Source organism: Chenopodium album, chromosome 19 (genome assembly GCF_948465745.1).
Source record: "Chenopodium album chromosome 19, dcCheAlbu1.1, whole genome shotgun sequence".
Taxonomy (NCBI): domain Eukaryota; kingdom Viridiplantae; phylum Streptophyta; class Magnoliopsida; order Caryophyllales; family Amaranthaceae; genus Chenopodium; species Chenopodium album.
In genome coordinates, this window is record NC_137852.1 from 33,101,424 (window position 1) to 33,173,512 (window position 72,089).

Consider the following 72,089-nt stretch of genomic DNA (forward strand, 5'->3'; position numbering starts at 1 on the left):
TATCTAGGTAAAATTTATTATTAATGTTATACTTGACTTAACATAAAAAATATAGGTTTACCGTTGATAATAAAATATGAAAATGTTTACCACCTAGAAAATTAAAAAGTTGGAGTTCAACAAAGAGAATTTCCCTTACCTCTTTTGTTGTTCCCAAACCTATCCCATTTGCACCATCATAAACCTTCATATGCAGCAGTAGATAGCTTGCTGAGAAATTATCTTCTTTTTCTTTTTGGAATGGAAGTTCAATTATTCTCAGCTTGTAGGACAGCATATCATTTGCCTTTGGATGCTTTCTTTTTTTAAACAACTTCTGTACTTGTATCACCTGCAATGCAATGAATATTAATATAATATGAGACATTGAAAATTGAATGTAAAGACAATTTTTTAATCTATTAATCATTTACCGTTTCTAAGATAAAACTATATACAGGCTCATATTCTTCATTGGTCTCGTATAAAGTACTGTCCAGATGATCAATTGTTTCATCTTTGAAGTTTATGACAGCAAAAAAATAATGATCTTCCTTTTTCAGAGGTATAAATACCTACACATAGATTTGTTTTGCACATTTTTACTTTAAAGCTGTTTTTTATTACTAACATATATTGTTCTACTTTAAATATTTATTCTGTCTTACACATTGAGCTGCATCCAAGTCCAATGATTGTGAATTGTTCCAAGCAATCCATAGTTTTTGCAGACTTGTAACTTCCTTTTTCCCATGAGCATTCAAACACAATGTTAAAGCATCATGCAAAAAAAAAAAAAAAAAAAAAAAAAAAAAAAAAAAAAAAAACTAAAGATTATTTCTAATATTTATTTAATGCATTATTTTAGATTATACAAGTAAATTTGAAAAACATACCATGAAGTCAAATCCATAGAAGAATCTGACCAAGTTATTTTCAGACTTTTCTTTTTGCATTTCAATGTTATTGAGGTGGTTTAACCAAGTAGTGATCAAATTACTTGAAACTTTCCATTCATTGAGCAAAGCGTTACAATCTTGCGTTACTATTTCAATTGAATCTATAAACCAGCCAACTACTTCGCTGTAATGTTGAATTAAAATTAAAGTTAAACTTATGCCAAACAATTTTATATATAATGCAATATGAGTATTTGTTTTTAAGCAAGTATAAAACATACCTCTTGTTTGGAAAGTTTTCATCATCATTGATTGCTAAGTAGTCAAACACTTGGTGATATTTCAAACTCATGTTATCCATTAATTCCTTGTGTTTCTTCAAGAAATCAGAATCACATATCATATCTTCCATCCCTTTCTCCTTCTTTAGTTTCCTTACTACCCTAAACCTTGAAACCTTTTCCATAAGTTGCTTTCTTTTGGTGTTTATGTCTGCCAAAGCAAGAGCAGCACAGATTTCTGCACGATACACCTTTCTCCTATTTACTAATCAAGATCAGAGTAAAAAGTTTTCCAGAAAAATAGAGCATACGTATCATGGCAAAAACACCGCAATCAAGAGTATATCTTGGTGTCTTCCACTTGAAGTTAACTTCATCAAACTCATATTCTAATAATTCATCAGCTTTTCCATGATTTATTCTCTTTTGAAAGTTTGCCATTTCCTTCATTTATAACATTTGTAAAGCAACATATAAGTATAAAAAATTTAAAGTATAGATTACTTTAACAAACATGTGATTTACTTTAATCATAACATCTTTTACTTTATACTTTATATTATTTTTTTACAGGTAATATAATGTATACTTTTAATAGATATTCTTTTACTTTAATAAAAATATTATTTACTTTAATCAGAACATCGTTTACTTTATATTTTATCTTATTTTTTTTATATACTTTTAATACATATTCATTTACTTTAATAGTAGTCTTATTTACTTTAATAATTTACTTTTTATAAATCAAAAAAATCTTACCACAATAGATCTAAGAATTCTGTAAAAAGGCTTTTGCTTCTCATCATACTTCATGTAGTTATCCAAGTATTGAATGGTCTGATTCATAAAGTTAACCACTATCAAACTATAGTGATTACTAAGACAGATTGGAATAAAGATCTGTCATCAAAATTACAGTTTTTAGTCTACAAATTCAAAATCATAATGCCGTACAATGTAGTTTAATAGACATGAATAATAAGACATACCAACTGAGCTGTCATAATTTTCTCCTTTGCATCACATAGGCACATCCAATCATACCATGCCTGATTCAATTCTGTTGAGTGTATTGAAGGAGACTTCAGCTATGTTGTTTTATCTGTTGGCTGGGAAACATCTTGTGACATGAGATACAACTCTAGAGGTCTCTTTGTATTAATGAACACATAAAACATATTACTTAATGAGATCATACATGTTTAATTATGATTTAGCTTAACAATTTATTTAACTCTTACACTGTGGTCAACTGGTCAATGCCAAAGAAAAAGCATGAAGGATCTTCTTTCAATCGAGAATCATTCATAAGAAATGACCAACATTGAACTATGTTAGATTTTATCGTTTGAGTGGGGGCTTTTGGAGCTAGGGATGTTGTGTCATCTCTTGTTATCATGAGAGGACCTTCAAATTTCACAATCTCTTCACTGTGCAAATTTAAATATTTATAATAAATAAAATATTATTTAAAGTAAAATAAATATTATCTAAAGTAGATATAATATATTTGAAATTAAAAAAATACATTACTTACTGTTTGAATGGGATGTACTTCACAAAGCAGTAATCAGCCACTACTTGATAAAGCTTTGGCATTTCATGCATTCTTGATTTGTTGCCTTTCATTGTCTTTGAAACAAAATCATCAACATCTTTTTCTCCACAATCTAAATTGATTTTAACTTTTGAAACTATCTCCTGGTGAATGTCCTTAAGCTCGATGGTTGTTTTTGCCAGGAGTTTTTTTTCAGCATCACCTGAAATAAAATATCAAATATAGTTTCAAAACAATCATACACTATTCACTATGGATTGATTAATATTTACTTAAGTTAACAACTTACTTTCAATTGTTTTTTGTGCTGCTTTCTTTATAAGTGTTGGCTGATTTAGGATACTCTCAGTGACCGAGTGTACTACACTACTAATATCAGCATCAACTGCCTGGTTATTAGCATCCTTCTGTCCTTTCTCTTCATTCTTCTCTTCTTTCTTTTCAGTCTTCTCTTTCTGCTTCTCATCTTCCTTTTTCTCTTGTTCCTTCTCTAGTTCATTCACTTGTTCCTTCACTTGTTCCTGCTCTTTTGTCTTCTTCCTTATTTCTCTTATTTTCTTCCTGCTCCTTTTCCTTGTTGTCATCCTTCTCCTTTTGTTCCTTTTTTTCCTCATCCTTCTTTTTCTCCTTTTCTTCCCTCTCTTCCTCTGCTTCATCGTCCTCCTCTTCTTCCTCATCCTTCTTTTCCTCCTTTTCTTCCCCCTCTTCTTCCTCATCCTGCTCTTTGTTGTCATTCTCCTCTTTTTTTTTCATCTTCCTCTTTTTTTCCAGATCCTCTATTATCAAATCTTCATCATCATCATTCAAATTGATAATTTTAGGATCAAGTGCATCATTTTCTTGATTAGTTTTAGGATTTGTTTCAGAATTTTTATGTTGCTCCTCCCATGTTGACAAAAACACACTAGATACATCTCTTAAATCATCATAAAGCCTGACTATTTAATCCATATCCCTGTACTTTAGGATCTTCCATTAGCCTTTGTGTTTCAGAAACCTGTTGAGAATTTGATGTAGACACATTCATTTGTTGCTGTTTCATCTTCTCTCCTAAGGTATTTATACGCTCAGCAGGTATCATTGCAAAGAGTTGTGAATCTCTAGTCAATAAATGTAGTTCTTCTTCAATTTCCTTCAATATAAATAACAATTTATTAATACATTATTAACAGAAATACTATTTACTTTTTAAGTTAATTTATTTACTTTTAGTCTACATTATTTACTTTATATGTATCATTTACTATATATTATTATTACTAGAAGCAGAGCAATTCAATATAATAAAAGTAAACAAATATCAGATAAAAGTAAAGACATTTCATTTTAAAGTAAATACAAGAAATCATTGTAACTTATAAAAATTTCACACATCTTTTGCAGCTTCATATATTTCACTATCTGTCATGCACCTTCTGGTAGGTTGAATGACACCAATTTTCTCTCTCTATCAGCAAAGTTTCTGTAAGCATTCTCAATTACATCTCCCAACAATGCTTGCTTTCCTTTTCTTCTACAAACTGGATAGTCATCTTTTTGGAATTCTCCTTAACCAATAGATGCCTTTGCCTCATTTGCAATTCTTTCTTTGACTTTCTCATCTGACCAATGTTGGATCAATGGCAGTGTTGTAGGTTCAAGTTGCCCTCTGAATGCCAAATGATGAAAGTAGACAAGTTGAAGAATTAGGACACATCCACTGATTCCTGATCTTAATTCCTTGTTTTTGTTGTTCTTGAAGTTCCCCACTGCTTTGCACATGTTATTCATCACATTATGACACCAATCTAGGTTATGTATCTCTTTCACATTGTTTGCATAGTTGATTATCTTGTAATCAATCACTCTGTTTGCAACATGGGCCAAGAATGTGCTGCAAACATACATCACAAAGAATCTTTTAAAATCCTCCCCTCTTTCCTTCAGAGTCTTTAATTTGTTCTCCAAATTATTCACAAATATCTCATCATCTTCTGGAATTCCTAGCTTCTTCTTCCATTCTTTTTGAATCAACAAGTTTGATAGAGGTTGCTTCCTTAACTGAAAACTGACCTTAGCTTGTTCTTAGTTACATGTTGAAGCAAGAATATATCTTCAACATCATAGGAACTAACTGAAAATTCCTTCAGCATGTCAATCTTAAACATGCAGCTTCTTTCATCAAAATGGTGACAAAGCCATGGAAGCATCTTTGTTGGAATTCTTGTTAACTTTAGTTCAAGCAGCCCTCCAAAACCAATACTTATGGCATCTTTTTTTTTTGCTGCTCACTAAAATCCTCGATCAAATCAACAACTGCATTGGGTTTGCAGTGTGTTTTCTTGATTCCTAGATTGCCATCATCATCATTAACATCAATAACTTCATGTACATCAAGGTCAGAATTGTCAAGCTTCATTTTTTTCTTTAAATGAGCTTTTCCCCTTTTTTTGTCTTCTTCTGATGATCCATCAGAATCCTCATTCTGATCTTCTTCTGGTTCATAATTGGTATCTTTCACTTCATATTTTATCCTTTTCTTTGTTCCTATAATTCGTTAAAACATGTTAACTAACTTTGAAAACATTTATATTTACTTTATAAGCATTTTTATTAACTTTATTAAACTTCTCAATAGACATCATAGACATATAATAGTCAATAGTTTACTTTATAACAGTTCACTTTATAACTGTAACACCCCGACCCCAAACGAATTAGGGAGGGGCCTATTGTCACGAAATGCGCATCGAGGGCCAACAACTGTCCCCACAGACCAACACAAGTCCTTCCGGCGCATTTTGTCCTCACTCATGCGCACCCCGGGAAAACTTCCCAGGAGGTCACCCATCCCAAGACTACTCCCAGCCAAGCACGCTTAACTATGGAGTATTCTTAGCATATGAGCTTCCTAAAAGGAAGATGCATCTTGTTGATATGAGTAGTATATCAAACTCTTTTAAAGCAATCATGAGGGGTATTACATACACCCCCACTTGAGAACGGCAACGCCCTCGTTGCGCCTGGAAAGCTAGGGACTCCAGTATTACGCCTAATGGCAACTGGGTAGCCAAAGTGTTACATCCAGTCTGGCTATGGCCATATGGCCCCAGAATTCTCCCCCGCTAGACGACTGACATAGGATCAATTATCCACGATCAGCACGCGGTCGCAAGGTTGCTCTGATACCATTTGTAACACCCCGACCCCAAACGAATTAGGGAGGGGCCTATTGTCACGAAATGCGCATCGAGGGCCAACAACTGTCCCCACAGACCAACACAAGTCCTTCCGGCGCATTTTGTCCTCACTCATGCGCACCCCGAGAAAACTTCCCAGGAGGTCACCCATCCCAAGACTACTCCCAGCCAAGCACGCTTAACTATGGAGTATTCTTAGCATATGAGCTTCCTAAAAGGAAGATGCATCTTGTTGATATGAGTAGTATATCAAACTCTTTTAAAGCAATCATGAGGGGTATTACAATAACAGTTTCTATTTACTTTATAACAATTTCTATTTACTTTATAACAATTTCTATTTACTTTATAACAGTCTCCATTTACTTTATAACAGATTAAAGTGTAATAGATTCTTTACTATATAAATTTAATACATAACATATGAATTTAATTTAATAAACTTTTATGAACCTTTTGATTATTTTAGTTCCTTAATCCTTCTCTTTATCAGTATTTTCTTTTTTGAAATCCTTTGAAGCTTCGCACCTAATACATTTAGTTTGCACAATCAGTTTATAAGTATAGACATGTTAAAGAACTTTTAAAACATATTTATTTACTTTATAAGCTTTTTTTATTTACTTTACTAAACTAACCATTTACTTTTATATTCAATTATGTAAAAGTACGCATCTTTAAATTTGTAACACAAACTTATACAGATAAATGATTTACTTTATAAGTGTTTCCATTTACTTTATCAAATAATTATTGTATTTCAATATTGTATACCTTTAATTGGAGATTGCTTTGTATTTGCAGGAGGAGTCATTTTGGCTGCAGTAACTTTTTTACTTGCAACATCCTTCTTTGCTGCAGGAATTTCCTTTGCTGGATCTGGTTGTGTTGGAGGTTTTTTCTTTGTAGTTTTGGTCATTTTAATTTGTCTGCAACTCAAAACAAAAATGAAATGAGCAAGGATAATGTATAGGGTAATGTATGAGCAAGGATTATCATCTTGTTTGATATGTTATACACAAGCCATAATATAAAAGTCACATCAGTTTATTGATTTATACACAAGCCACAATTTTTCTATAGATCTCGTGGTAATTCAATAACATTTAATCAATTTAAAGTTACTTTTAGTTAATTTCTATCTACTTGTAAAATGTTATGTACTTTTAGGCACATCTATTTACTTTTAGGCAATGTATATTTACTTTTAGCAAATTTCTATCTACTTCTACAAAATTATGCACTCTAAACTATAGAAACCCAAAACAACTACTTTTAAGTTACTTTTAGTTAATTTCTATCTACCTTTAACAAATTTTTATCTACTTTTAGCAAACTTCTAGAACTCTGTAGCAACATTTTCAACAGCAAATAGGAGAGCGAAAGCACCGTAGCAATAATAATGCACTCAAAATTACTCATAAATTAACCAAAATTATTCTAAATTAGTAAGAACTGAAGTAAAATTACTTAAGTTCATAAATATAAACAGATCTAAAGCTTTTCAAATATTATTTCAAAAACACTTTGTTATAAATTTATACCAAAATTTATGAAAAATCTAAAATTAATTAATGTAAAACTTCGAATAATTTTCTTATGCATGTCGAGTTTAGCCTAAATTACAATAAATTTGCACAGAAACGATAAGTAAATTAAACATAATTTGAACAAAAATCAACTAATTTGCGAAAATACCTAATAATGAAGAAATCGAACTGAAAACACTAAAATTGAACTTCGAATTACTCCGATTCAAATTCTGCTACTTCAATTCTAACGTAATAAAGCAAAAAACACAAATATAAGTAAAAAATTGCAACAAAAATAAACAAAATTATATGAACTTTGAAGTCGTGATATAATACCTAATATTCGTCAATTTTCGAAAATTTTTGTTCCGAAATTGAAAAATGTAGACAGTAAAACTTAAAATTGTGACAATAGAGCAAAATTGAGGAGTTGAATTGACGGTTCTGGCGGTTTTCAATAAATATTTGAAGGAAAAATAAAAAGAGTAAAGAAAAGCAATAGATTTTTAAGCTACAAGAATAAAAAGTCATTTATACAATTTACCCACGTTATTATTCAAACAAGAACAAGGTTTAGTTGCCATCACTAGCAAACTTTTATACCAATATATCGCCGGTGACTAACTTTTATACCAATATGTCGCCGTTGACTAACTTTTACACCAATCTGTCACAACTTGCCAACTTTTATACCAATATGTTATAAGAATGCTAACTTTTATACCAATTAAACTAATCTATCTATACTATATATTAAAAGGCGTTCTTTTTAAAGGAACGGTGCCACATGACACTCTTCACAATATATACGTCATGTCATAATGCCACATCACATCCAAAGTATATGTGTCACGTAAGCTTACTCATTTAATAAAATAAAACATGCTTTAGGCTAGATTCGAACCCAAAACCTCCGATACATAAATGTGATACGTTTACCATCTCAACCAACTTTAATTAATGTTAAATTTTAGGGTTGTCAAACGTGTCGTGTCGTGTCGTGTTCGTGTTCGTGTCAATATTAAACGGGTTGAAAAACTCTTGAGCTAAACTTAACCCATTTATTAAACGGGTTGAAAACCCTTGACCCAAACCTAACCCATTTATTAAACGGGTTACCCGTGTAACCTTTTAACCCACATAATATATAATAAACTAATTAATATTCAACATAATAATTAAAATGATATACATCATTAACGATACTACAAGAGATTAAAGCTATTGATTTTGGCAAAAGATACTACAAGAACATAAAGATAATGGTTTTAGCAACCCAACCAATACATAAGAGTTGTCCTAATCCCAACCTTTAAAATGACAACTTCTAAAACATGCATCAGTACTTAAGTTCATGGATTACATATATGATTAAGTCTTAAACAAAGAGTAACTGAGTACAATCTAGAATCCTCTAAAGAGGAAAAGTGAAATGTAAAAAAGTTTAAAAAAAAAAAAATTTTGTCTGCTAAATTAAACCGCCAAACAATCCCCAATATTTAAGTATAACGCCAATGCTTTCTACAACCAGTAGAGTACAAGTTTAGAATAATGTTTCAAAAAAAAAAAGTGTAGAATAAGAAATCTAGGTTTCTTTTTCTACTTAATAATCGGGTTGAGCGTGTCAGGTTCGTGTTAACGGGTTGTCGTTCAACCCATTTACATAATCGGGTTATGCGTGTTGGTTTCGGGTTGAAAATTTCAACCCAAACCTAACCCGTTTAATTACGTGTCGACCCAATTATTTAAACGGGTCGAGAATTCTTAACCCAAACCCGCTTATTTCGTGTCGGGTTGTCGTGTCGTGTCAGCTTTTGATAGCCCTATTAAATTTCATATAATATTATATATTCTATTCATTTATTAAGTACATTAGAGGTGATGTGAATTATGTGATTCAGGTTAAAAAAAAAGTTATATATAAATAGTTGAACATAATCACCAAATTGTAGAAATACATTAATTAGCAACTTGGGGCATCACCCGAGACACGCACTAGTTGACCAATTAAAAGTGTATCAACCAAAAACCCGAACCCGAACCCGAACCAAACACCCTCTAACACCCTCTACCCTTACAAACTTGGATGTTTGTTCCCACTCAAACAGTCAACAATGTTCAACTGTTCACTTCCACTATCTCGTACGGAGTTCAAAGTTAAAGGATTAGAATAATTATTGAACTGTTGAAGTCACATTCTGTCCTAAATTCTACCACCTCATTTTTTATGTTTGTTTTGTTTTTTGTTTGTTCTTCACTCCATTATACTCTCATTCCTCCCAAATTACGCCATTTTCAACAACACTCTCATTTTTGGTGAGTACTCCCCATTATATTTCTTTCCCACATAAATTATACCTTTGTTTTTCATTTTTATTATTGTTCATAAATTACATTCCTCCTTTTTTTTTTTAGTGTTAAGAGTACTTGCCACTGTTTAATTTTCATGTTTATTTTCTGTTTATTGTGACATTTTTTTAGCATTTTTTAGTATATTTTACTTAAATTTTTCATCTCTTCGTGTAGATCTATATTGGGTTGGTAATAAATTATATAATTATTTGTTTAGTGTTCAGTTTAATTGAAATGCTAGTTGTAATTATGCCTTTTATTTGCTGAATACTGTACTACTTTCTTTGATGATTTTTAGTTAATATGTTAATATTCAAACTTGCAGTGCTTATTTTTTTTTTTTAATTTGCCTTTCGAATTCTTGTTTCAGGTGCTTATTTTTTCTTCATTTTGGTATTTTTGATTTCATATATATTTTCTGGGTCTAATTTGATAAATTTCATCATTGAAAGTATACATATAAGTAGGATTGCTTTTTGAACTTATTTATAAAATTGTGATATGCAACTGACTGAATTTTGTTTGTAATGCATTTACCTAATAATGATATTTTTTTTTACTGGATTTGTATCTTAATGTTGCCTTCATCATGACATTGATATAGCATTTCTTGTGATATTGGAAATAATCTAATCAATAATCACTTTTATTGTCATCTTGGTGTTGTTTAGACCATTTCGGCTTTATGTAATTGAACTACGACAGTAGTGTAATCGAGCAATGGTTTTGGGTACAAGGAACAAGTATAGGAGGGGTCCTAGTATTCAGGTTGATTATGTAATTCATATCCAAGATATTAAGCCTTGGCCTCCAACACAATCACTAAAAACCGTCCGTTCTGTCTTGATACAATGGGAAAATGGTGAGCGCAATTCTGGGTCTACTAGCTCTGTGGCTCCTTCAATCGAGGATGGAAAGATTTTAATCAATGAATCGTTTAGAGTTCCTGTCACTTTGTCAAGAGATTTATCGGTTAAAAGTGGTGATGCAGATATGTTTCACAAGAACTTGTTAGAATTCAACTTGTATGAACCTCGCAGGGATAAGACGGTGAAAGGACAGTTGCTTGGTACAGCAATTGTGGACTTGGCAGACTATGGTGTCATTAAAGAGGTAGCGAGTTTAAGTGTTCCCATGAACTGTACCCGGAGCTTCAGGAACACAGCACAACCAATTTTATACTTTAGAATCCAGGTATATGATAAGGTTCGCTCAGGTGTATCCTTGAGAGGTAGATTAGCCAAAGAAACATCACTTGATAAGAATGAAGGGGACTCAATCTCGGCACTAATGAGTGAGGAGTATGCTGATGAAGCTGAGGTTGCTTCCTTTACTGATGATGATATTTCGTCACACTCTTCACTTACTGCTGTATCTGCTCTTGAATCAAATGGAGCTTCACCTTCACAAAATGAGGTGCTTTACTCTAAATTTGGTAGTATATATGTGGTTCCTTATTGATGTCTATGGCTGAATGTTCATCTGCTTGGTTGCAATCTTTGTTTACTCCATACTATTTTTCTAATATAGTCTTTCCTGCATTTCCAATCTTTGTAGTCGTAGTTAAGTTTAAGATACCTGTTTATGCTATGTGGTTTTTCTCTCAGAAATTGATACATATGATGTGAAACTTGAGTTATCTTAATTCTTAAAGATATATGCAATGTTAGGTAGAGGATGGAGGAATGTTTCGGGGAATGGAATTTTGTAAAGCATATCGCCTTATCTATTTTTTCTGTTGAAAAGTGCTTGATGTGGCTTTTGGCTGGGCTTGTGGGATGATAGCTAATTAATTCTAAGCATACAGTTTTATGAACTATTTTTTTTTTACTCATCGTTCTTTCTCTTTCACAGACTGGCTTGAAGAGGGGGAAGTCTCATACAGGTATGCAACGGAAAACCATGCTGTGCCAACAAAACTGGCGCATAGTATCAGAGTAAAATTATGACTCATACAAAAACTGCGGAAGTTGTGAAAATCTGATTTATTATTCCTCTTATCCTATGTTTACAAAAATCTTCTAACCAGGGGAAGCCATATAATGTGTCTTCTTTTTTGTCAGACACCTCTGAATTGGACTCAGAGTTGAAGTTGGAAAAGTTATCTTCTGCATTACACCAAGAGCATGAAACCAGTCAAAGGATTGCAGAAGAGGTTGATGGTCTCAACAGTCGAACTCTTGCTATCTCAACATCAAATGAATCTCCACCTGTATCTACTGCTAAAGGAATTCCTGTTGAAGTACCTGCGAAGCTCAAGTCTGAACATGATTATCAAATACAAGCCACTAGGGAAAGTATACAAAATTCGAAGATTCCAGAAAGAAAATTTTGTACTGAGGTTGCATCCACAGTTGATTTTGATGGTGTGGAGGTCAAATATAGAGACAAGAACGAGAAAAATGATCAGGCATGGGGAATGCTGGAAGTGGAAAAACATATATCAGGAAATGCATCTTATAAGAAGCTCTCAATGGATGCAACTGAAAAGGTAGTCTTGTCTGGAAGTGATTCACTTCTCATTAGGGATAGAATTAAGCATGTCAGATCTGTTAGATCCTCGACGGAATCTTTTAGAGGCAGCGGCCCCACAGGAGGCTTTTCTGGAAATATTCTGAGACAGGAGGCCAATCCAGCTGAAAAAGTATGTACCTCTTCTGATACTAAACTCCAGGAACTAGGACAAAGGATAGAAATACTGGAGAGAGAGTTGAGAGAAGCTGCTGCGCTTGAGGTTTCTCTCTATTCAGTGATTGCAGAGCATGGAAGTTCCATTAATAAGGTTCATGCGCCAGCAAGGCGCCTTTCTAGACTGTATCTTCAAGCCGGTATAGGAATGAAGAGAGCAAGTGCAGCCAAAAGTGCAGTTTCAGGATTAATTGTTGTGGCAAAAGCTTGTGGAAATGATGTTCCAAGGTACATTTACGTGATATTCTATTCTGCATTTCTTATAAATATAGCTTTTTCAAAAATACATGAGGCAATAAAGCAAGTACCTTATGAACATCAAATATAATGCAAAATGCAATAGCACAAGGGACTGCCTAGAATTTCCCTAAAAGACTCACGACTGAAAAATCATAACTTACGATTGTAATGACTATATCAATGTAACTAGATTCACGACTGAAAAATCGTTACATCTGGTTGTGAAGTTACAAGTCAATCGAGAGTTGAGGGGTTTTGACCCTCCTACCTTTTGTTAGATTGTTGTCTCATTAGGGTCATGTAATTATTGTACAGATATTATTTGCTGTGGATGTAAGCCTTATAAGGCTTGTTATCTTTGTGTGGGGTATGATGTGAGCACCAATGCACCATAAAAATTCTCACTAGTCTGTTTATGTAATAGACTAACCTTAGGAGGGGCAATTTGGGAAGTCTAGTATCATAAGGTTAATGGTCTTTAGCTTTAGTATATATAGAGATGGAGGGAGAAAGGAGAAGGTAGGCAGAGTTTTGGAGTAAATCGTTAGAGAGTTGTGACCTCAAGTCACTAATTTGAGGGTGGTGACCTATAGTTACTAAAAGAGATTGGCATCCTAAAGTTGCTAGCTTGTACAAACCCCTGCTTTCCAATATTTTCAATCAAAGATTCGATCCGTTTCCCTTTGTACTCTGTGTTAATGCTGTGTGTGATGGTCCAGCAAGCATGAGTCTATCAAAGTCTAAAATTTTGGCTCAAGTGAACCTTCTATGGTCGTATGACTCACATCCAGTCGGAGAAATATATGCACCTTAGACTCCTGTTAATCTAATTATACTAGTCAGATTGGGCTGCAGTTTCTGCTCTAAATTTCTTTCAGATGGTGCAATCTATCAATTTTCTTATAAAAGCGTTTTCAACATATGTTATTCATTATGTAGGGCATTTTTCTTTTCTTGGAACTTATCTGTAGTTTTGCACTCTCATGAATGCAGGTTGACCTTCTGGTTGTCAAATTGTGTTGTACTCCGAGCAATTCTCACCGAGGCCTTTTCAGAAGAACAGCTTCCAGTATCTGCCAGCTCTTTAGCAAATATCGGAGTTAGAAAGGGAATAAATCAGAAATCAGCAGTACTAAAGTGGAAGGTTTCCTCTTCTGACAAGCAAGCTAACAAGTTTGCTGTAAATGGAACTTCCCAAGATTGGGTTGATGCACATGCATTCATGTCCGCATTAGAAAAAGTTGAATCTTGGATATTTTCACGAGTTGTAGAATCTGTTTGGTGGCAGGTCCTTTTCTGTTCACCCCTTTCTTTTTCTCTTTTATCCTCGTACTCTTGTGACTAATGTTTTTTAGGAGAGTTGACCAGACTGAGTTCTTTTTTATCAGACTTTGACTCCACACATGCAGTCTTCAGCTGCTCAAATGATTGAAAAAGTAGTGGATTCTGACTTTCAGAACAAGTATAGGAGGTCATCCTCTTCTAGTGATGAAGAGCAAGTCAACTTCTCATTAGAACTTTGGAAGAAGGCTTTCAAGGATGCTTGTGAGAGGCTTTGTCCTCTCCGAGCTGGAGGTCATGAGTGTGGCTGCTTGCCAGTTCTAGCCAAATTGGTTAGTTTATCTGCTTCAATCTTAATTTCCAATGAAGACTGAAAATAAACTGTCTTGCAGGGATGTGCTTGTAGTTTATTTGGATGTTGTCATGCCTTTTACCTTTGTTTCAGTTCATGCATCATTTTGATATTCACATCTTTAACATCTCTATATAACTATCTGTTCACAACTTTTTTTTTTTTTTTTTTTTTTTTAAAACTTGATATTTGAAAACATTAAATTGAAATGACCAAACCAACAACTGATATAAATATCTATATAAAATTGCTGGTTGATAAAATTGTTAATAGATTTTCAACAATAAGTTGATTATCCTGTGAATTTATATTGCGATAATAAGTTAGCAATATGTATAGCTAAAAATTCTATGTTTCATGCATGAACTAAGCATGCGGAATTACATTATCACTGTGTACGAGGAAAGGTGTTGTGTGATGAGATAAACATTGGAACCTATCATTTAGAAAATTAAGTGGTAGACATATTCACCAAGGTTTAAGTGGAATCAAGTTTGAAGAGTTACAAAAGAAGCTTGGTTAAATCTCAATGGCATCAATAAGAGGGAGTTATTGATGAGGGGGAGTGTTAAATATTAAACACCGATAACTATTTCTCTACTAGCTAATTTTAGTAAATCTAAATACTTAACAAACCATATGCAATTATATGTATCGGCTTGGCTTCGTCCCGAACCAAGGCAAGTTGTAAATTTGTTTAGTAGAAAATTAGGAATGATATTAGCAATTTTTAGATTCTTATTTTGTTTTCATTGTTCCATTATATGTAGAGATGGAATTGAAAGACATAAACATAGAGAAATTATTACTCTATAAACATAGAGAAATTATTACTCTATAAATTTTTGCTTTTAGATTATTTTGTTTACCTTGTAAAAGTCACTTTTAACAACATATTTTTCAAGGGATGCCAATAATAATCACAATGGTACCCAAATTAAAGAGCAATCAGCCATGAAATTGATGAGAATTATTTCTCATTCTCTTTATGAAGACATGCTTGGTAACTCACAATTAATGTTCAATTAATCATGAAAACATTGAAAATCACATCTCATAAACTACAATGAATAAAGAGTGTTACAAAGAGAGTAAGAGGAATAGAAAAGGTCTATAACAATCTCTTTTTCTTTCTTTACATACAATAAATATCAATGTTCAATGTTTGCTTAGTTATAACAAAAAATGGAAAAAGTGGAGATTCATAATAATGGATAGACTAGGTAATTATTTGGTTGATACAAAAAAAATGTAAAATATATATATATATATATATATATATATATATACATACATACATTATACATACATACATAATACATACATACATACATATATAATATATATATATATATATATATATATATATATATATATATATATATATATATATATATATATATATATATATATATATATATATATATATATATATATATATATATATATATATATATTTATATGTATATATATATTTATATTTATATATATATATTGTTTTTTTAAAGTGTATTGCTTTGACTATCATGGAGTTTAGGAGAGGGAGTTGAACGACCTACAATATTATGTAAGTTTGGGAAGTATGACAAATTTGAGTAATGCATATTGGGTATGCAAAACCTACTTTCAAGAACCCCTTTGTTTCTAAGGGTGAGACAAGTAAGCTTAATGCCAAAAATCAACATGGAACCTTGTTTAAGAACATTCAACTTAAGGCGAGCATCTTGTAATTAGTCCTTAGGCACAAAAGCCCTATGCATATGTTCTTCAATTTCTTCGAAGAAGTGATTTTTATTTCCCTTCTTTTCTTTTACAGTTCTTAAAGTTCTCATATCACAAAGAAGCATGTTTTTTCAACTTAATGACTATCAATTTACACCCCTTTTTTCATCATTATACCCCTTACAATTAAACATGTTCTCCATACTTCTAATCCTATTAAATTAAGAACTTTATTAGGGTCGAGATTACCCTCAAAGTTGGGAAGGTCCAACACGATGTCTTGGCTACGGTTGTCCTCACTCCAATCAGGGAATTGAGAATCCTTTTCATCATAAAGCCGACACTTGGAGTCGTCCTCCTTCTAGGGCTTCTTATAAATCCATTTTTTTTTTCAATGTTTCAAGGAGTCTATCCATCTTCTTTTCTAGAGCTTCCACCATCACTTTTATAATGATATCTATCTTTGATGACTCAAATTTATGATTCTTGGCTCTTCGCTCAGTCCAATCATCCTTCGAGACCTATCTCTATGGATTTTGATTCGCAAAATGTACTCGGCTTCTCTAAGGTCTTTCATGGAAAAACAACTTTTCAACTCACTCAAGCATTGGTATGTCATTTTCAATGAGTAGTATGTCATCTACATACAAACCAAGAAGACTAAGCTATTCCCACTAAATTTCTTGTAGGCACATGATTCTTCTTCACTCTTAAGAAAACCAAACTGTTTAATTGCCTCGTCAAATCGAAGATTCCAGAGAGCTATTCGAATTGATTTAAGCTTTGCCACTAGAGAAAAGGTTTTATCATAGTCTCTACCATGTATTTGCTTGAATCCTTTTCGCATGAATTAGATTCAAATGGGGCGATAGGAGTTTCACTTAATGAATTAACTTGCTCCGACACTTGACCCGTCATAGCAGAGTCATGCGCCCTCGCCTTTGACGTGGTTTTATCCACATCCATTTGTTGTTCACCTCGAATTTCTTCGAGAACTATTTTACTCCCACTTGTCTTTGTGGAAATAAACTCCTTTTCGAGAAATACACCATCACGAGCAACACACACTTTGTTCTCTTGACGATTATAGAAGTAGTAACCCCTTGTCTCCTTTGGGTATCCCACAAAGAGACATTTATTTGATTTGGGTGCAAGTTTGTCTCACAGTAAACTTTTTACATAGACCTCACAACCCCAGAGTTTAAGAAAAGATAAGTTTGGAACATTTCCATTCCACATCTCATATGGGGTCTTTTATTTAGTGTGTGTGCAGCTATTTCTAGAGCATATCCCCAAAAAGAAATTGGAAGATCAGCAAGACTCATCATTAATCAAACTATATCTAGTAAAGTTCGATTCCTCCGTTTAGATACAACGTATAATTGTGGCGTCCCTTGTGGAGTCAATTGTGAAACTATTCCACAATCCTTTAAATGATTATCGAATTCTTGGGTCAAATATTCGCCACCACGATCGGATTGTAATGCTTTTATTGTTTTACCAAGTTGATTTTGTACCTCATTTTGAAACTCTTTGAACTTTTCAAATGATTCCGACTTATGCTTCATTAAGTAGACATACCCATATCGACTTAAATCATCGGTGAAATTAATAAAGTAACTAAACTCACCTCTTGCCTTTGAACTCATAGGCCCACAAACATTTGTATGTATGAGTGTGAGTGCCAAGCTCTTTCACCCTTTCCACTAAAAGGTGATTTTGTCATTTTCCCCATTAAGCATGATTCACATACACCAAATGATTCATAATCGATTGATGTAAAGATTCCATCCTTTTGTAGCTTTTGGATGCGCTTTTGGTTTATATGACCCATCCGACAATGCCATAGATATGTTAGGGTTTAAATCATTCGACTTTTGTTTCTAGCTATCTATGTTATAGACTTGTATTGTCCTACCAACCATTAATTAATTTCGCACTAGCATAGAACATGTTATTGTAAGAAATGGAACAACATTTATTCTTAATCTTAAAACAAAAACCTTCATTATCCAAAACAGAAACTCCATTTCCGACGCGAAGGTTCACCTCGCCCTTTGCTAGTTTTCTACTTCTTTTTAGTCCTTGCACATCATTGACTATGTGAGAACCACAACCTGTTTCAAATACCCATAAAGAAGTAGAAGTCAAATTGATTTCTATAACATAAATGCCTGAAGTGGAAATAGGTCACTAGAAGAGAAACTGCCAAATACTTGGGAGGACAAGAAGTCAAGTGCTTCCATAACAACTTTTGGCTTAGCGGTCGGCTTAGGCTTTTCAAAAGCAATGACAACTTGCTTGCCTTTCTTTTTCTTGCCTGCCCCCTTCTTTTTAAAACCCTTTCCCTTTTGAACCATCAAAACCTCTTTCTTTGGTTCTTTGGGAATGTTCCTTTACTAGCATCCCATGCAATTCAGTCAAAGTCTTTTCAGACTCATTCATGTTGAAAGTCATCCTAAACTGATTAAAGTTGTCGGTCAAATATTGGAGAATGATATCAGTAGCCAACTGTTGTTATAAATGGATCCAAGAAGTTCCATGGTGTAAGCATCCTTGGTCTCAAACCTCTTTTGGAGGTCCGGTTTCATAGCTGCCACCATCAAGCAAGTGATTGGAGTAGACCTTTCATTAGCCTGCCTAGCACGACGTTTGTCAGACGATTATTCATTCTACTGGAAGTGGGTTTTCTAAGACATCCTCTCTATCCAACAACCTTAAAACAAGTCTTAGGGTCCTTTCCCAATTGATGAAGTTTTCTTCGTTCAGCCTATCCTTCTCAAGGAAGGGACGGATGTTGAAAACCGAGTTGTTGTTGTTGTTATGAGACATGTTATGTACTGAAGAAGGCAAAGTTCAATTTATGTTTATAAAAGCACCTAAAACATGCAATGGTTTCTAGGTTACTTAGCACTCTATTCAATTTTATGTCCCAATTTGAATAAGTGATTCCAAGATTCTATCAACGTGCAACCTTAAGCAGACGGAGGTCTTTTCTTAAAGTTATATTTTCAAGGTAAGTAAACTCTTTACTTATTACAACATTTGTAATTCTTGGTTAGACAAATTGTCCCTTTGCTTCAAAATCTTCAAAGTCCAAAACGCTTTTGATGATTTTGTTGAGGTTAACCAAATTAAGTGTGCAAAATGCGCAAATTTCATCTCACCTCCTAAAATTAATAACATTACCCTGAGGCATGACATATTACTATTAATTAAGGGTTCATAAGTACTTTGTATTTGGAAAAGTAAACCACAATATTAGCGGGACCAAAGTTTATTATGTGAATTCTAGCGCATTGATAACAAACATACAATAAACTTATAAGCCTTTTAAGAATAATAATAAAATGCAAAATTAAACATGAGCTAGTATGGTCTCTAATCCAAAGAACTAAGCTTGATTGGGCACCTCCTTGGACTCTTCATGGATCTCCATCCACCTTTGTTTCTCATGCTCTTCTATGGATTAATTAAGTATTTTAATAATTAAACTAATTCCTAATTAAAATAAATTACGAAAATATTTAACGATACGCAGATCGTATTTATAATTTAAATCTTGGGTCATACTAGTCATTTATAGCAATAATATATCATGTATATGAAAAATTGCCACATAATAATATCATATATTATACTTGCCAATAATCAAAATATCAAATATTTCTTAATTATGTCAAGTGGATAAATCAATTAATTAGGAAATCCTAGAAAATACATCATATTTAAAATACTGAAATCCTAAAAAGATTGTATCCTAAAATTAAGCTAACCAACTAATTTTAATAAGATTGAAAAATCAAATTATGTAATTATCTTATAATCAAGTCAAACAACCTTAATTGGAATTGCTCAAAATCCTCCTAAAATCAGTTTTTCAATATTATCCAAATAAAATTATTATTTTATTCTTATTGAAAAAACAGGGGACTGCGTGACTGAGCACACTGCCCAGCCACGTCACAGCCACCGCAGGAGCCAGGCCGTAGCCCAGCCACCGCAGCAGCCGGTCGCCGCAACTAGGCAGTCCCCAATGCTGTGGTTGGCGCACCAGGCAGAAGTCCCGCACCCCAACCAGTGGGTACAGAGCTGAAACTTGCAACTGTTGCACGTTCCAGCCTCTGCCCCTCCCCACATCACCGTGCCTGCTGCCCTCCGCCCCTGCCGATCACCAGAGCAGCCAATGTGGACCACCGACAGGTGGTTCTGCCACCCAGCCGCGGCTGCTCCCACTCAACCTATTAATTCGTTTATTTGGGTCGTCTATACGTTCTGCTAGAGAATGCTATAGAACATTGGGTTAGTGAGTAACAAACCTGAAGCCCACCTAAACGGTTCCTACAAGGTCACACATTAGGTTTGCATCAATAAAGAAACCCGAAGCCCAAAGTGGGCCTTAGGGTGACTGGCCAAGAAGGGAAAGGGGAGAGGAAAACCCTAACCTGATTAATGATAATGTGATTATTTTAATCAGAGGTTTGAGAAAATAAAAGATACATTATTCAGTTTTCTAAAACCAACGTAACTGTGAAAGATTTTCCCTTTTTTTTTTTTTTTTTTTTTTGTTTGAGTTAAATTAATTTTTACAACTCTTGCAAAATTAATTTGGTGATCTAATTACATTAAACATAAACTCCTTTATGCATAATTTCAGAAAATTAATCTAAAATTTCTATTTTAATTAATTTAGGGCTCTTCATATAAAATTATCCCCAATTCATATAAAACTATTTTTACATGAATTAATTAATCATACCTAAACAAATTTAAGTATGAAAAATAGATTAAATTACATGAAATCAACATTTAAAAAAAAAATCGAAAAATTAGGGTTCATAACCATCAAAAATTCGAAAATTTAATTAGGGCTTTTAGGGTTCTTAAAAACAGCTAGGGTTAGAGGCTATTTGAGCAATTAAATTCACAATTTAATCAATTAAAATCATAATTTACTACCTCCGTTACATATTAGTTGCAACTTTGGAATATTTTATCTCTCACAAATATTGCCCAAAGTTGCAACTAATATGTAACGGAGGTAGTAATAAGGTTATTTAATTAATAATTCAATTCTTCCCCTTAATCGAATTAAATTTAGCCTAATTCACATCAAAATAATCATATTATCGTGACTAATAAGTTGTATGCAAGGGGCTAACTGATACCACTATAGGGTTTTTGGTACTGTAAGTGGAATTTCATGAATCCATTCATACGCAGCTAAACAGGATCTCATGCATATACAAATAAAGGATCATATAATAGTTTAGAATTAATCTTAGTAGCGTGAATCCTCTTAGCAATCTTCTTCTCTAGGGGAGATAAAGAGCCTCAAGTGCAACTCCTCTATTCGGTCCACTGGCTTGAATCAACATTCCACCAATGCTAGTTGGGCGGGAAAATCTTTCACCTTTCTTGTAGTAGAGAACAGGTTTAGAGAGAAAATATGGAGAGGAAAAGTTACGTTGTATTTAGAAAACTGAATACATTATCTTTTATTTTCTCAAACCTCTAATTAATATAATCACATTATCATTAATTAGGTTAGGGTTTTCTACTCCCCTTTCCGTTCTTGGCTGGTCACCCTAAGGCCCACTTTGGGCTTCGGGTTTCTTTATTGATCCAAACCTAATGTGTGACCTTGTAGGATCCGTTTAGGTGGGTTTCGCGTTTGTTACTCACTAAAAGTTTTAAAAAAAGCCGGTTTACAATAATAAGTTATTGAATGACGATATTGTAGGATTTGTAGCCATTACCTCTCTTATTTTTTCTCTCTCCTCCTGCTTTTGCCTCCTGCCTTCAAATCGATAGAAATCGATAGTGATGACCTGATACAGTAGGAAATTTGTTACCTCCCTTTATTTTCTTTCAATTTTGTTTTTTCTATCTCCTTTGTTCTTCAATTTCACTCTCTATTCTCTTTCCTCTTTATTTCTCACCCAACTTTCTCTCTCTTCTGTTCTCAATTTCTCTTTTCTGTTCCAAATTTCTTTCTCTTTTGGGCTCAATTTTTCACCATTACAAATCCGATTTCTCAATATTCTAGGTTTTACTCTACTTTTTTATTCCTAGTTTTAATTTTTGTGCATTTTTCTTTTGATTATGAAGTTCCAAACGTATCAATGAAGAAGATTGTACAAATCCAACACATGCAAATATGTTTTTTGAATTGCTTTACGGTATATCAATATAATTTATGTGATTTTGCTATTGTTGAACTTTGATCTCAATTTTAATTGCGTTTCTTTCGTCATTTTTCAGTACATGTTTACTTGTAAATTGTGGAATGAAGAAGACTAGTAATCTAGCTTCAAATATCTATCGTGTATTAAGTTTTGTGAAAATAAAAGGGTCACTTTTGTATAAAAAAAAAAAAAAAAAGGGTTACTTTTGTGAAAATATGGATCACTTTTACAAAGAAAGAGGCCATTTTTGTGAAAATATAGGTCACTTTTGTGGAAAAAAGGGCCACTATTGAAAATAAATAAATAAATAAAAAAGGGTCACTTTTGTGAAAATATGGGTGACTTTTGTAAAGGAAAAGGGTCACTTTTTTTAAAAAAAGGGTCACTTATGTGAAAATATTACGGATTACACGCATAAAAAGTTCGATGTACAATAAAATTATTGTAAACTGGGGGCATGCAAAAGTTTTTGAAGTTCTATAGCATTCTCTAGCAAGACGTATAGACGACCCAAATAAACGAATTACTATCTCCATAATACGATCCATAATTTTACTTAGTAATTGCACTAGAGTCGAGGACACATTTCCTCCAATTCCTGCCCGGCTTTTGTTCTGCCATGGACATTGCAGTGTACATTACCTTCTTTTTTCTGTGATCTGTTATACCTAACATTCAATGTCCAAAGTAATTATTAAACTCTGTATGCATATCATGACTTCATTGCATTTTGGAACCTTTAAATGCGAAATGTCCACATTTTAACAGGGTTGGACTTTCTCACCCATCAATGAAATATCATCGAGTTATTATGTGGCATTGTGCATATTATCCTAAAGACATAAAGTGAAAATATAGGACCTTACATGGCAGAGAGGAAAAGGATGTTTATCTGTTTATAAGTCATCCTACTACAAGCCCTTGCCCCCTCATTCATGTCTAGTGTGAGTGATGCTCTTCTCCCCCACCCCTTTTATCCAACACTTTAAATATTTTTTAATAAAATTGTCAGCAGAGTCTTTAGTTTCAACTTTCAAGTCTTTATCGTTTCTTTCGTGTGTGATTAATGTGAATATGACATACATATGTAGCACCAATATACATAGTTTCATAGCACCGTGCACCGTAGTAATAAAATATATTTTTCCTCCATTTTTTGCAACACACTATAATTGGATTGTGTTTTTTTTTTTTTTTTCTTCTTTTTGTGTGTGTGTGTGAAACTTACACTACTATAGTACTATCCTTATTTAAAGTGTGTAGTCATGTGTGGCACACTTTTTTTAAATACCATGAAAAAGTGTGTTGCAAGTTTGCAACTATTAGAAAATGAAGTATCATTATAGAAATTTCATTAATCTCTTTGCTAATTTTCTGGTATTTTATGCTCCATGTCTGACTTGACTGATTTAGTACTATCATGGGTGTAGATAATGGAACAATGTGTTGCAAGGTTGGATGTAGCCATGTTTAATGCTATTCTTCGAGAACCTGCTGATGACATTCCAACTGATCCTGTTTCTGATCCTATTACCTTTCCGAAGGTTCTCCCAGTTCCAGCTGGAAGATCAAGCTTTGGTTCTGGTGCACTGCTTAAAAACGCAGTATGGAGCTTTTCTACTTTATGTATATTACTATTATGTTTCTGATTCAAGTGGTTGCTAATAATCTGTATCTGCTGAGTTCTTTCTGTCTGAAAATGGACTCCTATCTAATTACCATAGATCCTAGTAGATACTTCATATTTTTTTTTTCTCGACAAGTACTTTCAGAATAGGCAGTCCTGGACAGATTTGCCTTTCTGGCTTGCATTACTTTCCAGATACTGACTTACAACACCCATTTTTGAGCCATTAGGCCACATTTGCGTACTAGTTCAAGCTTGTCAACTTTGACCATTAATTTGTTGCTATAAATGATGAGTTGTGTATTTATTATCTGAAGACATCTTTGTGATTATATTGTTAAAAAAGTCTTTTGTGGTAAACAAGGGTCATAGTTGATAAGGTTTGACTATGGCAGTAAAATGTAGAATTTTTCTATTAAATGAAAGGGTACAAATTTTTTACCCCGATGACATGGTTTAAAAACCATTCACTTTCATGAATGTGTGGCAGATCGGAAACTGGTCTAGATGGTTATCTGACCTATTTGGCATGGATGATGATGATCCACCTGAAGATGAAAGGGAGGACAAGGAAGATGATGACGGCGAGGGATTTCAATATGATTCATCATTCAAATCATTCTATCTGCTTAAATCATTGAGTGATCTTATGATGCTTCCGAAAGACATGCTACTGAGTGAGTCAATCAGAAGAGAGGTTTGGACTTTTACACTTTTGAAACTATCATATTATTGCAATCAAGCTCTGGCACATTGGTAATTTCTGTCATTGTAGGTATGCCCTTCATTTGGTGCCCAAATTATAAAAAGGGTTCTTGAAAATTTTGTTTCTGACGAATTTTGCTCAGACCAAATCCCAGTTGCCGTCTTTGAAGCATTGGATGCTCAGGTTAGCCGAACAAAAAATATTTTTCCTCTCAATGTCCACCTTCAATTCCCTGCTTATCTTCTTTTCCCACCTGCTTTTTCAATTGGTTGTCAATGTGTGATAGGTGCACATGCAATTAAGCTGGTTAGCTACAAGAGGCTGCAACACATTCAGAATTCTCACAGAATGATTTGCAGTTCAACTTGCTAATAATGTTATTTTTTGCAGAGCGTTCATGACGAAGATGAAGGGTCTATCATAAATTGTCCTTGCACAGCACCTGCAGTATCCTATTCTCCTCCGACACCATTTTCACTAGCCAGTGCACTTGGGGTAAATTTGGGAAGACAAAGCCCATCCCAGTTACAAAGAAGTGGATCAGTGCTTAGAAGGTCAAACACAAGTGATGATGAATTAGATGAACTGGATTCACCACTCCAAGCCATTCTCAGTGAGGGTGTCCAGTCATTTCCTGCTCAAGGAAAAGGAAATCATAAAATGTTGCAAAATCATCAAAACAATGTCATCAGATACCAACTCCTTCGCGAAGTTTGGGATGTAGAGGAATCGTGAATATTGTTGTGTATAGCTGTACAGATGTATGAACTGTGTAGCAAGATCCTTTTCCATTCATCAGTTTGTTGGTGAATCCCTGTTGTGACCACTGGAAGATCAGAACACGAAGCACTGTATAAATCAAGTGGTGTTGTATGGAATTTCAATCTTGCTCATCTTAGGCATATTATGGAATTATGGAAACAGAACTGTTATGGTTGACATCATTATTTAATTAAGTTTATCATGTTACCACAAGGTGTTGTATACTATGCATAATACAGCATTAGTTTAAGAAGCATGATGAAATTATTTAAGGAAAAACAAGTTCAATTTAGTGAAAGTAATTTCAATTCAATAAAAATTAGTAATTTTTAAGAATTAAGAAGATATATAATAGAAAAACAGTAAAAATAATTTCAGTTCAACAAAAATAATTTAAGTTAATAAAAATAATTGCTCATAATTCGTGTTCTTTTTAAAAAAAAAAAAAAAAAAAAAAGAACATAATTTGTTTAGATCAGTTATTTGTTTAGCAATAGAAACGTTCATACTTTCAAAGCCTTCCATTGCTTCAATTTGGTGTATTAGACTTCAGATTGTTGCTGAGTTTCAAATTCCAGCTGCCAAGGAAAATTTGGAATTACTGAAATCTTAGGTTTCATATGGCTAATAATGATTCGATTATTCAAACAACGTCAAGTTTTTGTTGATTGCTTAAATTATGCTCATACTTTGTTAAGATCATTTTTTAGCTGTTAGCATATATTACATTATTACTGCTTACTCTATTTACTGATACATTTTTTTTTTTTGGTTGCTGCAAGTTATGTAATCATACAAATTTTTATGAGGTGAGGTCCTACATGTAGCCAATCATACGTTTGAGTTAATTTTATGGTCCTAAAAGGTGAAAATTTATGGTTGGAATCTTGGAAGGAGATGCTGAGGAAAGACAAGCTGATAGTCGTGCTGTTCATGGTTGGCTTGAAAGGCTCACCAGTGCTGTCTATGCTGCTGACGACTTGTTTGATGCGGTCGCTACTGTTTCTTTGCAACGACAGCTCATTGACAGAAACAAAATGCCTAAGAAGGTACCAACTTTCTTTTCCCGCTTTTAAACATATAGCATTTGCCTTCAAAATTTCCCAGAAAATAAATACAATTAGGGAGGAGCTTGATTAAATAATCAAAGATGACATGCAGTTTCAATTAATTCAATAGTCTCTTGAGGAAAGGAATGTAATGAGTAGTTGGAGGAGAGATCAAACTATTTCATTCATAGATGCAGAAGTAGTTGTTGGCAGAAATGATGATAAGAAAGTGATCTTGGACATGCTGCTCACCAACTTATCCACTAATGTGAAAATGAATGAGATGCTCCCTGTTGTCACAATTGTGGGAATTGGAGGCATGGGGAAGACGACTTTAGCTCAACTCATATATAATGATCCTCGGGTTGAGGAGTTCTTTGAGTTGAGGTTATGGGTTTGTGTTTCAGATATCTTTGATATTAAGGTAATCACTGAAAAGATCCTCATGTCAGCAACCAACACAGAAATCCAAAAGTTAGAGATGGAGCACTTACAGGGTCATTTGTGAAAAGAAGTAGGTGGTAAGAAATACTTGCTTGTTCTGGATGATGTGTGGAACGAAAAACCTAAGGAATGGTCGAAGCTGAGAGCTCTGTTAAAGGTTGGTGGTATGGGGAGTAAGATCCTCAGCTCATGACTACTTGATTAAGGGAGGTGGCAGACATAATGGGTACTTTTCCTCCTCATGAATTACAAGGGCTATCAGAGGAGAGATCTTGGGAATTGTTTGAAAAGATGGCATTTAAACCAGGGCAAGCTCAATAAAAACCACACATTGTGAGATTAGGGAAGGAGATTCTTAAGAATTGTGCAAGTGTTCCTTTGGCAATAAGAAGTATTGGGAGTCTGCTTTATGGCAAGGAGGAGTGCAGGAGGTTGTCTTTTAAGGATACAAGTCTTGCAAAAATTTCCGGGAACCAAAGCGACGTTATGAACATTCTCAAGCTCAGCTACAGTCATCTGCAGTCGCCATTGAAAAACTGTTTTGCTTACTGTGCTTTATTTCCAAAAGACTACGAATTTGATAAGGAAATGCTGATAGATCTTTGGATAGCAGAAGATTTCATCATTTCAGCTACAAGTGAAGGGCAAAGTCTTGATGGAGTTGCACAAGAGTACTTTCATACTCTAGTGCAAAGGGGCTTTTTCCTAAATATAAGAAGGAACGAATGGGAGGCTATTACAAAGTGCAAAATCCACGATTTAATGCATGATCTTGCAAAAGGGAGTGGCTAGAGTCAATGCAAGGTTACAAGGTTTGCAGAAAGGAATTTTGACAATGACAAAATCCTCCACCTGTCCTTTGCTTATCATTTGACTTCCTTGTGGGAAATTCCAAATGGCATGTATAATTTGAAGCTTCTGCGTATGTTTATTTTGCCAGAGCAAGTAAATGATGGGTCTCCCTTTAGCGAATCAATCTGCCATCAGTTAATAATGAGGTTTAGCTGCTCTACATGGTCTCAGTCTTAAGAGTTTGCCTAGTGCAATTGGTAAGTTGATTCACTTGAGATTCCTCAATCTCTCTCACACCCTTATTCTAGAGCTCCCCATTTCAATAACAAATCTTCTGAATTTGCAAACACTAAATTTGCGTTATTGTAAGAACCTTAGAGCACTTCCTTCTAATTTTAGAAAGCTTACCAATTTGAGGAGCCTTGATGTTGCTAATTGTTTCAATTTAACTTACATGCCATCAGGAATAGGAGAATTCAATTTGCTTAATAAGTTGCCTAGATTTATAGTCAACCACGAGTGGTCTCCCTATAAGCCCAACAGTTCTAGTGCTAAACTGAGTGAATTACAGAAACTCAATAACTTGAGAGGAGACCTAGCAAATTATATATTCCACGGTAAAAATTAAACAACATGTTGGATGCAACCGAAGCAGAGTTGAGCTGCAAACAGAAGTTGACTGAATTGATGATAGACTTCGATTGGAATTATGAAGATGGTGGTAACCATGATGAAGTTGTGCTGGAGGGCCTCAAACCCTATTCCAATTTAAGAAATTTGAGAATTACTCATTAATTACAAAGGTCAAAATTTCCCAAGTTGGGCTAGGATGGATTCTTTGAGTAATAACCTTCCAAATTTGGTAGAGATAAGACTTTGGGAGTGTCAAAATTGCCAAGAAGTCCTTGACTTTAGTCAATTATGTTTCTTGAAGAACCTTTCGATAGAAATGGTTAATGTTGAATATATATTGATTGGTGTGTGTGATGATTCCTCGTCATCAAAGTTGCAAGGGATGGAACCACTTTTCTTCCCATCTCTTGAGGAACTTAGGCTGGAATATATGACGAATCTGAAAGGATGGTGGAAAGGAGTAGAAGCAATTGTAATTAAGAATGAGATAACAGGTGCACCATCATATGAATTAGCAGGGGCTGGGTCAAGGCAACAACTTGATCATCATCTATTATCCAAGCGATTTTCCATGCTATCAAAATTAATGTTAGAAGATTGTCCAAACTTGTTGTCATTTCCGCTTTGTCCTAAAGTAGAGAATTTGAAAGTAACTGGCCCCAATGAGAGTCTCTTAATGTTAAAGTTGGCAACAACTTTATCAACAAGAAGTGCATCTTCTTTTGATTGTGGAGGGGTTGCTTGTTTGAAGTTGTAGGAGTTACAATCTGATAATGCAATAGACCAACTAATGTCCCTGCCAAAACAATGTCTGCACCAGCTATCATCGCTAACCATCTACAGGGATGACAAGCTATAGAGCACTGAAAGTATAGGAGAAGTTTTTGCAAGTCTATCTTCTTCTCTTCGATCTTTGACATTCACATGTTGTGGTAACTTGAGAAGCATATCTAAAGGCCTGGAACATCTGACTGCATTGGAGAACTTGTTTATCAGGGAATGTAAGCAGCTTGATCTATCACCAAATGAACAAGCAGAAGCAGCTAGGGATGAAGAGAGCATGCCATGGAAAGCCTTGAAAACTAATCTTCATTCTTTGGAATTATGGAATCTTCCAAAACTTGTGGTTCTTCCGTGTAGTCTTTAGCATTTGGTGAACCTCCGTTCTCTAGAATTAATTATGAATAAAGAATTGAGGGAACTACCAGAATGGATAAGTTTTTTGTCCTCTCTTGAACATCTGGTATTATCGTTGTGTCCCAAATTGACATTGCTGCCAGAAGCCTTTCACAAACTCACCTCCCTTAATGAGCTTAGAATTAGAGGTTGTCCAGGATTGAGAGAAAGATGACAACGCCCAAATGGTAGCGATTGCCCCAAGATTCAGCATGTCCCTCTTGTTATTTTTGAAGATTAATTCTGTAAGTCACCCAACTGAACCCCTTCATTTATGATTTTTTTTTTTTGTTTGATAGTTACTAATGAAGAATTTTCAGTTTATTCTGCTAAATTCTTTGTATAATGCTGCATAAGTGTATATTCAGGAGAACTTTCCTATATCTTTGGATTTACTTTTCTTAGATTTATAAAAGTATTTTAGAAGATCATAGTTGTATTGAAATTTCACTTGTCAGATGAAGATGCTAAAATTGTATTGAAGAGCACCAACGGAAACGGTATCTCTCACTTCTTCAATTTACTTTTTTGTTGGTATTCTTGATGATTTTTCAGTGTTTAGAGCTGTATCCATTGAAGTGTTGGACTTGTTTGTATTTGGATAATGAGGTGGTGTTGTTTATTAGCTTGTCGATTAGTTTATTGTTCTTCGAATTGAAATTTTGTCAATCTATGGAATTTTAGTAGGTATTTTTGAACCATTGCATATAAGATGAAACACATGTACAATCGTCTCCCTTTCTTTGCAGAATCAAGAATTTATCTATCCATATATTGTGGTACTTATGACATCCTTATCATATTGGCGACACATCTTACTTCCTGCTCCAAACAGAATGAAATTCGCTCTTGTATTAGGGATATACGATCCTGCAAAATAGATATGCAATCTTAGTTTATGTATGTTAAATGTGATTGACTTTTGGAACCAGGTGACCACTGTACTTCTAAGCCAGATCACTGGGTACAATATAACCTTCATCAAGTAAAGAATATTAAATTTTATCAGCTTCAACATGTTTGATAGTTTCATAACACATGATTAGAACAGAAGAGTTTTTTAGTATTATTGGATAATACTAACCATTGATGTAAACATCCTTAGTTGACTCTCGAAAAAGTGTAAATGAGATGTTAACCACACGCGGCATCTCATCAATGACCTTGTTGAAATCGTGAATAAAGGCTAATTGACATTGAAATAAAGCTAGCTTAGCTTTAAACAGTACAACCTAAAGAAAACTACCTTTTGATAAAATTATCATGTAGTTGATCGAGTACCTTGGATAAATACTCAATTTGTCTGGTCTCTTTTAATGTCAATCCATTCTGATTAGGCGGTCATTTGCTTACTATATGATCTTGCTCTTCCTGATATAATGAAGAAATCATTCAGCTTCTGTTATAGGTCGATATGAAATGATATATGTACTGCAAATTGAGAGATTATAAAGGCAAACTTATCGCCTTTTGGAAGACTTCATCATGGTGGTAACTGACACATTGTGATAAGCAAAGCCAGGTAGGTCAATATATAGCCATAGATTTACATTCATGGTTCAGCGCAGTATACTCCTTCTCCAAGGCCTCCATAATAGAATAACCAGTAGTCTCTTTCTCATCTTAGTCAAGAACTCGATGGGTCTCGACATACCAGTTCAATTTCCTCTTTTCAAATTGAAGGAAACTAGTTAAAAAGATGATTGATTTTTATTTTTAATAAAGGTTTATTATGGAACTTGAATTTTTGTTCAACTTACATATTCTGTATTTATAGTTAGCGAACATGTAGTATATATGATGATTGTCCTATGTAAAAGATATGGTTGTAAATTGTATCCAGAATCAAATAAATGTATGACATGATGTATTTGCCTGGATTTTAAAAGTTTTGGGTTTGAGATTGTCAAGAAGAGGGCATCAATTCAGTGAATCTAAGGTTTTATTTGTGTAAGGAAATTACATAATTTAATAGTTCAAATTAAAATATGCTTATTCCCATTACTAAGATAAACGATGGCAATCTTCGTTTTTAAGCAAATATTATTAGAACCTGACTATGATATTAGCAAGCTTCCCCGTAATCGGGTTACAGATATAAATAGTTTAAAAATTTAACAACAATGGGTCCATAGCTCAATATTTATATGGTGAACCTGGAAAAGTAAGACAACAGCTGTAAAATGAATATTTAGTAAAAAAATAAATAAATATGTCACAAAAAATGAATATTTAGTAGTAAATGAACAAGTAAGAAAAAAAATAACATTTAATAATAGAAAATGAACACATATGAACAATTGGTGTATTAAAAAAAAACATAATTATCATACTATACAAATGAACTTGTTACACCCCGGTTTCAAAAAAAAAAAAAAAAAAAACACCCAAAAAAAAAATAAATAAATATTTTGACTTATCTTGACTATGCACATTGACTAAGGAGAAATAGACTTTGAGACAATGTCAAGACTCGGTCCAGCGATGGAGGTTTGGTTAATAAGTAAGGCCCGAAGTAAAGGTAAACAAGTTTAATGACGAGAGATATTTTGAAATTCAAAGGAAGATTGGCGTCAAGAGTTATAACCGTCTAGCGGTTATTAAAGTTCGTGGGAGAAACTGCATCAGGACTGCTTATATATAAGAAAACGCTCAGGGAAAGGCATCAGAAATCAATCAATAAAAGCATTTCATTTAATGATCTATAAGTTTTCTTATTAGCTAGCTTCCTTCGTTTCCCTTAGCTTAGTATATAGCTGTTGAGGTAAATATTTTTCTTTACCAACAAGTTAAATACTCTATCTTGTTCTAGAGTATTATTAGGGGCTGTCCCTCGAGTTATCGATTTCAAAGATTGATAATCTTGCTAACGTAAAACAAAACAATAAGGAAACTTTTCCAAAAGAAGTAAAACAAGTTAGATTGCTCAAACAAATGAGTAGATGTGACAAAAATTACAAATTCATTCCATTCATTAAAGAATGGAGTCAGGTCAACAATTGTACAGTTGAAGAGAGCGAGGTTACCTCATTTGGAAAAGACGAATGATCATCAATACATGTTATGTGATAAGCTACACTATCATCGCTTAGCCACTAAGCCAAGGAAACTACGAAAGCAAAGAAGAAAGCTTAAAACTAATGAAAAGCTTGTTGTTGGTTAATTTGTTAATGTCTTCTTTCTATTTTTTCACTTCTATTTATAGGAAAAATAGAGCGTTTATGGTTGATTCCCAACACTGATGTACGGTTATGCTTTTTGGCGCAAACACTTCTTTGAAAATTAAATCATCCAGTAGCCTCCTAATCCGATCTATATGTTATTGGGCCTTAGCGCTATATCAACTCAGTTGCTGTCATGTTTTAATCAAATTCACCCAAAGACCCTTTATTAACTCTAGAAACTTCTTAACTTGATCAAAGTGATCAAGAAAGTCAACAAAAAGTCAAAATTCTGATTTTTGGGTGTAACAAATGCCCCCATAACAAACATACATGTAAAGAACCAAGCAATTATCTTCTTTTAGTAACATTTTTTTTAAAGGAAGTAAAATTTTAAGACAATCTTTTAAAAACGACGTTAGCGTAATTTATCCATCCCGGTTATAGAATCATCAATATCTGAATTGTATACTTGCTTCATAGCTTTTTTAAGTGAAATATTTTGAAATTTTTGTACTATTTACTTAATACACTTTTACTATGTTATTAACTTACACATAAGAAAAAACATATATAATTTTGTTGTTATTTGTTGGAATTTTCTCTATCAATAAATTACAATATTCAAATGTTATAATTTTGACTTATTGATAACTAAGTTATTATTGACCAAAATTTACAAGAGAAACATTTCTTCATTTATGAAAATACAAAGGAGTTGTCAATTCGGATAATCAGATGGAATTTGGGTGGATCCATGATGGGTCATGTTTAGGGTAATTTTACCCCTCCCACGTGGCCCAATCAGAGGGTGACACGTGTCAGCCTGGGGATGGACCAAAATGGACCTACCCCCGTGTGACACGTGTCCACCCAAATATCTGGGAGAATGTCGGCCTTCAGGCCCAAATCCCGAGAAAGCCGTAAAACGGCGCAGCCCATCTCTGATTAGGGTTCTGTCACCTAATCAGGGGTACAAATCCCAATGACCCTATAAATAGGGAGATTCCCCTCTTTTGGAGGGCACGTTCCTTCATTTTACTAAAAACTGTCCCTTTGATAGAGACAACTGAGCTAGAAAACCTAGCAGATCCCCACCTAAATTTCCGCACCTTTTCCTCTCCTTCAAGTTACTAACTTGAGCGTTGGAGGCGGAGCACCTCCCAAACGGTGTCACCGTTGATTTTGCAGGTACAGAAGCCCTCCGGACCAGTCTTCGAGTTGTAACTCTCCCAAGGGACAAAAACACCCAAAACATTTGGCGCCGTCTGTGGGGAGAGTACCTCAAGATGGTTCAAAGTGGAGTAACGATTCTCAATTCTACCTCTCTACGTCCGGGCACTCAAACGGGTGCCCCGGACGACATGCAACCGGTTATTCAGCCGGTAGGGTTTGAAATCCCTCAGCCTCAGCCAGAGGTATTCACTGAGGAGGAGGAAGAAGATGAAGATGATGATGTGGAGACCTACACATCTAAGGATGGCTCCCTCATCTCTAAATCCATTCGTTCCAGGGATCAACTGGAGCGAAATGAAGACCAGGCGGGCCCAAGAAGGCGCCCATCTGGAAGGCCAGAAGGGGAAACCCAGAAGGCCAAAGGTCAAGCCCCAGTCACCCGAGATGAGCTCATGAAATTCATGAACTCTTTCAAAGGTGAAATCAAGGCCATGATCAACCAAAACAAGGCAGGCTCTAGCAAGAGTCAGCCGGCTAAAAAGACTCCCAATGATGGGAAGAAGAAGAAGCCGGTCAAGGACAGGCAGCCAACTCCTCACCCAAAGGAGAAGGCAGCCGCAAAACTTGACTGGTCTAAGATTCTGATGCCCCGGCAACCCCAGCCGGAGGCCAAGAAGACGCCTACCTTCGATGCAAGAGAAGTCATTAATCGAAGGAGGCAGCAGCAGTCTGAGTCAGCCTCTACCTCGAGCTTTCCAGACAGTTTCAAGCAAGCATCAGCAAGGAACTCTATGTCCTTGCATGAGAGTCGGACAGACGGTAAATCCGTCAACACCGAACCTCAACTGATGATAGGGTCGATGCCATACGCACCTCAGGCGCAGTATGGGCAATATGGCCTTCAATTCATGCAGCCACCTCCTTTTGGGGGTCAGGCGGCATATCCTCCTGCCCAGCCTCTGGACTGGCAGCTTCGGCTAATGAGGCTAGGCAAACAACCGTCTGCCTTTGCAGCCAATATAACCGAGGCGGCTCAGCCGGCCAAGGTTAAGAATGTACTGGTGGGCACCTATGATGGTACCACCAACCCCGAAGACCACCTGATGGCATACACCAACCTCATGTGCTTACAGGGTTGGGACGATGCCACCTGGTGTCGATGTTTCCCGGCTACACTGAAGGGCATTGCCCAGCAGTGGTTTGGCAACTTGCCAGCCGGTTCTATTGACAGCTTCAAGAGGCTAGCCTTCTTGTTTGCTACCAACTTCTCTATGAACATTCCTGCCAAGAAGACGAGCCTTGATTTGAGCACCGTCAGGCAGGGTGAGAGAGAAGGGCTACGCTCATATGTCAGGCGGTTCAACCTGGTCAGAATACAGATCCAGGGGCTGTCTGACGAGGTAGCTTTCACAGACTTCTTCAAGGGTCTGAAGGACGGGTCGGCTTTTAAGTTCGACCTTGTCCGAAAAGGGGCATTCACGCTACAGGCGGCCCTGAGGGAGGCAGAGAGCTACATTCAGGCTACCGACCTCTGCTCGCCTGGTAGCCAGTCAGACTCCAAGAAGTCTGACAAGCAAAAAGAAAGCCGGTCTGCTCAGCCGGGTAACAAAAAAGAAGAGAGCAAGAAGAGAAAAGAAGTCTGGGCGGTTAGTGATTCTGACCAGCCGTCCCAAAAGAAGAAAAAAGAGTTTAAACCGTACGTCCCCAAGTACGAGTTTAACAAAGACTGCAACTCCATCCTCATGGAGGTGAAGGATCGGCTGTCTATTGAGAAGCTGAATCCGATGAAGAGTTCCGTCCAGTCTCGGAACAAAAATAAATTTTGCCAGTTCCATGAGGAGGTTGGCCATGACACCAACGACTGCTTCAGTCTACAGCGGACGTTGGACCGTCTGGCTGACAAGGGGCTCCTTAAGTCCTACATCTCTAAGTCCCCTACCGGGGCAAAGAAGAAGAATAAGGGTCAGTCCTCCAAGGCTGTCCCCCAGCCTGCTAGTAGCTCGGAAACCGACAAGGATCCGGTCTACACTATAGCAGGCGGATTGTCATGTGGGGGCCCTACCATTCGGGGCACCAAGAGCCATCTTCGAAAGATGGATAAGGATGATGATGAGCAGGCGTCTGCCTCCTCCACTTTCCCAGACGTCTTTATAACTGAGAAGGATAGGGGCAGCGTCCGCCGTCCGCATGACGACCCGGTCGTCATTGAATGTAAGGTTGCCAACCAGCTGGTTGGACGGATCCTTATTGACACCGGCAGTTCGTCGGATATTATCAGCCTCCGGTGCCTGCAGAAGCTGAAATATAATGTCAGCAGCATGCATCCGGTCACCCACCCCTTGGTTGGTTTTGGGGGTGGGATGGTCTACCCAGCCGGCAGAGTTGACTTGCCCATCCGGCTAGGAGAAAAAGGCCAGGGACGGCATATTGTCATTAGGTTCTTGGTCGTTGAGGAGTTGACCGCCTACAATATCATCCTTGGTAGGCCAACCCTCAACGAAGCTAAGGCGGTCATTATCCCGTCTCTCATGCTCATCAAGTATGAGCGGGATGATGGCTCTGTTGGTTCCCTGAACGGGGATCAGAAAACGGCAAGGGAGTGCTATCTCTCAGCCGTGAAAGATACTGTGGCCCCAGACGGCCAAGAGAAGGAACCAATAGACCTTGACGATGTCAAGAATGCCAACCCAGCCCCACCAGCCGTTAGTAAGAAAAGAAAAGCACCTCTGCTGGTGGAGGTGAAGAAAGAGAAGAAATAGCAATCACTGACCGGTGAACGGTCAGACGAGCTCCGTCCCCAACCGGCTGGAGAAAACGTTGATCTCGTTCTGGACGACAGCCGTCCAGAGCGTACGGTGAAGGTTGGGACGGTTGCTTATGCTACTCTGGGTGCAAGCTTGCACCTTCTGCTGCAAGAGTTCAAAGACATTTTTGCCTTTGAAGTGGAAGAGATGTCAGGCGTCAGTCCGGATCTCGCTGTCCACAAACTCACCGTGGATCCCAAAAAGAAGCCCATCCGGCAAAAGAAAAGAAACCATGGCGAGGAAAGAAGTCAGGCGGCAGCTGCCGAAGTCAAAAAGTTGCTAGACGCCAGGTTCATTCGGCCCTGTAATTTTCCCGACTGGGTGGCCAATGTGGTCCTTGTCAAGAAACCGAATGGGACCTGGCGCATGTGTGTAGACTACACAGATCTCAACAAGGCGTGTCCAAAGGACAGTTACCCGCTTCCAAAGATCGACAGTCTGGTCGACTCTACAGTCGGTCACGCCTTGATGAGTTTTATGGATGCCTATTCTGGCTTCCATCAGATACCCCTCTGGAAAAAAGATCAAGAGAAGACGGCCTTCGTCACTGATTTGGGGTTATTGTGTTATACTGTGATGCCGTTTGGCTTGAAGAATGCGCCTGCCACTTTCCAACGGATGATTAATACGGTCTTCATTAATCAAATTGGGAGGAATGTGGAGGCGTACATAGATGACATGATAGTCAAATCCAAGCAACAGGCGGATCACCTTGCTGATCTCCGAGAAACATTCACCACCCTCAGGCGGCATAAGGTCATGTTAAACCCCAAGAAATGCGTCTTTGGTGTTGAGTCTGGGAAGTTTCTCGGATTCCTGATTGATCAAAGGGGGATAGAGGCTAACCCCGAGAAGATACAGGTGGTAATTGACATGAAGTCACCCCGTTCTGTCAAGGAAGTTCAGAGACTAACCGGTTGCCTGGCCGCCTTGAGAAGGTTCCTCAGCCGGTCAGGTGACAAATGCCTCTACTTCTTCCAAGCAATCAGGAAGAAGACCAGGTTCGAATGGGGAGACGATGCTGAGACGGCATTCCAAAAGCTGAATGAGCACTTGCACTCTCTGCCTAGGCTGGTCAGTCCTCTACCTAGGGAGACGTTGTATATGTATTTAGCCGTCTCAGATCATGCTCTCAGTGCCGTTCTCCTTGCTGAACGAGACGGCGTTCAACTCCCGGTTTACTTCATTAGTCATGTTCTTAAAAATGCTGAACTCCGGTACCCTGTGGTGGAAAATTTTGGTCTTGCTTTGTACATGGCATTCAAAAAGTTGAAGCCTTACTTTCTGGCCCATCCGGTGGTGATTTACACCGACCAGCCACTCAAGCGGCCAATGTCTACCTTGGAGTCATCCGGCAGAATGTTAAAATGGGCTATTGAAATGCAAAGTCTTGAAATCACTTACGAACCAAGAAAGGCAGTGAAAGGTCAGGCGTTTGCCGACTTCATTGTGGAAATGACCCGTCCGGTGGCTCCGGATAATCTCAATCAGGTTTAGAAAGTGTATGTAGACGGGAGTTCAACAAAAAATGGCTGTGGTGCAGGCGTAATTTGTGAGTCTCCTGAGGGAGACAGATATGAGTATGCACTACGGTTCAAGTTTCAGGCCTCAAACAATGAGGCGGAGTACGAAGCCCTGCTAGCCGGAATCCGCATGTGTAAGGCGGCAGGGGCCACAAAAATTGACGCCTACTCTGATTCACAGTTGGTCGTTAGCCAATATGAGGGCACATTTGAAGCAACTCACCCGGCTATGATCAAATATCTTCAGGCGGTCAAAGAGGAGGCTGGGTCACTTGAGGAATTTCATCTGAATCAAGTACCCAGGTCTGATAACAACCAGGCGGATGCTTTGTCAAAACTTGCATCCTCCGCCTGCCATGATACGCCTCGGTCTGTCTTTTGGGAAGTACTTGAAAAAAAAAGCATCTATGAAGATCCCATTGGAGTCCTAGACCGAAGCTCTACTTGGATGGATGGCATCCGGGCTTATCTCTCAGACGGGACACTTCCTGATTCGCCACAAGAGGCAGCCGTCCTGAAAAAGCGAGCTGCAAACTTCGAGTTAAGAAATGGAGAGCTCTTCAAGGCGGGGTTTCTTAAGCCTCTTTTGAAGTGTGTAACACCAGAAAAGGGGAAGGAAGTTCTCGAAGATTTGCACTCAGGGTTCTGCGCCTCCCATATAGGCGGCAGATCCCTAGCCGTCATAGCCAGACGACATTATTTTTGGCCCACTTTAGAGGCAGACGCCAAGGAATTGGTGAGAAAATGTGACAAGTGCCAAAAATTTGGCAAACTTATTCACCGTCCGGCTACTGATCTGACGGCCATCCACAGCCCAATCCCGTTTGCCAAATGGGGCATGGACATCTTGGGTCCTTACACGCCTGCACCAGGCGGAAAGCGCTACATCTTGGTGGCTGTGGATTACTTCACCAAGTGGGTAGAGGCTGAGGCGGTAAAAAACATCAGGACCTCAGACGTGATCTCCTTCATCTGGAAGAACATCATCACCCGGTATGGGGTTCCTATGTCTATGGTGTTTGATAATGGGCCTCAGTTTGAGACGCCTCAGCTCAAGACTTGGTTGGGAGATCAGGGGATCTCAAGTTATTTTGCATCAGTTGGCCGGCCCCAAGCAAACGGCCAAGTTGAAGTCTTCAACAAATTAATCTCAGACGGTATAAAGAAGAAAATTGAAAGAGCCGGTGGCTTATGGGCTGAAGAACTAATTCATGTCCTATGGGCCATCCGGACAACTGCAAAGGGGGCAACCGGTGAAACCCCATTTCTCATGGTTTATGGTGCTGAAGCCGTCTTGCCCATTGAGCACTATGAGCCTACTCTCCGAGTCATGCTATATGATGAAGAGGCAAACTGGGAGGCAATGCGCCTAGCATTGAACTCACTTCCAGAACGCAGGGGCAATGCCGCCTTACGTCATGAGATTTACCGTCTGAGAATGACAAGAGCCTACAACAAGAGAGTACACAGGCGTCTCTTGAAAGTGGACGGCCTTGTGTTACGAAAAATGGAGGCAACCGGTAGGGCCAATGAGCTTGGAAAGCTGACTCCTAATTGGGAAGGCCCCTACCGGATCTATGAAGAAGTAAGAGACGGCACTTACCGCCTGGAAACTCCAAACGGCAGGCGCCTGCCTAGAACTTGGAACGTAGATAATTTAAAAAGATACTACGTCTGAGATTTTGTAATAATTTTTTGTAAACAAGAAGTGTACTTTAATGAGAAATGGCTTTTTGTTTTCATTTTTGAAGTTTTTTATCCCGTCTGAAACACAGACGGGTTGCATGTTTATTTTTTCTAAGTTTGATACTTGGAAATTGAATGAATGCCTGATTGGCAAAGAGGCCAATGGCCAGATAATTAAGCTGAGCACAAAAACGCTCAGTGGCTACACAGCCGGTCTAAATCAAGACCAATGGCCAATGGCCAGACGGCTGATTTTCCCATAAAACCGCATGTCCCTACATGGACTAAGGCGTCCGGCGACACCCCTCCGGGTGCAATCGTCGCAGAGAGAAGCCAACATGCTTACTCTACGTACCAATGCAGGCGGTCACGATTGGACGACTGAATCAGCCGCTCATAGCCGTCTGCCTGAACAACTTAAGGAAATATTAAGGTTGGAGAACCGGATGTCAATTGACATCAGTCGGCTTCCTCTACCGTCTGCATTCCTTACTTAGCGTTTTTTCGCATTAAAATTGTACGCATCCTCGTTTGGGGCAAAAGAGTTATACAAATGGCTTAATGAACTTCACCTAGGCGGTCATAACCGTCTAGGTAGAAGCGGAAACGCCTGAAAATGTACGGCTGTGCACTTGGTTTGGGGCAATCACTATTGTGATTGATTGACTTGCAAACGTATCATGCTCTCTGCAGCGTCAGACGTTCCCAAGTCAATCAACCAACCCGGTTTAAAACCAAGCACACAGCCGTCCAGGGGCAAGGACAGCCGCATACTTTTGATAGGCAAAAAATTGAAAAATTGAAGCCGCATGCTTTTGATAAGTTAGGCAAAAAATTGAAACATTGGAGTGCAAACACAAGCGCAGAAAATACCAAAACCGACTCAGTCGGTGCATTCATTAAGACTCCACCCAGCCAAACGGCTGTAGTGGATCAATTGTTATCCGGACCCCGTCCGGGAAAGAGAAATTGTTTAGCAAACACGGCTCCCTAGCCGGTAAAAATACAAATGTACTCGGGACACAGGCCGGAAAAGCATGTTTGTTGGCATTCTGCCGCAGAAGAAAAAATAAAAAAAGCAGACTTGGCGCACAGCCGCTGAAACTATTGCCCTGCATACGGCCCCTCCTGGTCCTTCCCGCCTTCCTCCAGGATCTCAACCTCTGGAGCTTCAGTCTCAGCTTCGGCTTCAGGCTCAGGATGCTCCGTCTCAGCCTAGACGAGGAAGGACTCCGGCTCAGGCAGCCCCTTTTCTCTCAAGTAGATGACCTCGTCAGCATACTTGTGAGCCAGAGCCCAGACGTCATACTCCTTCCTAGGATTCAAGGCTTCCCAGGCGATCCTTATCATGGCGTCTTGGTCGTTGGACATCTCAGAGACCAGGCGGTTTTGCTCCGCCTCAAGAGTTGCCTTGAAGTTCTCCTGAGCCTTAGCTGCCGCCTCCTCCAGCCGGGCCACTTTACTCTTCAGATCACCATTTTCTGAAGAGGCGTTTTGGAGCGCTTGGAGGCTCTCCTGGGCCTTTTGGAGGTCCTCCCTAAGCTTAGGGAGGTCAGCCTCCGCCTGCTTCTGGGCCGCCTCTGCAGCTTCAGCCTTCTAGTTGGCCGCCTGCAGCTGCGACTCCAGCTCCGAGATCCTGGCCGCCTGCGTCATTTCGGTTGCTTTAGTTTTAAGTTCATTAACTATAGACGTGTGTAAAGCAACGTCATTGGCATTTGTGGCGGATTGATTGGCCCGTCTTACCTCATCCCGTTTGCGGGTGTAGGGACGCTTGAGCCCGTCTACCCGCAACATGGCCTGCAAAAATAAACAAGGTCAGGAATACAGGCGGGGAAAGGGGCAGAAACAGTTATAAAAACAAAAAGAGAAAAATGGCTAAGTAAGCTACCTCAGCCAGAAGGGTCAAGATGCGTTCCAGATTGAACGTCTCAATCCCGGGATAGCATCTTTATCCCGCTTGCCCATAGCCTCCAGCATTGCCCGCGCATGCTGCTGGACGTCTGGCCAGCGAGGCGACCGATCTGCACCATAATCAGCATCAGATTGAGTTACTAAAGCTGCGCCTATCTGGTTTCGACCGTCTGAGGATGAAGTTTGCTGAGAGTTTGATTTCACTCGCAACGACCATCCTAGCTCAGGCGGGGATTCGAAAGGATTCTTACCTGCAGAGCCGGCGTGGCGAGAGCCGCTCACAGCCGTTGATTGCCCCCCGGTTGCAGGAAGACGGACCAAATCTAGGCCAAAGGGGCCTGACACTTGTTCGCTTCTCCCCCCAACCCTCATTTGCCTCCTAGACGGGGCAACAGGGGTGGTCACGGAGGCGGCCTTCTTGGAGGACTTATTGGTTTTGGAGACAGGCGTCTCCTCCCTAGCCCGCTTGAGAGATTTCTCAAACGTCTTGTCCACTATGCCTCCCTGAAAAAATAACAACATAATGTCAGTAGACGAAGAAAGGAAACTTGGAAAGAAAAATCTTAGAAAAGGGGTCAGGCGGTTACCTTGGCCCTGAGTTCTCTCGCCTAAGCTTCCGCCAAGTCTCGGCGGATCTGAGCGGAGGACCGCTTGGGGGTTTTCTTTTCTGGCAGCATGTTTAATGCGTCTTCTGCAAGTTCAGACGGGAAAACAGTTAGAACATTGCTAAGAAATATACTTTCGATACAAAAGTACTACAGACGGAAGTAAGCCAGGCGCATACGTCTATCAAACATGTGCCCTAGCCCGCAGGCGTCTAGAAAACACTCATCCCTGAACCAGGCGCTCTTGGGGATCCAATTTTTTGGAACCTTTATTGTTTCGCCGGTTGACAGAGTTGCGTCTGTGAGGCCGAAGAGACCAGCCTCAATTATTTTGTCGTAATCCTCATCCGGGATTTGAGGAAGAAAGCATTTCCGGCCCATAAGCTCGGGCTTTTTATTGTACCGGCGGAGTTCGTAATTCTCCCGCCTGGTAGGAGCCGTACACAGGTAGAACCTGTGTTTCCAACCGTCAAACTTGGACACCTTGTCCAGGGTCATCATATATTGGGGAAACGTGGTCAGAGTATACCACGCTCTGTACCTGCCTGGGTTACGACTGAGATAGTGCATTTTGGCAAAAGCTTCCCAGCCGGGGTGAACCCCTTGGAATTCGCAGGCGGCAACATACCCCAATATGTTTGCCCAAGAATTGGGGGTAAGTTGCCAGACTCCGAGGCCGTAGCCTCTCAAAATTGCCTTCACCGCCTGGTGAAGGGGGAAACGAAGGCCTGCTTTGAACGTCGCCTCGTAACAGCCGAAGTAGCCGTTTGCGTTGCGTTCATCATCTTCCCAAGAAATGGTGCCGTCTGGGGGAGGCACCCTTAGTTTCCACCCGTCTCCCATGGGGTGTGCCTTCAAGAATTTATCAAGACCTTTTTCCATAAGGTCAATGTCCTTTGAGGAGACGTGGATCTTAAAGGGATCATCTTTCTCCTTCCACGTCTTCCTCTCTTCTTCCTCACTATCCTCAAACGGAGGAAGATCGTCAATATTTTCTAAAGAAGAGGCGTCGAGACAACTTCCGTCTCCTCCCCAGATGAGGATGAGGAAACTGAGACGGCCTCCTCACCGCCTTGGTCGTGGATCTCTTCCACGCTTTGGTCACATTCCTCCAAAAAGGAATCTGGAGGAGTTGGGGGGCCACGCGGTGGAGATCTCTCTGGAGCCGTCTGGTGTCTAGAGCCAGACGTCTCCCTTTCAGGCGTTTGGCCGCCTGAGGCATCGCTTCTATAATCCGGATCTTGTGCCGTCTGCATAGTCCGAGCCATTGTGTCCTGCACAGACGCGCAAATGGTCGGAATCCAAGCATGAGGGTGGTCCCAACACCCTGAGACGGCACCACCAGTCCTAGACTCAGCCGTCCCTAGTGAACGGCTGGATTCTACCCTAGGTTGTGCCGTGTGTGTTGGTGATGAATCCATTTATTGCAAGGAATATATACAAACGGAAAAATGTAAAAAGAGCTGAAAGAGTCAGAGACGGTACCTTTAGATTTGATATCTGAAGGTAGACGGGTCCGCCTGTGTTGATGTGGCTAAACTCTTCGGAAAATACGCCTGACTCAGACGGATGACTTCTGTTCTCTCTTTCAAGAATCTCTCTAAGTTTACTTTGAAAATTTTTGTAAAGCGTAAATGAAAAATGTGAGGGTAAATGAAGGGGCATTCTCGTAATTTACCCAGAAGTTGAAAAGTTGAAATTAGGCGGTAAAATTACCACCACTTTGAGAGTGACACGTGTCACAGATGCCACGTGGCGTGCCACGTCACATCTGTGAGGGGCAAATGTTTAGGGTAATTTTACCCCTCCCACGTGGCCCAATCAGAGGGTGACACGTGTCAGCCTGGGGATGGACCAAAATGGACCTACCCCCGTGTGACACGTGTCCACCCAAATATCTGGGAGAATGTCGGCCTTCAGGCCCAAATCCCGAGAAAGCCGTAAAACGGCGCAGCCCATCTCTGATTAGGGTTCTGTCACCTAATCAGGGGTACAAATCCCAATGACCCTATAAATAGGGAGATTCCCCTCTTTTGGAGGGCACGTTCCTTCATTTTACTAAAAACTGTCCCTTTGATAGAGACAACTGAGCTAGAAAACCTAGCAGATCCCCACCTAAATTTCCGCACCTTTTTCTCTCCTTCAAGTTACTAACTTGAGCGTTGGAGGCGGAGCACCTCCCAAACGGTGTCACCGTTGATTTTGCAGGTACAGAAGCCCTCCGCACCAGTCTTCGAGTTGTAACTCTCCCAAGGGACAAAAACACCCAAAACAGGTCAGGTTATTCAGTTAAGTATATTCTGTTTAAAATTTCCCTTTTAACCCAGCTCGGGTCAGATCAAATTCAGGTCAAGGGATTTGTCGGGTCTAGATCGGGTTTGAGTCGGGTCAACTTCTGATTGGTTCATACTCGGTTCGGATATATTCGATCGGGTTCAAAATGAGTTTGACCGGGTTAATTTCATGTTGATGACTTCGGTTAATTAATTTCCGTATTGTTAAGTTGGATTTTAATAAAATAAGGTTGGCCCAATATTTGGTCAATTCTAATTCGGGTACTTTTCGTGTTTGGTTGAATTTTGGTTGGGTTGACTAAATTTAATATTCAAATAAGTACATATTTAAAATTAGAGTAATTATATATTGAGTTTTTTCTTTATCTTGTTATTAAGTCGATATATATGTTGGTTAATGCCCGAGCTATGCTTGGGTTTTTAATTATTACACAGTTCGTTTATTTTTATGCGTAATATAGAACATATATTTTTCTATGTTAATTTACTTAGTCAATCAATAACTGGAATTATCAATATTAAACTAACGAACCCTTTTTTTATTATTTTTTTTGTTCGGTCAAAGCGAACATAGGATGTATGTTAAGATTAAAATTTTCTATCTTATCTTTTACCCTGATAAAATGATAAATTAATTTTTACTTATTTACTTTTAAATTTCAAAATTTAAAATTAACTTGAAATTATTTATTTTTTAATGAAAAAAATGACAAAAAAAAAATGTTTTGGGCGGGAAAATTTTTTATATGGTGTTGACATGTGTAATATATGATTTTTTTTCAGGGGATTAATTTAGTATTGCAATACTTATATATATATATATAAGTAAAAAAAGGTAAATAATATGTTGGGCGTAAAATTATAGTTGGTTTGTAATCATATCAAGTCAAAATCAGGTTCGGTTAAAATCGGGTTAGGTTAATATCAGTTAAGATAAAAAAAACAGATTGGATTGAATCAGGTATTTATCGGGTCACTTTCAGTTCGGAGTGAGTTCAAGTTGGGTCAATTCAGTTCGGTTTGAGTTCAAGCTGGGTTAAATCAGTTTTGAGTTGAATTCAAGTCATGTCAAAATGATGTCGGATTATGTTCAACTCGGATCAATTTCGGATTCCGGTTGAATTCTGTTCGATTATAAATCGAATTTGGGTCTACAATTGATCGGATCAAATTGAAATTGTTATAGTTCAAAACGGATAATTTGTTCACACAAATATTTTAAAAAAAGCGGGTTTACACTATTTTATTGTGTGGCAAGAAAGAAGAGGAAGATTTTCCTTCCCTATATTATTTCACATGTGACTTTTCACCCAAAATTACTTTTCTCTCTCCTAATTCTCTTTCATTCTCTTTCCTCTATCAAGGTCATTGCTCAAAGCTTTCTCTCTCTTCAATTTGCTTTTATCTCTCTCTTCAATGAAAATGATGCCATTGCAAGACCCAAACACTTGAACTTCCTAAATTGAGAGTTGGAGTTGGACCTCTGAGAAGGAGATGTTGTCATGGTCGAGTTCTGCAAAATAAAGTGATTGATAACAGAAGAGGAGATGACGATTGGAGTTGGAAATTAAGGTTTAATTGAGATGAAGTTGGATGAAATTGGGTGTTTTTATTAAGAAATTCCATAATTTACAGACGCATTTGAAGCGTACAACTGATTTACGTGAGAGAATCACTATGATTATCTCAGTCGAAAGTGCCGCCATTGCTGTAATACCCCGTATTTTTATGTATTTTTATAAAGTATTTAAGTATTAATAAAATGTATTGTTAAGGGTTCAAGTATTTTAATTAAATATTTTTAAAGGGTTAAATATTTTAAATATAAGTTTTTATAAAAGAAAATTATATTTTAGGCCAAACGTTTATTAATTATTGGACAATGTAAATTATTCCTACATACTCTTATTGGAATAACCCATTCCAAAACCCATAACTTAAGACCTATCCCATAACTTAAACCCACATTTTTGTAAGCCCAAATTTAACCCTACACTCTTTACTCTATAAATACCCCATGATCCCCAAAATTTCCTACACAAAAAGGTTAGTCTTATTTTCTTTCTCCTTTGTTTTATTAATTCGTGTAATTATAATGATTGATTTATGGGTTTTGATTTTATTGTTTGAAATTAATTTAATTAGTATCTAATTGGATTTTTGATGATTAAATTTTATAATTTTCAGATTTTGTAAATTTTATAACATAGGGTTTTTAATTATTGAAAATCATGATTTTAGGATTTTTATGAACAATTGATTTAGGGCTTTTATAGTAATGATGTTTTGAAATTTTGGTGATTATAACTACTGATTAATTAGTTTAACTTAATTCCAGATTATTTTGAACACGTAAATTCGTGTTTCAATTTTAGATTTCCGTTCGTTAATATTAATCTCGTTTTAATCCCGACCAGGTTCTGAACTCATCTGATTTTGATAAAAAAAAAAAAGTAGTGTTTTCCATGTGAAAACATCGTTTTAAGAAAGACTCACTATCAAGCACCACCCTCTCGTGGCCAAATTCGGCCTCTAAATATGATTTTCGGGCAGTTTTTGATTTTTAACGAAGTTTCTTTTTTTTTATGCTTTAAATTTTATCCTTGAGTTTAACGAGTAAGAGATAATTTAATGTTTCTATGGATAATTTAAGTATAAAGATGTATTTTGATGAAGTTTCAAAGGGATTTTTTTTTATTAGTTTAAAATGCTGAAATTTTATTTAAAGTAAGTATAATTGTGATTTTAATAAAAGGATGTGATTTTCATTAAAAAGGAGTTTAATTAGGGGTTTTTAAATAATTTTCAGATTATTTTAAATAGTTTAAAGTGATTTTAAGTTGCTGGAAATTGTGTATATAAGGGTAATTAATTTAGTATTATTGTCCCTTTATGTAGAAGATTTGGTTCGGGAATTGTTGCAGAATACTCGGTTATTTTAATGGCTTAATTGAGGTACGTTCGCGTACTTAGCATATTTTGGTGATGTAGTATCATGCTAGGCTTTATTTAAATCAATTACAAGTAGTATCATGTTAAGGTCTATGTTTGGAATTGTGGATTATTGGTGTTGGTGATTGAATTGTGAAGCATGATTTATTTGTGATGGTTTATGGATTGGAAAATTATATTTTGGCATGATTATATGGACCACACTTTTATTTATGGCATGTTAGAATGCATGTTTAATTAAACTACATGTTTAATTTGGCTTGGAATATTGAAAAGAAATTTTATTATGGTTCATATAATTTTTGATGCTATAAGCATGGGAAATGAGCTATATAAGTGTCTATGTACACGAGAAATAAATTGTATGTTGGTGCCTTAGTGCACTTGAGGTGTTTTTAACACTGAATGATAGGATTTGTGGCGCTTTATGCGTTTAAGGTGTCTTTGACACCGAGATAGATTAAAAAGGGTTCAACATTAAATATTATGTGGTCACTAATTATTCAAGAATTAAATTGGTATGTTTGTTTGATTGAATAATTATTGTTGATTGAATTATTATGCTGTGAGAGTCATCACCAAGTCTTATAATATGTAAATAACGTAAAGTGAAAGAGATTACGCATCAAAACTCTTAGAACGTATATACCTTGAGTATGAACATATGGGGGGGGGGGGGTTATGTGACTTTATATCTGATCATAACTTCTAATGGAGTACAGGACGCTGTACATTCCTGTAACACCCCGATAATTCTCTCTTTAAACCTCTGAGGACCCTGAACAATATTCAAGAGAATTACTGGCGTGCTACCGCCACGTGTTCAAACGTTAAGGCTTTATCAGAAAATAGCAGCGGAAAAACTAAATCAGTTATAAATAAGTTTCAAAACCAACGAATGAAACCAAATTAAGTCATACAACTTGGAACCATTAAGGCCCTTATTCAAAACCCAATAAAAGTAGTAAGTGATTAAATTCAGTGTTCAAATAAATTCAAACCCAAAAGAAATAGTGTCGAATAAAATCGAATTAAAATAAATTCAAGCTTGCAAAAGAAATAAAATGTAACAACCAACTCTCTACTCAAGATCCCACAACCCTGATGAATGCTGCATGTGTAAGAACCTGTGGTAATTCTGCTCCCCAATATTACAAGTGTAAAAATTGGATCGTCACAGGGTCATTGAAAGGCTAAGGCCATGACCAAAGAAAGACACACAAAGCACGCAATCAGCAAAGCTGAGTACATACAAGCTGCAAAATAAATTAAGAATTCCATAACATGCTACTAATAATCAATCATCATGCATCATTAAATTATAGACTCAACACACGACTCAACTATTTATATTACTAAGACTCCATTAATTAATAATAGGTAAATCATTATTTTTATTCATTGGATTACGCAATAGACAAGGTTGTCCAACCCATGCTCCATTTGGAACATCAATAAAAGAAAAACCCCATGCCTCCTTTCGGAAACATCAATAAACATCCAACGACCACGGGCGCGACTCCGTGACCGTAGTTAGTATGAGATCTCACCTAACTCCTAGTTTTGAAAAATATTTGAAATAAGAGACTCGTAGATCAGACGGCCTCGAGAAAAGTACACGGCTAATACCCCATGTACCCCAACCCCTGATTGTCATTACTCTAGAAGTGCACCAATCTAGAGTTTTATTGCTCATCCATCTTGCACTTTACGTGATTTACAGGTTTAGACTTGGTGATGACTCATATGCATAACAATACAATCAATCCAATATCAATTCAATCAAGTAAAGCAACTTTTCAATTTCAATTCTTGATTTATTAGTGGCAAGCAACATTTATTATTTATTCCTTTACTACCTCGGTGTACAAACACCTTGAGTGCATAAGGCACCCCAAACTCTTAACCTTGTCTTATAAGACATGAACCATTCCTTTACTCATCCTATTTCATTAAATCATGAATGAGTAATAATTAAGTCATTTAACCAATCACATACCTTTGCCTCTAAGCGCACCTTGCATAATTAGAACATAACCAATAATTACAATAAGGAATAGTGCACGTCAAAGGAAATTCACAATGTATAACCAAACAATTTAACCCAGTCATCCCTAGACATGATACTAAGTTCTCGATTCGTCCTTAAACATGCACCTAAAAGCAAGGTTTTGTAACTTGTACGTACCTTGAGCAAACGAATTGGTATGCCACTTTACTAACTAGAAATCACCTTCAATAAACTCCTCTCCTAAGCCAAATAATAACATCTAAATCAATACCCAATCAATTAAATTTACAGCAATACTAACTTACTTTAAAACCTTCAAAATCCAAATCAAACAACACTTTAAAACCTTCCCTTTTGTTAAAATTAAAGGCTTATATATAGTTCTTTAAATTTTTCTTCATAAAAACCTTAAAATACACTCTTATACATGAAATTACAGCAAGTTCAAAGTCTAATAAAAATCTGAAAATTATATAATTAAAAACCCCTAAAATCTCTCTTTTTAATGGGTGATTAAACCCTCTTTATAAAACATCAAAAGTAGTACTTAAAAACTATTTCCAACACTTGAAACTTCAATAAAAACATATATTTATGCTTAATTAACTTTAAACATAATTAATTTTATTAATCAAACTCAAGGATAATATTTTAAGTATGTAAAAACTTCGTTAAAATCAAAAACTGCCCGAAAATCATATTTAGAGGCTGAATTTGGCCTCGATAGGGTGGTGATCGATACCATAGGTAGTGAGTCTTTCTTAAAACGTGGTTTCCACATGGAAAACACTACTTTTTTGTCAAAATCGGATGAGTTTAGAACCTGATCGGGATTAAAACGGGATTAATATTTACGAACGGAAATCTAAAAATTAAAACACGATTCTATGTGTTCAAAATAATCTGGAATTAAGTTAAACTAATCAGTAGTTATAATCACCAAAATTTCAAAACATCATTACTATAAAAGCCCTAAATCAATTGTTCATAAAAACCCTAAAATCATGATTTTCAATAAATTGAAACCCTAGGTTTATAATTCATAAAATATGAAATTTATAACATAAATATAATCTGAAATTTATAATCATTATACCATTAAAATATAATTTGATACTAAAAATATATTCTTTATACTAAAATCAAAACCCAAAACAATTAAATTAACATTAAGCAAAATAATGAAACAAAGGAGGATGAAAATAAGACTAACCTTTTTGTGTGGGAAATTTTTGGAGGTTCATGGGATATTTATAGGAGAGAATTATTGTAGGGTAAAAAGAAAGATTGGGCCTCATAAAAATAATGGGTCGATTAAGTAAACAAATGGGTTAGGCTTGTATGATTAGACATAAATTGTAGAATAAAGGTGCATAAAATAATTTGTTCAAATAATTTTCGACCCAGATTAATAATTTGAAACTTTTGAAATTAAATTATGAAAAATAACAAATAAATATTATAAATAAAATAAATTTTCATTTATAAAATATTTAAAAATACGGGGGATTACAATTCCTTTTATTATTTTTATGCGCTGGAATTCCGCCACCTATGTGTGGTTTTGTGCTGGCACGGTTAGCTCAATTTATTTGGGCCCGTGTCAGTTAACCTCAATTTATTTGGGGGAGGTAGAGTTGGAAACACGTTCGATACGTGATCAATGCTAAATAAATTATTTAGTGTCTAGTTGAAGAGTTTTGTTGGTTGTTGTGTGTGTTTGTAAACAAGTGCATTGAGGTAAGAATGTGTTGATAGGTGAAAGCATGTTAGTGTGTTTAATTACGCTTATGTACTCAGCTTTGCTGATTGTGTGTGTATTTGTGTGTTTTGGCCATGTCTTTATCTTGGTCCTATGATGAACTATTTTTAATGGAGAGTAGTGGAAACAAGTAGGGATAAGCTTTTCAGGTATTAAAGCATATTCATGACAGGGCATGAGTGAAGAGCGAATCATGCTAGTTTCCATTAGTTTATGATGTTTTTTTATGCTTTGATTATTTATGGTATTATTTATATGTGGACTAACGCAAAGATTTGGATTTGGTTTGGTTTTTAATAAAGGCCTTTAATGGTTCCAAGTTGTATGTTGATTTTATTTGACTTCGTTTGACTTTGGTTTTAACTTTACTTTCGTTTTGTTAACTTTTGAGTTGAATCGTTTTAAATGGTTTTGATTTAAGTCTTCCGCTGTGTGTCTTTGATAATTGCCTTAGCCGTTCTCACGGTGGCGGTAATGTCTTAGATATTCCTAAATCGTATTTTAAAGAGTAAAATAGGTATTTTTAAAGGAAAGAAATTTCTAGGGTGTTACAATTGTTGCCGCTCAAGCTCCAGAAGTACAGTCACGGAGACACGCAGTGTTGGAGGCGGCCTAGTGGGCGGTGCTTGAACAAGTTTGAATGGCCTTGTTTGAAAATGGCAGTGGTTCAATTTTTGTGAGTGAGTTGGGTTTGTTCGTAAAAATGGAGGAATGGTTCTAATTTTGCTGGGTTTCTTCAATTTTGATTTTGATTTTGTTCTTTTTTTCTCTTTTTTTTGAAAGAATTTTGATTTTGATACCCTGTTTTGCATTTATAACTTAATTACTTATGTGATAAAGGGTCTTTTTTGTGAAAAAAGGGGTCACTTTTGTAAAATCTAATATATATAAATAAAGTAGGCATTTTTGGAGAGCATTTGGAGCGCCACATAAGCAAAGGTAGATTTTAGACCAATGAAAAATTAGATTTCTATTTTATTTTAGAATTAAAAAATTCACTCGCCACATAAGCAAAAGTGGCGAATGAGATTTAAAATTTTTGCCACGTAGGTAAAAATGATGAATAGTGGTTTATTAAGATTTAAATTATTTTGAAACTAAACATTATCTTTTTTTTAAACGATTATCTTTTAAACGATTATCAATTATAGACACTTTTTTTTAAAAAAAAATTAAACAAACATATTAAAAGAAAAATAAAATTATTAATGATTAACCAATATTCTTCAAAAAAAAAAAAAAAAAAAAACGTTCAATTTTTTGTAAGACAATAGTAACGTTAAAAAAATTGAATAATAACATTCAGTTTAGATCAACCCATATCATGATTAGATAAAAACAATTTATAAGAGATTTTATTTGCTATTAAAGATTTGACATCCTCTCAAAAATATAACTTTTTTTTTTCTATTGTAAATAGACACCATATGTCTATATATATACTATATATACTACATACAACCAATCCACCACATTATATATTGGAGCTTTAATTCATTAAAACTATATAATACAAAAACACCATCATGTGAATAATATTTATCTACTCTTTTTCATGGTGTGATTTTTTTTTTCCAGGTCTAATTTGTTGATTAACAAAGATATTGAACAAAAATGTAAGTATATCAATACTTTCTTATGGTAGACAAAAAACATTGAATATTATTCATTAATTTATAAGAGGCATGTTTTGTTTTATTTTACCTGATCTAATTGTGTTACTTATCGTATTAAATTTTGTTAACCAACAGCTTTATTATAATTTAATATTATTTATTCTATATTTGAAGGGATTATGTCCTTGCGCCAAAAGGAAATTTCGTCAAGCAATTACAAATTCAAAAGAGGAACGTGTGGATTGGAAAAGTAATTCTGCAACTATAATGCTACAATAAAAGGCAAAAAATTAAAAAATAAAGATAGTAAGAGATGTCTCTAATTATTTTGATTTGTGTATTATAGTTTCTGGTAGAATATAGGTATTATTATTTTAATAATCATTGTAATAGTGTATACCTCTATTATTCAAGACTTATGATAATGAAATTTCATTATAAGGATTTACTTTTATTCAAGTAGAATAATTTCGTTAATGCAACACTATTTTTTTTACCCCTATAGTTTGGATTTATTTTATTAATTTTTCATTGTATAAAGTTGATACAGAGTAAAAGAATAATGGTGGTTTAAGTCATTGTTTGTGAAAGAATATAGTGATTTTATAATTATATATGTATATAGGAATAAAGCGTTTTTGTTATACAAACGAGTTATGATTTATTAAAATAATTAAAAAAACAAAATTATATTTTTTCATATTTAAAATGTAATACTAATATCCGATGAATGAGATACTTTAAAATGTAATTTCAAGTGTCATACAAAAACTACGAATAGTTATTTAGAGTTTAAATTTTATTATAAAACTATCTTTTAACATTATATTTAAATATTTTTATTCTAATATCTATCATACTTATAATTTTTTTTTTATGATAGGTTCAATCTTCAAGATTATCTAAATTAACAAACAAAAAGAAAATCTTAAAATAATAAAAATAAAGAGATAAAGATTACTACTACAAACAAATACCACATATTAAACAAATCAAAAAGTTTTATTTTTTAATCGTATATGATATTGATAATCATTTTTTTTATGGGCCGGGGGTCATATGGTTTATATTGTGATGATTGGATGTTGTTAAATCTTAACCCAAATTAAAACACTCAATATAGTTGATTTCATATGGAGTGCTTATTTTAATAAACTTTTCATATCCTTCACTCCTATTCAGTTATTCTCCCAGAAGTGTATACATTAGACTTAGAATTTGTATAGTTTAATAATTACAGTTAACTAGCTTTTGGACCCGTTCTACACACGGGTTATGCTTAAATTATAAATTTATTTGAAACTTTACAAATTATCTTGTCACCAAAAAACTAAAAAAAAAAACAAAAAAAAAACCTTTACAAATTATTTGAATGAATTTATTTTATCGTCTTTTGACATATTATAATATTTTATGAATTAGTGGTAATAGACTAATAGTTGTAGAAAAAATGGCTTAAAATCGTAAAATCATATCTCTATCGCATGATATATTAATCAACAATTTGTATAAAAAACTACTTTGTAAATACCAAACACTTATTATACTTTTACAATTTTTACATCAAATGTGAAGACATGATATTCTTCTTTAGTCTTTACCAATATATGTCTCTTATATTGCGCTCAAAATTAAAGCCCCATGACACGCAAACAATGTCATCCTATGGAATTTCCGTAGTATTCTTGCCACCTCAATATTTCCCTTTTCAATCATCATCCTCATTGTTGTAGAAATTTCACATAGAATTTTGAGAGATAAACTAATTTTTCAGTTTTTGAAACTTAATGAGTGTGACAAAATCTTTATTGAAAATTTGTATTTATATAAGAAGAGGGGGAAGATAAGGGGTCAAATTAAAGAAACGAATTATGAATGTGAATAAATTGAATTGATAGATGGAATAATGAGAAGAGGAGAAGGTTTAGGAAATTAAATTTGTTATTGTATTAAAATAAAGATTACAAAATATAAAAGTTATTGAGAAATAAAGGGGGAGATGAAGAGAGAATTTCTTTGAAAACATAAGGAGGGAAAATGAATAAAGAAAGGTGAGAAAGAATGATGACATGTGTCAATTTTGGTTTGTGTTTTTAAATACTAAGTATAGAAGTATAGATATAGATTGTAAACAGTTTAGTTTGAAAATAAAATTATAATAAATTTAGATTAGGTGAATTAAAACAAAACATACATCACAAAATAAAGAATAACAGTCACTTTTTTTTTTTTTTTTTTTGGGTATACCATAAGAAAGCTCTAACATACTTAAATTTTAAATTTATTTTTTTTATCCTAATATAGAGTAATCTATTGTAAATATTAAAATAAGGATGTTTTAAGGTACCAGATAAATTATGAGTTTCAAGATTATTATATGAATAACTCCTACAATGATACCTTATATTGATATGGTTTTAACCACATGCTTTGAATATAATGATATAAACAATAATATCTTTCAAAAAAAAAAAAATAATAACAACAATAATTTATAAAATAACATAAAAAATTTTAAGTGATCTATCCGCATTAATTTATAAAGATATATTTTGAGTGATACATTAACATTATCTTATTGTAAGATAGTTATTCTTGAAAAAAAAAAAGTAAAAGATATACATAGAGTATTATGATAATTAACTATTACAAATAATAATTATAAAATATTTAATGTTAATTTGATTGTTAATAAGACCCGTGCATCGCACGAGCTTCTACCTAGTAATAATAATTTTGGTGAAAAAAGAGGTCATTTTTGTGAAAAATAGGGTCACTTTTGTCTAAAAAAAGGGTCACCTTTGTGAACACATGGGTCATTTAATAAAAAAACAAGGTCACTTTTCGCAAAATATTTGATGTACAATAAAATTACTCAACTGCTATTTGTCGCTCCCATTTTACCAGGTAACGCTCCCTTTTTTTCTTGAAATTACCACTATGCCCTTTATGCAATATGGGTTATAAAAATGAACTTGTTCCCCATTTGGACACCATACATGAAACGGTACCCTTACTTCACGACATTGTTGTCCCGAGCTTCCCAAAATCGGTCCCCACGACCTTGCAACCAAATCGGTCCCCACGACCACCTAAAATTTCTATTTTCAAAAATCGTTAAATTTTCCGACGGGTCTTGGGTCATGGACGGCGAGTGGAACATACGTACGCCGGAGAATGCGTCGGATCATTCTGTAAGTATTTTTTTTTTTTTTATTTTCGGTAAGTAGGACATCCGCCTAAAATTTCCGGATGTCCTAGGTACATCCGCCTAAAATTTCCGGATGTACCATGGAACATCCGGAAATTTCAAGCGGAAGTTGGGATCCGCCTAAAAAATCCGGATGTTCCATGGTACATCCGGAAATTTCAGGCGGATGTACCTAGGCACATTCGGAAATTTTAGGCGGATGTACCTAGGAACATCCGGAAATTTTAGGCGGATGTACCTAGGGACATCCGGAAATTTTAGGCGGATGTCCCAATTTTTTTTTTTTTTTTTTTTTTTTTTTTTTTTTTTTTTTTTAAATTGTTAAGTACGTTTATCAACATATGTCTTGTGATTATTGTTGTGATTTAGTATTTGATAATTAATGTAATTTTGTTGTATTAATGTGGGTCGGGAATGAAAAAACTGTATTTATATATCAAGGGTAAGATTGGAATTTCAAGAAAAAAAGGGAGCGTTACCCGGTAAAATGGGAGCGACAAATAACAAAACCCTAAAATTATTATAAACCGGTGGTATGCAAAAGAAATTATAATTTTTTTTGTGGGTGGTTCACTTTTGAAAGCACTATTATATCCATTAGAGAAATGATAATGACCCTATAGGTCCCATTCTAAAAATATCAGCAAATTGCATCTAACGATGTAAAGCTTATACAAGACTTTCGAGTTGTCACGAAAAACACCCGTCTAAATTGCTTGTCTCATTAATGAACTCTCTTATTCGTTGATGTTGATTTATTCAAAAACACACCAAATATCCTAAAATAAAAATAAATGTCACTATTTTCGAGGTACATAAACATAATAATATCAGCCAATCCAACCACCCCCGACCTCCGCTTTTTCCTCTAGTATATATAAACTCATATAGACTCCCAACATTTTCTCTCACCTCAATTCTTAAAGCGGCGGATTGTATTGTATTTTTTGCTGTAATACACTCACTCTCTTCTCTCACCTACCCCCAACATTTTCTCTCTCCTCCCGCCATGGCTAGCTTCGACAAGATCAAGGTTGCGAACCCCATTGTTGAAATGGATGGTAATCTTTTTGTTCATCTTGAATGTTAATTTGTTTCGTTTTGATCGGAAATCGGTTTTTTTGATTTTGTTTTTATTGGTTTGAATGATTGATGTAGATCTATTGGTATATATGATGTTAATGAGGATGATCGTGTTTTTTTTTGTATGATCGGTTTAGATGTTTTGGTGTAAAAGTTATACGTAGTTGATCGTTAATAATTTTTATTTACGCGTGTTGATGCATCTTTTAAATCCCTCGTATCATCTTTTTAATCGAGTTGAATCTAACAAGATCCGACGTGTTAAATCATCAAAAAAATTCGAAGTTGGTGATGTGAATAGTGCATAATTTAAAGTGTTGCACGTAAAAGAAAACGGAGGAAGTAAATATTTATTTTAATACGGAGTATGTTTCATGCTCTGTATATCAGTATAAACCTCTTAGGTTGTTGGATACGAGGAATTGTTTTTGGTGGATGGTTTTGTAATTATTTTTATGTGTAGTAGTATTTTTAAGTAGTCTTGTTGTGATCTTGAGCATTTCACCTGTGAATTAATATTATCTGGGTGAAATCATCAGTGTTTTTGTTGTAGAGTTGTAAATTTAGCACTGGAGATGGCATTATGTCTTGGTCAGATTTGGGTTGGATCGCAGTCGGATGATGAGTTATTTGGGTGATATTTGGGTTGTATAATGATTTTGGAAGTAATTGAGTCAAATGGATTTATGTACATTAGTATAGTAGTAGATTTTAATTTTTGGGATGAGTAGGATCTATGTTGTACTTTGTGATATTGACAGTTTCACCAAGAAAAACATAAAACCACGATGAAGAATGTTATTATCTTGTTGATGTGTTGTTTCAGAGTAAGGACAAGGATTGAAGATGTATTCACTCCCTTTTTTTTTTTTCGTGGGCTATTTGTAAATTGTTTCTTTACTCTCTCAATTCACTGTCACCAATTACCTTATCTCTCTTTTAAATCTATATGGAAGTTCAAATTAAGACGCGAGTAAATTAAATAAAAACAGAGGGAGTATGAATTTATTACAAGTTAAGGGACAAATTGAAAGGAAAACAAGTTATGAAAGAGATGTCATAAAAAAATGATGCAGCCCTATTAGAACTTTAATATCAACCAATAACTTCTCAAATGATGATAGTGCTGTCCTTTTGCTGCTATGTTCTATTATTTCTGCTAGATTGAATTATAGGATTGATTTCTCCAAGGATGGCAGTGTTGTGATTCTGATTAAACTATAATGAAGGCTTTTTACGATCATTATGTACATGTTTCTTGTATTGGACCTGGTTGTGTGATATTACATGTCCTAGGAATGAATAAAGTAGTTCAATAGAAACAAAGCTAAAACTGATATTATATGAGTTTTAAGAAATCAAGCCCTTTATCTTTTTGGTTTAATATGCTGTTCATGTAATTTTTTATCTTGTTTTGTTGGAATATGTGGAGGCCAATGGCTTGTTGAAGGCTGTTTACTTAATTTTATTTTATTTTATTTTGATTTGCAGGTGATGAAATGACTCGTGTCATCTGGCAGATGATAAAAGACAAGGTCTTTCAACGTTATACACCACTTTTCTGTATTTGTTTTGTTGTTGCAGAAATGTGTTATGCTCACCTTTTTTTTTTTCTGTGCTGTCAATTATTATTTCAGCTGATTTCTCCATTTTTGGAATTGGACATTAAATACTTTGATCTTGGTCTTCCCCACCGTGATGCCACTGATGACAAAGTTACTATTGAAAGTGCTGAAGCAACCCTAAAGTAAGTTTTCTTTGACTTGCTATCAAGTATTACTATATTAGCTTTTGTTGTTTCTATGGTTGATTGATAAGTTGACAGAAAGTAAGATGAGAGATGGAAGCCGAACATCATTCTTACTAGCTTCTTCAATCTTTTTGTAAGTGAGGATTATAGAATTATTATGTTGCTATTTCAGGTACAATGTGGCAATCAAATGTGCAACTATTACACCAGGTCTGTGGTGCTCATTATATTTATATTTGTTCTTTATATAAACCGCACACCTCACCTTATAACATTAGTTGATAGCATTGGCGATTATTTATTTATTTATTTTTCTCAACAGATGAAGCCCGTATGACAGAATTTAAGTTAAAGCAAATGTGGAAAAGCCCAAATGGGACAATTAGGAACATTCTGAATGGTCAGTCTATATGCGTTTGAACACCTGAATTCAAGAGATTGTCTTTCTAATGCTTTTTACCAGTAACTTTGGTTAGTTATTGTCATAATTTTTACTGTTCTTGTTGTTGTTGCAGGTACTGTCTTTAGAGAACCCATTCTTTGTAAAAATGTTCCTAGGCTTGTTCCAGGCTGGACTAAGCCTATTTGCATAGGAAGACATGCATTTGGAGATCAGTACAAAGCTACTGATGCTGTCATTAAGGGAGCTGGGACACTCAAGCTAGTATTTGGTAGGTATTTCTTGTTTATTGTTTTCTAGTTTTCCTGCAATTTGATCCTGGATATTAAGGTTACAGTATTCAATTCTTGCACACTAGATAATGTATAGATGCAGACTGCCTCACATGCCAAAACACAGAAGATTCTGTGGAATGCCTGAATTCATTACTTAAAATCTAAACGGTTAAATTTGCATTTACTAGCATATATACTAAATACAGTTTCTGTATACTTGTACAGTACCCGAAGGAAAAGATGAGAAAACAGAAATGGAGGTTTACAAGTTTACTGGTGATGGAGGAGTAGCTTTGGCCATGTATAATACCGATGAGGTTCGACTGCTACAACTTCTTCTTGAATGTCCTAGGCTTTGTTACATTTACTTAATTAATTAATAACCTTTTTTGTAATTTCACTTGTTTATGTCGCAATGCAGTCCATTTCTTCATTTGCAGAGGCTTCAATGAGCATGGCCTATGAGAAAAAGTGGCCACTCTATCTTAGCACAAAGAACACCATTCTTAAGAAATATGATGGGAGGTAGGAAGCTCCTTTACTTCTCTGAAGGTTAATTTTTATTTAAACCTATCTTATTACAAACGTAGCTCATATTTTTATATTGTTTGTTTGCAAAGATTCAAGGACATATTTCAAGAAGTTTATGAAAGCAAGTGGAAGACAAAGTTTGAGGAAGCTGGAATATGGTGCGTGCTTGATTTGGTCTTTATCATTACATAAGCTGTAGCATTGCAATAAATTAAGGTTTGACTGATTTGCTAGGTATGAGCACCGTCTCATTGATGATATGGTTGCTTATGCTCTCAAGAGTGATGGAGGTTACGTATGGGCATGCAAAAACTACGATGGGGATGTACAGAGTGATTTCCTTGCCCAAGGTTTGTAATGTACATTTGTATTTTGCTGTCAATTTTTGACGTTAATACATGAAACATGATTGGAAATGTATTCACTTTAGTGCAGCACGACTGCTTACCTCTGTTTGTTTTGAGGACTTTTTACTGGTTTACTAAATTTTTAAACAATTGTTTCTTTTCAATTGTTTTAGGGTTCGGATCTTTGGGATTGATGACTTCTGTATTGGTATGTATCCTGTCTTCAATATAATTTTTTACTAGATGTAAACCCGTGCGATGCACGGTTTTTAAATATTTCATTTATGTATATTTTATTTTTGTAATTTCTTAATATTTTTTGTTTTTATTTTCTATTCTATTATTTTAACATTAATTTAAGATAAAATATTTTGTGTTTATAAAAAAAAAAAAAAAAAAAAAATTATTTTGTTAAGTTTTAAATTATTCTTATTCAAATTTTATGTATATAGAACTTGAATTTATAAATTGAAATAAATATTATCTCATTAATCTGATAGTTAGATAAAATCATTAAATCAAAATATATTTTTTAATTTCTAATCGTTTGTTAAAATAATATAAATCCTAATGTAAAAGATAATATAATAGATAATTTTTGGTTATTTTTTTCATTATTTAAATCTTAAATTACTATTTTTTGTTTTCAGTTCTCGAATTTCATTTATTAATTTTTTCTAAAATGGAGACTGAAAATTTAAATTCTAAATTAATATATAAATCTATTTTTTCATTGGTCGAAAAATTACTTTTGCTTATGTGGCGTGCGATGCACGAATTTTCATATACGTTTTGTATATAAATATTTTTTTGGTGATATCTTAATTGTTTTCTTGCATTATAAGTTTTCTAATTTTTGTATGAAAATATCATATCATCAGATATTTACATAAAACCATTAACATCAAATGATAATTTCTATTATTTAAATATCAAAATATAATTTTTAGTTTTTTAAATAATATAAATCCTAATATCTAAAGATAATTTTTAGTTTTGTAACAAATAAAAATGATAAAATTTAGTGTTTTTAAATAATTAAAATCCTAATAAATTACTATTCGTCGTTTTTACCTACGTGACAAAAATTTAAAATTTCATTCGTCACTTTTGTTTAGTTGGCGAGTGATTTTTTTAATTCTAAAATAAAATAAAAATCTAATTTTTAATTGGTCGAAAATATACCTTTTCTTATGTGGCGCTCCCAATACTCTCCAAAAATGCCTACTTTATTTATATATATTAGATTTTTTATAGTGGCATTATGTAACAATAAAATTATGAATTACTCTGTTAAGACAAAACATGAAAAGTATGCACATAAGTACTCCATTGAGCATGCCTGCTAAACTTCATACACTAAAAATCTCTCTGATGTGTTGTGCATGGCTGCGTCTGCCTCATTTGCTTAGTCACGCAGGTAGCACTTCCAGTAGTTCATGGATGATCCTTTACTTGGGCATATCAGTAGATGACTCTAAGTCTCACACACACACACACACACACACACACACACACACACATCTGAAGAGGGGAGGTGAAGACCAAAAAAATTGTTTATGGTATGCTAACATTGTGGATTCTCTTCAGATATGCCCTGATGGCAAGACTATTGAAGCTGAAGCTGCTCATGGGACAGTGACACGCCATTTCAGAGTTCACCAGAAGGGTGGTGAAACCAGCACCAACAGCATTGCTTCGATCTTTGCTTGGACTCGGGGACTTGCTCATCGGTATGCTGGCAATCTTTATCACATAGGACCACCTTACTGTTTTGGTTAATGTAGTAATTAACTAAACTTTTTATGATTGTTCCTTGGCCAACAGTGCTAAGTTGGACAGCAATGAGAAACTTTTGGAGTTCACACAGAAATTGGAAGCAGCCTGTGTTGACACTGTTGAATCTGGAAAGATGACCAAGGATCTTGCTATTATCACCCATGGACCCAAGTCAGTCTTGCTTTTAGTTAGTTTAATTTTATGTTGCTGCTATTGAAATATTCTTGCCTAATTTGATTTGAGTGACTGCAGGATTGCAAGGGACCAATATCTGAACACAGAAGAGTTCTTAGATGCTGTGGCTGCAGAGCTTAAAGCAAGACTTTAGACCCATATAAATTTACTGGTAATTGATTTAATATTATGCTATCGCTACCAAGAATCAACCTGTGGAGCACACAGTTAGGCAACATGTGAAAAAATGAATATAATTGTGATTTCATTAGTGATTATTGTGTTTTTTTATAATTATCTCAACCAAGTGGTTTGTTTCAGTCTTTATTTTCTACTGCTGCATTTATTACAATAACTGGTCCTTATTGATAGCTGCTACTTAACAAACAGTTATAAATTTCCGATCTCATTTGTAGATGATTGAATGAAAATTGTTCATCTTGAAGGGAGTGTTGGACTAACTGCCATTTTTATCCTTTGAGTCCCTTATATTTATGAATAAAGAAGTAATTAATCATGAGGTTTCTGACCAACAGATACCAGTTATGCATATGGAACTGGGAAATGAAATTTGCGCACTTTGGCTGAATGGGTGGGTTAATTCCTTAATTCACGTGTGAAAGTTGTCAATCACTATTTCTGACCGACATGAATAACTGATAGAATATCTAAGCAATGTGAATTTATGATTGGTATTACAATTTTCGGGATTAATGGCTTGCTTGCTTATGTGCAGGATCTTACTACTGTTTTAGTAAGCTGATAACTTTAGTGGCTGCATCTTAGATCTTACACATCTTACATATATATTTGAGCCCAATCTAGTAACCTGGCCCAATGTAGTATTTAACTTCATGCTGGAAAGCTACTTGGTTGCTCATATATTATTCAGTAAAAACCCATTTTTCACATTTGTCCAAATGTTATTAGGTAGTAGTAGTACTTTGTAATAGATACAAGTATTAACAGTGAAGATTGATAAATGATAAAACATATGCCCTTATCTTATTTGCTGTCATGTAATTTGAAGTTGGTCAATTTTCTTTGGTTTTTCTTTTCATGTAAGATGAATTGAATTGCTTAAATTACTTGCATTTACATGTTTGTTATTGATACCAGTTCTTGGCTGTCATTATATGCAGATATGGTTCGTCCAACATTCCTTCTAGATCCGCGATTCTTATGGATTGATAACAAGCAAGTGAGAAACAAACTCTACATACAAGCTTTGATCTCTTGAGGCTTTTTAGAATTATTTATTTTAACCTCACTTGGCTTTAGTTTAGCAGTCCTCTTTTCTTCTTCAGAATAATCTTTGATCTTCATTGAATTATAAACGGCTGTGCTGTTTGGCCTTTACAAACTCAATGCAATTTTATGCTTGCTGAAAAGTTATCTTTGTATTTGTTTACTTTTCTATTTATTCACCGGTTATTGTGTCTATTGTTTCTCAAATCCTTCATCTTTTGGAGGATGTGTAATGCATCATATATTTCATGAAGGAAACAGAGCGGCAGACTCTGACTCATATAGGTATCGACCTTTTGGCTTGTAGTAAATTTCTTAGTTTCTTTTCCTTAAGTAAATTAGGACACAGTGTTGTGAAAAAACGTTTTTATATCTTACGGTCTTACCATGAATAAAAAAAATCCTTTTTAAATGATGATTTTAGCATCAAGTTTACTCAACGTTTCTATATCTTCAGTGTTGAAGTATTTCTAAATCAGATTAACTTGTGCTTTTTTTTTTTGACGGGATAACTTACTTGCACATGTGCAATGATAAATGCTATAGTATAATTTTTTTTTTTGGGTTTTTCTACATAGTACCCGGTATTGTGTTTTCTATGTTGCGCCCTCCTAAATGTAAGCTTCTACACAGTGCCCATTAATTTGATGTATTGTTTAATGTATGCCCTTCATAAGCTATTTTGTTAACGATAATTAACGTATGGTTAAACTAACCATCCATCTTAGTTTAGTACTACTTAAATTTAAAGTAAATAATTTAAATTAAAATAGAAAATTAAAACCCTTCTGATCAAACCCTCACATTCATCTCTCGTCCCTGTTTATTTCGAATGCTTATCTCATTGAATTCCCAATTGTTTCAAACCCTAAGATTATTGCTAAAAAATTCGAAGCTAATAAGGATTGATTAATAAACTAACATTTCCAGAATTCTTCTTTGCCTTTTGTTCGATCAGTTTTTTAGTGTTCATCGTTTGGGCAGAGGAACGATTGAACTACTTTTTTCATCCTAAATTGATAATTAATTTCTTATTATTATGTGCAATAATTAAAAATGATTACATCAACTAAAAGAGTTGGTATATTTCATACAAGTAGTTGTTGGTTGGTAGTCTAATTAAAAAGGATTTTCCTTGTCAAAAAAAACTAAAACCATAAAAATATTGCTGATGCTATGCCCTGTTATCTAATGATTTTAGTTTTTAATTTTGTCTTTGATTTTCGATTCTATTTTCTCTAGAATGACGATGCGGCGTTTTGGGGTTGAATTGGAGTCGTTTTTGGGGCAGAATTGGATTCGTAGCAATCGTCATTTTTCGCATATTTTGGTACTCCGTATCTTGCAATTATATTTGAGTCACTTTGAAGTCAGAGAAATGATTATGCGACGAATTGTGGTGCTGAATTGAAAGGTTTACAGGGAGAGAGATTTCTGGGTTTTGGGGAAGGTTGCAGGTCTGGAAAATGAATTAGTTGTGGTTTTTTGGTTGATAGTTGTTACAGAAGAATAAGAAAGAATAGGAAAGAAATTAGAATGGGGGAGGGTCATGAGTCTCATGACACGTGAGTATGGGAAAGTATAACCACTCTTTTTTTTTTAAGAAAAGGAAAAAAATAATATAATGCTAACCATAGTTAGTAATCAATTCCCTTCAAAAAAAAAAAAAATAGTTAGTAGTCAATTAAGAGTATTTAACATTAACTTAATAGGGTTAAAATGGATTAAGTTAATTAAACTTATGGGCACCGTGTAGAATTTTAGATTTAGGAGGGCGCAACATGTAAAAGACAATACCTTGAGGGTACTACGTAGAAAAACCCTTTTTTTTATGACGTGTGTGATTGTAAATCCAAATCAATGCACTTCAAGCATGTCAACATATACACTCAGTGGCACCTACATGGGTGCATGGTGAGTCACGTGACTCAGTAGTTAGGAAAAAAAATAAGTTTAATTTTAGAAAATAGAGAAAGAAAGGAAACGCGTGAATGAAGTGAACAACCAAACAAACCTTAAACGTCACAAGTCTCACAACGGCACAAGTGCACAACCCTGAATCCTTTTCTCACATCAACCAACCCAACGCCGATGCTGGACCAGCTACTAGCCCACAAAACCAGCATACCGTCCGCACGTATGCTCAGGCTACTGCTTCACCTTCACTCCTTCAAGAGTTCAAGCCTTCTAGACAACAAGGCCTTTGTTTTGCACTTTTGCTGTAAATCTGTCGCCACAACCCTTGGATCTACGGCGACCATTGACTAACAGACCGGAGTGACCACCGATTGAAGTAGAGCAAGGTATTATTGTATTAAAATTTTAATTATGAACTATTTAATTTGTTATTTAGTTTTAGTTTAGATTATGTATAATTTCACTCATTTTATTGATTAAATTAAACTGAATTGTTGATTTGTTGTTCATTATTATATTAATTACTTAATTAATTATAATTTCATTCATTTGTAATTTCATAGTCTTGACAGGTTGTTCATTGTGGTGTTAATTTCATAGTAATATTGGTACTTTATAGGTCTTGATTAGTTGGTTATTGACCTTATTGTTTGATACTTTGATAGTTTGATTTGTTTCAGATATGATTGATATTTGATTGTATTAATTGTATTCAAATGAACTAAAATTCTGTACATTTGATTGTATATTTGAATTGCTGAATTGTTTGTTATTTCTTAAATGATTTTCAGAATGAAGCGGAAACGTACTCCAAATAAAATGCAGAATATCTCTAGTTTCTACACTAAATGTAATCCTCCTAGTCAACAAAATTCTTCTCCAAATGAACAAATTTCCACTCCACATCATGTTAGTGAACAACGTACCTCTTCCACATAGAATTCACCTTAAATTTCCCCTCAAAGATCACCTCAAAATTCTACTCATAACTCACCTCAAAATTCTACTCATAACTCCCCTCAAAATGAAGTGGAAGAATCTTGTACTCTTAATGCTTTGGGAGATGGTGTTAGATTAAGTGAAAATGATCTTGCCAATCTTTTATAGGTGATCAATAATTCAGGGTGACTCACAAGCTTGGAAATCCTGCAATCGCCACTTGTATACATTAGCTACTTATGGCAAATTGTAAAGGAATATAATGGATTCAAACGAACAATAGCTCATATAATTCCAGCAATGGAAGTAACTATGAGTTAGCAGCGTGTGGAATGGCCGAGAGCGGACGGCGAACAACGGGGATTGAACCCGCGCGTGGTGGATTCACAATCCACTGCCTTTGTTTTAAAATTCACAATTAAAAATATCAGGATTGAAACTCTTGTATAATGTCAATCACTTAATCAATCACCGACTAAATAATTGGGAATACATGGTGTTTAGGGTAATTTTACCCCTCCATGTGGCCCAATCAGAGGGTGACACGTGTCAGCCCGGGGATGGTCCAAAATGGACCTATCCCTGTTTGACACGTGTCATTCCGGATATTAGGGGAAAAAAGTCGGCCTTCAGGCCCAAATCCCGAGAAAGCCGTAATACGGCGCAGCCCATTTCTGATTAGGGTTCTGTCACCTGATCAGGGGCACAAATCCCAATGACCCTATAAATAGGGAGATTCCCCTCATTTGGAGGGCACGTTTTTCCATTTTACTACAAACTGTCCCTTTGATAGAGACAACTGAGCTAGAAAACCTAGCAGATCCCCACCTAAATTTCCGCACCTTTTTCTCTCCTTCAAGTTACTAACTTGAGCGTTGGAGGCGGAGCACCACCCAAACGGTGTCTCCGTTGATTTTTTAGGTACAGAAGCCCTCCGGACCAGTCTTCGAGTTGTAACTCTCCCAAGGGACAAAAACACCCAAAACATTTGGCGCCGTCTGTGGGAAGAGTACCTCAAGATGGTTCAAAGTTCTGTACCGATCCTCAATTCTACCTCTCTACGTCCGGGCACTCAGACGGGTACCCCGGACGACATGCAACCGGTTATTCAGCCGGTAGGGTTTGAAATCCCTCAGCGTCCCCCTCAGCCTCAGCTAGAGGTATTCACTGAGGAGGAGGAAGAAGATGAAGATGATGATGTGGAGACCTACACATCTAAGGATGGCTCTCTCATCTCTAAATCCATTCGTTCCAGGGATCAACTGGAACGAAATGAAGACCAGGCGGGCCCAAGCAGGCGCTCATCTGGAAGGCCAGAAGGGGAAACCCAGAAGGCCAAAGGTCAAGCCCCAGTCACCCGAGATGAGCTCATGAAATTCATGAACTCTTTCAAAGGTGAAATCAAGGCCATGATCAACCAAAACAAGGCAGGCTCTAGCAAGAGTCAGCCGGCTAAAAAGACTCCCAATGATGGGAAGAAGAAGAAGCCGGTCAAGGACAGGCAGCCAACTCCTCACCTAAAGGAGAAGGTAGCCGCAAACCTTGACTGGTCCAAGATTCTGATGCCCCGGCGACCCCAGCCGGAGGGCAAAAACGCCTCCACCTTCGATGCTCGAGAAGTCATCAATCGAAGGAGGCAGCAACAGTCTGAGTCAGCTTCTACCTTCAGCTTTCCAGACAGTTTCAAGCAAGCTTCTGCAAGGAAATCTATGTCCTTGCATGAGAGTCGGACAGGCGGTAAATCCGTCAACACCGAACCTCAGTTGATGATAGGGTCTATGCCATACGCACCTCAGGCGCAGTATGGGCAATATGGCCTCCAATTCATGCAGCCACCTCCTTTTGGAGGTCAGGCGGCATATACTCCTGCCCAGCCTCTGGACTGGCAGCTTCGGCTAATGAGGCTAGGCGAACAACCGTCTGCCTTTGCAGCCAATATAACCGAGGCGGCTCAGCCAGCCAAGGTTAAGAATGTACTGGTGGGTACCTATGATGGTACCACCAACCCAGAAGACCACCTGATGGCATATACCAACCTCATGTGCTTACAAGGTTGGGACGATGCCACCTGGTGTCGTTGTTTCCCGGCTACACTGAAGGGCATCGCCCAGCAGTGGTTTGGCAACTTGCCAGCCGGTTCTATTGATAGCTTCAAGAGGCTAGCCTTCTTGTTTGCTACCAACTTCTCTATGAACATTCCTGCCAAGAAGACGAGCCTTGATTTGAGCACCGTCAGGCAGGGTGAGAGAGAAGGGCTACGCTCATATGTCAGGCGGTTTAACCTGGTCAGAATACAGATCCAGGGGCTGTCTGACGAGGTAGCTTTCACAGACTTTTTCAAGGGTCTAAAGGACGGGTCGACCTTTAAGTTCGACCTTGTCCGAAATGGGGCATTTACGCTACAGGCGGCCCTGAGGGAGGCGGAGAGCTACATTCAGGCTACCGACCTCTGCTCGCCTGGTAGCCAGTCAGACTCCAAGAAGTCTGACAAACAAAAAGAAAGCCGGTCTGCTCAGCCGGGTAACAAAAAAGAAGAGAGCAAGAAGAGAAAGGAAGTCTGGGCGGTTAGTGATTCTGACCAGCCGTCCCAGAAGAAAAAGAAAGAGTTTAAACCGTACGTCTCCAAGTACGAGTTTAACAAAGATTGCAACTCCATCCTCATGGAGGTGAAGGATCGGCTGTCTATTGAGAAGCCGAATCCGATGAAGAGTTCCGTCCAGTCGCGGAACAAAAATAAATTTTGCCAGTTCCATGAGGAGGTTGGCCATGACACCAACGACTGCTTCAGTCTACAGCGGACGTTGGACCGTCTGGCTGACAAGGGGCTCCTAAAGTCCTACATCTCTAAGTCCCCTGCCGGGGCAAAGAAGAAGAATAAGGGACAGTCCTCCAAGGCTGGCCCCCAGCCTGCTAGTAGCTCGGAAACCGACAAGGATCCGGTCTACACTATAGCAGGCGGATTTTCATGTGGTGGCCCTACCATCCGGGGCACCAAGAGCCATCTTCGAAAGATGGATAAGGATGATGATGAGCAGGTGTCTGCCTCCTCCACCTTCCCATACGTCCTCATAACTGAGAAGGATAGGGGCAGCGTCCGCCGTCCGCATGACGACCCGATCGTCATTGAATGTAAGGTTGCCAACCAGCTGGTTGGACGGATCCTTATTGACACCGGCAGCTCGTCGGATATTATCAGCCTCCGGTGCCTGCAGAAGCTGAAATACAATGTCAGCAGCATGCATCCGGTTACCCACCCCTTGGTTGATTTTGGGGGTGGGATGGTCTACCCAGCCGGCAGAGTTGACTTGCCCATCCGGCTGGGAGAAAAAGGCCAGGGACGGCATATTGTCGTCAGGTTCTTGGTCGTTGAGGAGTTGACCGCCTACAATATCATCCTTGGCAGGCCAACCCTCAACGAAGCTAAGGCGGTTATCATCCCGTCTCTCATGCTCATCAAGTACGAGCGGGATGACGGCTCTGTTGGTTCCCTGAACGGGGATCAGAAGACGGCAAGGGAGTGCTATCTCTCAGCCGTGAAAGATACTGTGGCCTCAGATGGCCAAGAGAAAGAACCAATAGACCTTGACGATGTCAAGAATGCCAACCCTGCCCCACCAGCCGTTGGAAAGAAAAGAAAAGCGCCTCTGCTGGTGGAGGTGAAGAAAGAGAAGAAATAGCAATCACTGACCGGTGAACGGTCAGACGAGCTCCGTCCCCAACCGGCTGGAGAAAACATTGATCTCGTTCTGGACGACAGCCGTCCAGAGCGTACGGTGAAGGTTGGGACGGTTGCTTATGCTACTCTGGGTGCAAGCTTGCACCTTCTGCTGAAAGAATTCAAAGACATTTTTGCCTTTGAAGTGGAAGAGATGCCAGGCGTCAGCCCGGACCTCGCTGTCCACAAACTCACCGTGGATCCCAAAAAGAAGCCCATCCGGCAAAAGAAAAGAAACCATGGCGAGGAAAGAAGTCAGGCGGCAGCTGCCGAAGTCAAAAAGCTGCTAGACGCCAGGTTCATTCGGCCCTGTAATTTCCCCGACTGGGTGGCCAATATGGTCCTTGTCAAGAAACCGAATGGGACCTGGCGCATGTGTGTTGACTACATAGACCTCAACAAGGCGTGTCCAAAGGACAGTTACCCGCTTCCAAAGATCGACAGTCTGGTCGACTCTACAGCCGGTCACGCCTTGATGAGCTTTATGGATGCCTATTCCGGCTTCCATCAGATACCCCTCTGGAAGAAAGATCAAGAGAAGACGGCCTTCGTCACTGATTTGGGGTTATTCTGTTATACTGTGATGCCGTTTGGCTTGAAGAATGCGCCTGCCACTTTCCAACGGATGATTAATACGGTCTTCATTAATCAAATTGGGAGGAATGTGGAGGCGTACATAGATGACATGATAGTCAAATCCAAGCAACAGGCGGATCACCTTGCTGATCTCCGAGAAACATTCACCACCCTCAGGCGGCATAAGGTCATGTTAAACCCCAAGAAATGCGTCTTTGGTGTTGAGTCTGGGAAGTTTCTCGGATTCCTGATTGATCAAAGGGGGATAGAGGCTAACCCCGAAAAGATACAGGCGGTAATTGACATGAAGTCATCCCGTTCTGTCAAGGAAGTTCAGAGACTAACTGGTTGCCTGGCCGCCTTGGGAAGGTTCCTCATCCGGTCAGGTGACAAATGCCTTTACTTCTTCCAAGCAATCAGGAAGAAGACTAGGTTCGAATGGGGAGACGATGCTGAGACGGCATTCCAGAAGCTGAAAGAGCACTTGCACTCTCTGCCTAGGCTGGTCAGCCCTCTACCTAGGGAGACGTTGTATATGTATTTAGCCGTCTCAGATCATGCTCTCAGTGCCGTTCTCCTTGCTGAGCGAGACGGCGTTCAACTCCCGGTTTACTTCATTAGTCATGTTCTTAAAAATGCTGAACTCCGGTACCCCGTGGTTGAAAAATTTGGTCTTGCTTTGTACATGGCTTTCAAAAAGTTGAAGCCTTACTTTCTGGCTCATCCGGTGGTGATTTACACCGACCAGCCACTCAAGCAGCCAATGTCTACCTTGGAGTCATCCGACAGAATGTTAAAATGGGCTATTGAAATGCAAAGTCTTGAAATCACTTACGAACCGAGAAAGGCAGTGAAAGGTCAGGCGTTTGCCGACTTCATTGTGGAAATGACCCGTCCGGTGGCTCCGGATAATCTCAATCAGGTTTGGAAAGTGTATGTAGACGGGAGTGCAACAAAAACCGGCTGTGGTGCAGGCGTAATTTATGAGTCTCCTGAGGGGGGCAGATATGAGTATGCACTACGGTTCAAGTTTCAGGCCTCAAACAATGAGGCGGAATATGAAGCCCTGCTAGCCGGAATCCGCATGTGTAAGGCGGCAGGGGCAACAAAGATTGACGCCTACTCTGATTCACAGTTGGTCGTTAGCCAATATGAGGGCACATTTGAAGCAACTCACCCGGCTATGATCAAATATCTTCA

The 72,089-nt window shown here is 36.5% G+C and overlaps 3 protein-coding genes across 3 annotated transcripts; all 3 read left to right on the forward strand.

Moving 5' to 3' along the window:
• The first annotated feature begins 9,610 nt into the window (after positions 1–9,610).
• On the forward strand, positions 9,611–25,772 carry LOC145595175 (uncharacterized). The gene is made up of 10 exons (XM_081651549.1): positions 9,611–9,747; positions 10,455–11,199; positions 11,638–11,668; positions 11,847–12,699; positions 13,705–13,999; positions 14,100–14,324; positions 23,685–23,858; positions 24,372–24,578; positions 24,657–24,770; positions 24,978–25,772. Exons 2-10 carry the CDS (start codon positions 10,504–10,506, stop codon positions 25,320–25,322), a joined length of 2,940 nt encoding a protein of 979 aa, XP_081507675.1. The 5' UTR covers positions 9,611–9,747; positions 10,455–10,503; the 3' UTR covers positions 25,323–25,772.
• A 452-nt stretch (positions 25,773–26,224) lies between these two features.
• LOC145594254 (putative disease resistance protein RGA3) lies at positions 26,225–26,906 on the forward strand. Its single transcript, XM_081650589.1, has 2 exons — positions 26,225–26,398; positions 26,529–26,906. Exons 1-2 carry the CDS (start codon positions 26,225–26,227, stop codon positions 26,904–26,906), a joined length of 552 nt encoding a protein of 183 aa, XP_081506715.1.
• A 30,157-nt stretch (positions 26,907–57,063) lies between these two features.
• Positions 57,064–63,935, forward strand: LOC145593580 (isocitrate dehydrogenase [NADP]). The gene is made up of 15 exons (XM_081649852.1): positions 57,064–57,216; positions 58,730–58,773; positions 58,876–58,985; positions 59,161–59,198; positions 59,311–59,388; positions 59,504–59,659; positions 59,889–59,980; positions 60,085–60,188; positions 60,284–60,352; positions 60,429–60,544; positions 60,715–60,749; positions 62,132–62,274; positions 62,369–62,491; positions 62,573–62,666; positions 63,637–63,935. The coding sequence occupies exons 1-14, from the start codon at positions 57,165–57,167 to the stop codon at positions 62,646–62,648; spliced, it is 1,236 nt and encodes a 411-aa protein (XP_081505978.1). The 5' UTR covers positions 57,064–57,164; the 3' UTR covers positions 62,649–62,666; positions 63,637–63,935.
• The last annotated feature ends 8,154 nt before the right edge of the window (positions 63,936–72,089 follow it).

Coding starts and splice junctions, on each gene's coding strand:
- LOC145593580 (XM_081649852.1), top strand. CDS start 57,165: ATGGCTAGCTTCGACAAGATCAAGGTTGCGAACCCCATTGTTGAAATG. Junction 58,774..58,875: donor GGCAGATGATAAAAGACAAG/GTCTTTCAACGT, acceptor TTATTATTTCAG/CTGATTTCTCCATTTTTGGA. Junction 62,492..62,572: donor ATTATCACCCATGGACCCAA/GTCAGTCTTGCT, acceptor GAGTGACTGCAG/GATTGCAAGGGACCAATATC.
- LOC145595175 (XM_081651549.1), top strand. CDS start 10,504: ATGGTTTTGGGTACAAGGAACAAGTATAGGAGGGGTCCTAGTATTCAG. Junction 11,200..11,637: donor CTTCACCTTCACAAAATGAG/GTGCTTTACTCT, acceptor TCTCTTTCACAG/ACTGGCTTGAAGAGGGGGAA. Junction 23,859..24,371: donor GTGCACTGCTTAAAAACGCA/GTATGGAGCTTT, acceptor AATGTGTGGCAG/ATCGGAAACTGGTCTAGATG.
- LOC145594254 (XM_081650589.1), top strand. CDS start 26,225: ATGGTTGGAATCTTGGAAGGAGATGCTGAGGAAAGACAAGCTGATAGT. Junction 26,399..26,528: donor GAAACAAAATGCCTAAGAAG/GTACCAACTTTC, acceptor TTAATTCAATAG/TCTCTTGAGGAAAGGAATGT.